This window comes from Cannabis sativa, chromosome 1 (genome assembly GCF_029168945.1).
Source record: "Cannabis sativa cultivar Pink pepper isolate KNU-18-1 chromosome 1, ASM2916894v1, whole genome shotgun sequence".
NCBI classification, from domain to species: Eukaryota; Viridiplantae; Streptophyta; class Magnoliopsida; order Rosales; family Cannabaceae; genus Cannabis; species Cannabis sativa.
Window position 1 is genome coordinate 33,474,959 of NC_083601.1, and position 72,089 is coordinate 33,547,047.

A 72,089-nucleotide genomic window follows, 5' to 3' on the forward strand; every position below is an offset into this window, starting at 1 on the left:
TTCAAAAGTACGTAGGGAACCCATCAATTCTTCCACTTTCATAGTGCTAAAATCTTTAGCTTCCTCCATTGCCAAAAGTTTCGTATCAAACCTTTCAGGAAGAACTCTAACAATTTTTCTCACAAGAACAGAGTCATCAAGCTTTTCTCCAAGAGCAAAATATTCATTAGCAATGTCAGATAATTTTTCATAGAATTCAGTTAAAGTTTCATTATCAGACATTCTAAGTTCATCAAATTTAGTTTGAAGCATGATAAATCTAGATCTTTTCACATCAGAAGTTCCTTCAAACTGAGTTTGAAGAATCTCCCAAGCTTCCTTAGCAGAAACACAAGATGATATAAGTTTAATGTAACCCTCACCTACACCATTAAAGATAGCATGCAAGGCTTTGCTATTGTAGGCAGATAGTTTATCATCTTCAATAGACCATTCCAGTTCAGATTTTATAATAGTATTACCTGAAGAATCTGTCTCAACTGGAGGAGACCAACCTGATAGAACCATTCTCCACGCCTTCTCATCTTGAGATTTGATGAAGGCTCTCATTCTAACTTTCCAGTAAGGATAGTTAGAGTCATTAAGCAATGGTGGTCTAGAAATAGAACTTCCTTCTGCAAAAAATGACATTCTAACACAAACGTTATAGGACCACACTAAGAGTTTAGTGTCCCGCTCTGATACCAATTGAAAAACTGTGTTTTTGCAAATGTCAGTTGTATATAGGAAAATATAAAAACTGTAAACGTTTGCAGCAGCAGAAAGTAATTCTGCTACAGCAAAACTGAACAGGCAGAATATAAAATATTTTGCAGAAAAATAAATAACTTGACACAAGAGATTTATACGTGGTATCAGTGTTCTCACGAACACTCCTAGTCCACGGGGCCACGCCCAGAGAATGAAATCAATTAATAAAGTATCAAAATTACAAAGACAATTGACTTAAATAAGTTTAGACTCCCTCTAAAGTATTGCCGCAATCCTTTGTAATCCACTTTATGAATCTGACTTCTTGAAACACCTTCAAGCCCGAACTCCCTTCGTCTTTGAAGTGTGAGTGCTTACTTCCTCCCGAAGTAAGGCTTTAGCAAGTCTTCTCCCGAAGACCAAGTGCTTACTTCCTCCCGAAGTAAGGCTTAATCAAGTCTTCTCCCGAAGACCAATCTCTTGTTCAGTCAAGTAGTTCTTCACAACCTCTAGAATAGAGTAAGAACAGAAATAGAACAACTAGAACCTAGGTGAACAACTAGGCTCTCACAAAACAAAGAAACACTCTCTTCTCACAAAAGATAAATGCAAAAAATGAATAATGGAAGAGGTAATTCGAATGGTTGCTCTCTAGGCTCTATTTATAGATCATAGAAACCAAAGAGGCAACCACAAGTTCGAATTAGCAGCTGTACAAAGACTTTCCAAAAACAAACACGATCTGCTACATCAGATTCGGTTGCTGACGAAGCAGATCTGCCCAGAAACGGGAAACTTACTAAAATCGGGTCCGATCTTCTTTCAAAGCTTGAAACCTGCCAAAAACAGATTAGATATTCTGATTGTATCAAGATACAATCGAAATTAATAAGGAAAAGGCAATAATCAAAGTTTCCCTTAAAAGGACAACTTTCCAAAAGAGAATTCCTTCTCTTTTGAGAAGTTTTCAACAAAGGAAAGTTCAGCTGAAAGTGCAACTTTCCAAACAAGGAAAATGGCAACTAAAACCGAATAAAAGAGGTAAGATTTCGAAAATGAATGCAAGACAATCTTACCATAAAAAGGAAAAATTATTTTGTCACCTAACTTGCCAAAAAAGGACTTTACAGTATCGATTCCTATATAATTTTAAAAAAAAATAACTTTTAAAAAATACCAATAAAAAATCGTGAAACATCATCTATAGAAAGTGTAGGACACTACTAATATCTAATAAGAATACTATTTGTAAATAACGTGAATTGTGTGCCATTTAAAGAAACGAATGTGAAAAGTGTACCATTTCAAATAAAACTAATGTTGTGTGTGTGGAAACAACCATTATTGATTGCTCATTTATTAATCCAATTTTAAGATTCCATTAGGTAAGGTAGCATTAACTAGCTAGCTAGTACGATTTAAAGAGGACTTATTTTACTAAAAGATTAAATACTGTACAATCATGCATGGGTTTGGGATTGGTGAGTCAATCACCAGGAAGCTGAACTTAGCTTGTTAATTATGAGGTCCTAGCTATACGTAGAGACGTAGAGTTGTATAAATACGAAAATACAAATTATATTGTATCGGGCCATAAAATATGAATCGTACTCTAACATGACAATAATTTTATAAAGTATATAACCTTAGCATATGGACTGTAATTTCAGTATTTTGTGTTGTATTCGGATTTGAATCGTACTTATGTTTGACTTATTTTTCTTGAATGAAAATCAGTTCGTATTTTAATACTGACAAAAATTTACTTTCTAATTTTTTTTTACAATTAATAAATTATAGAATTACTAAACTATGTGTATTCTTTACTACTTTTATATAACTTTTTAATAATAATAACTGCAGAATTATATGAAAAATAATTATAATTATTAAAATTTAAATATTTTGCTAATCATTTCATCTTTTTTATAATTGATAATTGATAAATAAATGTGTTATTATATTAACTTAATTTATTTATGCTTATATGTCCAACTTTCAAAGTTGTTGTTTTAAATTCATATTTTTTTCATATTCTGTCGTCTCATACTAATTTATAACATCATAACGTATAACATATTCAAACTTATATTTTTTTCATATGGGTCGGGCATGTACTTCTTGAGATCGTGCCCTAACAATTTTTAACAGCACTAGCTATAGCTGTATACTATATATATAGTTAGGCTACAGGTAGGTATATATACGCACCTATGTAGCAATATTTTCACTGAAATTATCATTGGGAAACATCTCATAACAGGTTCAGAAGCAGCGTTAAATAAGCTTTAAATGCTTACTATTACGTTTATTTATAGTGTGAGATGCCCAGTCAATTGATTGAGACTTCACATGCAACTTGTTAATTGGCTCACTTTTCTATCTTTAGTACTACTCGAGTCTTGAGGTCATGGCTAATAAATTCAGTTCCAATAATTATTATGGCTCAAACATTAAATGGAATAACACATTTGATATTTGTAATTAAGCTACATTTGTATTCTCAGTCTTCTCCATATGTTCTCGTTAACAGGCTGTATATATAAGTTTGCCCTATAAAGCTTACAATTATTACCTAATACTACTTCTGATATATGTTTAGAATTATGTAATTTTATCTTAAAATTAATTAGTGATAAATAAAATAAATTATGTTCTTACATATAACGTAATACTCTGCCATTAGACAATATCGATCCAGAATATTAATACATACTAAAATATATCATATAAAAATTAATTAAGAAATGCTAAAAGGATTTATTAATTGAGAAATATTAAAAGATACTTATGCTTAGCAGGTGTAATATTGCTACGCTATTGGTACAATAAATTATTATATCTCACTTATTTTATTTAAATAAAATTATAAAGAAACGTTAATTAATTATACGATCCTGGTATTAATTAGGTGGGGCAAGAGCAACTTGAGTAGCAAGCAGGGTTAGGTAATTAATTTCCATGCAAGCAGAAAGAGGGAATCTTTCTTCAAAAAAGCTTTCGACTATTTCCAAGGACAGGAGCATTTTACTCTTTTTTTTTAAGTGTTGCTTGATTATTGCTTTTCATTATGTTGGGTTTATATTAAATTTATTTTACGAATATAATAGATAATTTTTAACAATATATATCCCCTATAAAATATGCATAAGCTAAAATGCATGTGTTTGGTAAAATTCACCTAAAATTTGGAGATGTTTGGGAGAGTACTGTCTGAATTTCTAAGTTATATAGTTAGATATAACTTCAATGAATGTGATCATATATATAGGTTAACTTTTCTCTGTGTGGTGTGGCCTGTCGAGCGGCCAGTGTCAGTACTATATATAATTCATGCATGATCGACTGAATCAAGACAGTGTTAATAGTTAAATTGCTACTTATTATGTCGTCTGATTTTGTTTGTTAGGCGCAGCTGACTATTTTCTTCTTCTAAATTATGATCCTCAATAGATGTCCCATGCCAGTTTGCAGCTCATGAGGTTGTGAGGTAGGCTCTATCTGTCCCTCTCTCCCTATTAAAGATGGCCACTTCATTTTAATTAGGGTATTAAATCATGTTTCTTGAACTTTTCTGAGCGTTAAAAATTCTCCCTGAACTATTTAAATTGTTATATTTAAGGATTTTATTTAATTTCATTCAATTTTACTATTTCACTGATTGTTTATATACTAAACTATGCTCCCTAAACTTTGATATCTAATAAATCGTGTCCCTTGAACTTTGACATATACTAAATCATTAAATAAAAAATCCTAATCAGCCTATAAACTCTTGGACACACAACTACTATTTGTGTTTCTAAACAACAGTTCCAACTTTATTATTAGGTCGACCAACTACCAAGATTAGAGATAAGTCGCTTTTTGGTACTTATAATTTAGATCAAATTTGGACGCACAATAAGTACTTCATATCAATCACTCATCCATTGGGTACAAATTTACAATTAATATTAAGGAATATACTTTGTATTTTTTATAAAAAACATATTTGATACCTTGTATTTTTAATAATATTCAATTGATTATATTTTTAGTACATCTTTAGTACTTTATATTAAAATTTTATTAATTTAATTAAACAAATTATATATGTAATCAAATAACTAAATTTGAATTTAAAATTTATAAAGATTTAGAAAATTTGATTGTACTGACAAAATTTCATCAAAAAAAAAAAAATTAATTTCGAATATTAAATGTGTAATTTTAAAATACATGGTATTAAATTGTATGATGATACAATTTTATCACCCATAAAATTATAGTTACGTACTTGATATATTTATATATATATGGGTGTACTCTTAATAGATATTACTTATGAATGGATAAAATTAAAAAAAAAAAAAAATTGAGTTTTTGTGTTTAATTTTTTTATCTAATTATAAAAATCTCTCACTTTTATATGGTATGGGCTGAGATTGTTCTATCGGTTCAAAAAAATTAAAAAAAAGTTTTTAGTAAAAAAAAATGTAAAAATTAAATTTGACTTGCATATTTTTGATATAGTGTCAAAAGAGATATTTTTTTTAATTTTTTTTAATTAAGCAGTTAAACTAAGCATATAAATTTAAATTTATCTTTCATTATTAGTTATTAGATTAAAATTTAATAATTTAATATTTTTAAAATTAATATTTATAGTTAAATTTATTAAATACTATTTATGGGTAATATTTATTGAAAAGTATTCATTATATATTTATATATATATACTAGTACATTGTTACGTGCGATGCACGTATGCTATGTTTTATATTAAGTATTATATTATGAGTTCGGAAGGAAATAAATAAATCAAAAATAAATAATATTTAATTTAGAGAGATTTGAATAATAAATTTAAATTAAACTTTTATGTCCAGTAAAAACATATTGGAAACAATAATAATAAGGTTATAATATATGTTGCATTTGTTCCAGTTCTTAAAATAATAGCAGCAAGAACATCTTTGACCTAGAAAAACAAATATTACAAAATTAATAATAATAATGAGGTTATAATATATGTTGCATTTGTTAACTGATGATTGCATTCTGTTTTAGGTGAAATTGAGAGAGAGAGGCTTTTGTTGTGTTTACCTGTATGGGTGATGAATGGGTTAATCGTAAAGATTGTTTAATTTTTTTGGGTTTAATTATTGAGTTTATTTTTTGAAATTTGAATGAAAAAATTTCAAAAATTGTAGTTTGTTAGAGAGATATTATTTGATTTTTTGGGTTTAATTATTGGGTTTATTTTTTAAAATTTGAATTTAGCCGTGTAAAAAAATTTCAAAAATGGTTGTTAGAGAGATATGTGGGTAAGATATTTTTTTAAATTAAAAAAAGATTGTTTAATTTTTTGGGTTTAATTATTGGGTTTATTTATTTGTTAACGTTTAACGTTAACAGTCTGTTAAGTTAATCGTGTAAGGCTAAATAAAAAAAGGAATCGTTAAACCAAGAATCGTTAAACCAAGAATTGCCGTTAGATAGACACTTTTAATATATAAAGATATATTTATTGGTAGCATTTAAGTCATCGACACCACTTTTACTCTTATTGTAAGAACAATTTTTGTTTAATTTGACACTTAAGTCATGTTTGAGATTGGTAGTATAGTCCAAACTCATGTTTGGAATTGTTTTTTAAAAATTTTGAGGATTTGGATAAATTTATCTCATTGTATTTTATCCTTGATTGGGACAATTTTAACTCATGAATTGAGATAGTCCTAAGTGTAATTTATTTATTAGATTTAAAATATACATATATATAAACATGCATTATATTTAATAACTATTTTGTAAAAAAGAAAATAATGAAATTAACTTTATTTTAAAATTTTATTAACATAGTTTATTTTTTTTTATTTGTTATTTTTTATAAAATTTTAGAATAATAAATTATAAATTATAATTTGATAAAATATTAATAAATTTCTAGAATTATTATATTTCATTGAAATTATTTATTTTATTAAATATTTATTTAATAATATATTTTCTTTTAAGGTGGGGAAAGGAAAGTCAGCTAATTGTGTTGCATACTACAATCATCTTTAAATCATAACAACACCAAAAAAAGCTTAAAAAAAACATTGCTATATACAAATATCTAAATTTTCTGTAATTGTTAAACAATTCTCTGGAATTGTTCAAACTAGTCTATATCTTTTTACCTCATTTTCTTAGGCAGGATTACAGAAATTCTACTTTTTACATCTCATTAATTATTTATTAACTACAAAATTAAAAGCTATTAAAAAAATTATCCTCTGTTTAGTTCTGTCTTACCAAATATAGTATAGTACTAATATAATCCAGTGGAGTCCAATTAAAACCAATCCTAACTAATAGCTCAGTCCAATCCAATTTGACATACCAAACGAGCCCTTTCAGAAATCTATCTTAATTATATATATGTGACGATTGTTGTAATATTAGATATTTTGATTTTTTTTGTAACAACGTCCCCACTTTAAGTCTTTATTGGACCTTCTCTCACGAATTTATGATTTTTATACATGAGTACATCACTCTTGACTGCTTCATGGACTGATGACTGGCCCTACAGACCAACACGAGTGTTTTCAGCGTGCTTTATCCTCATTCGCATGTTTTTTAGGAAAATTTCCTAGGAGATCATCCATCCTGAAATTACGCTAGGTCAAGCAAGCTTTAACTATGGAGTTCTTTCGTGATGAGCTACCAAAAAATAAGATGCGCCTTGTTGATTTAGGACGTACCAACCAATCCATTTATGTCCTTTTCAACTGTGTAGTCCTATACCTATACAGTCGCAAAATCATCACTTAACCTTCCCTAGCTGATGTGGAATTGCATAGATTACCCAATATTTCCCCTTACGGATCAAGGGACTAGTGACTGTCACAATCACCCCCCTTACGGAGTCCGATGTCCTCGTTGACCACACTTTCGGCTAGGTGAAGGCTTTCATACAATTTTTAATGTCTCTACTTCAAGCTTCTATTGGGCCTTCTCCCACAGATTTATGGTTCTTATGCACGAGTATGTCACTCTTCGCTGCTTCATGGACTGACGACTGGCCCTACAGACCAACACGAGTATTTACAACATACTTTATTCTCACTCGCACACTTCTTGTCCAAACTTCTCAAAAGATCACCTATCCTTAACTAACCCTAGGTCAAGCACACTTAACTGTGGAGTTCGTGATGGGCTACCAAAAAAACAAGATGCACCTTGTTGATATAGGTAATACTAATGAATCTATTTAAGTCATCTTCAAATGTGTAGTCTCATACCTACAAAGTCTCAGAATCATCACATTTGACCTTTCCCAATCAATGAAAAATTAGTTTATAATTTCTTTATATACCGAATTAAAATATGAAATATACTCAATAGGGGCAAAAATAATACCCATATCTAATTTCTTTCATACATCAGAATATATTGTTACGTATACGTTTCGAACGACATACGTAATCTACTCTTAATCAAAATAAAAGCAAAGCCAACTCGTTAGAGCTTGAGCTTATTTTTCACATTTCACTTTCACATCCAATTTCTCTTTCTCTCTAAATTCAAGTTGGTATCAGAGTTATGGCTTTGATCTTCAACATCATGCCACATACCTCCACCAGCTTTGAAGGATCCACAAATTCCACCACCACCAGCTCAGATGAACCAAGACGTGAAACCACCACTAGCTCTAGCACACATTGTCATCCTTGCAGTCTTGACTTTGTATTCATTCAACAACAATTTGCTTCTAATCATTATTCAATTAATTAGATTGCACAAACTACCCGCATTGTCAATCGATTGTTCTCCATACAACACGTGCACATAATCTCGAAGGTATCTTACTCAACACTACACCTCGTACTCGTTTTCCTAAAAATCGACACAAAAATTTAAAGGTTATTATAATTAGTCCCACATTGCTAATGTGTGGATAAAATATATATAAGTGAATGAGTTGCTCCTCTCATTATTAATTGGTTTTGAGATGGAACCTCGTGCAGCTTATTTAAATTCTAATATGGTATCAGAGCCAAACAAAAAGCTTTTGTTGTCTCCCCTTTAATCTCAATTTGAGACCTTTCAACCAATGTGTGTCAATTTCTAATGTTGAGTCTTTGACATGTTTCTAAATCTACAAATTTCCTGACGTGTGCACCCACAAATTTTTTGAATTTGCCTTGTGGGATTCTTTCAATTGTCATCTTAAACCTTGTGGTCTCATAAATGTCGTTCGTTATACCCATACTTTTTAGGTCCAAACGTGAGAAGAGTATATTAGAGTTAGTCTCATATTGCTAATGTGTAGAAATAAAATATCATACATAAAATGAATAAACTACTCTCTCATTGGCAATTAATTTTGAGTTGAAACCACTAATATATTACCATATAATCCTAAATTCTAACAAAAGTAATCAATTGTGTCAATTTTCAAGGTTGACCAATGTATAATAGGATCTTTTTGTAGTAGTAATGTGTGATGCTTTCCTATTGAGTTGGCTCATAAATTTGATCTCTAAATCGATGATGGGCGTTATTCCGTTGAACGGTTGCTTCTCAAATTGAGAATATGTTTTATGGATTGTTTGTTACTCGAGGCTCCAGTCTAGTCTATTGATGAGTATATACATTGTAATATCCAGTTTAAAATAGTATTTAATTTTTCGTTTGGATATTAATTGTGCGAGGATAATTAATTCATTTATTTGTGTTGTTAGTGAGTTGATATTATTGCTTAGAGTAGTTGTACCATTTTTTTAAAGAAAGTTAAAGTTGTATTGACTACGAAAGTAAAATATTATGATATTTTCATAAGTAGGTAATCGTTTAATTAAAGCCCGATATGAAAGTCCATTAGTTTTTTATAATATATTTATTAGATTTAATTAATTGTATAAGTGGTATTAAATAATATTATTATTTGTTTAATGTTAGAAAAATCGTAAGTTTAGAGAAATTCGCAGGTTTAGAAACTGTTTTACGAAAATGACCATATCTGGAGTTTTATAACTCCGATTGAGGTGATTCCAGTGGCGTTGGAAAGATAATTCAAAGATCTATAAATTTTGTAGAAATAACCATATCATAATTCGTAATTTTTTTAGGTGAAAACTAAGCCCTAAAGTTACGAGATTTAGAGGTTACAATTTAAATTTAAAAGTAAGATATTTGTTTATTTAATAATTTATTATATTGTTATTGCTATTATGTTAATATTATTATTATTCATAAAACTAAACCTAATAAGAGTCAAAATAGTATAGATTTCATTAACCCTAAAATTATATCGTTCTATTCTTCCCATCTATCTGAGCAAGACTAACCCTAAAATTTTCAAATTCTTTCCATTACATCCTTAGCCAAATCTATACCACTCTTCACTCTCATCTTTGATCACCATCATCTTATGTCTATCGATCCAAGCAGCTCGATGTATTTGAGGTAAGAAACTCTACATTTACTTATTTATTGATCACAATGGGAGAATATTCGTAGGTCTCCTTTTCTTATTTTTCAGAATGAAACATGTTTCAGTAAAACTGTCATATCTCTTTAAATACTCATCCGATTCTCGCAATCTTGGTGCCTATAGAAAGCTTATTCAATTTCCCATAATTCCTATGAAGAAAGGTTTTACTGAATCGAAATTTATCTATGTCAAAAATTAGTATTTCTACGCTGTTTGTTGTAAATCGTTTTTTTATATTTTCTATATAAGTTGTCTCAGTAAAATTCAAATATCTCTCTGAATAATGATCTGATTCTAGCTATCTTGGTACCGTTGAAAAGATAATTCAATTTTCTAAATGTTTTATGAAGAAACCATTCACTAATTATTGAATATTCTAAGTCAAAATTATTGTTTTATTGCTGTAGTTCGAAATCCATTTGTTTCAGGATTTCTAGAAAACTGTTTCGGTATAATATCTATATCTCTTACGTTATAACTCCGATTTTAAAGATTTTAGTGTCATTAGAAAGGGAATTCGATCTTCTAAAACTTTTATGAAGAGAGTATTCTCTGATTTGGAATATTTCAGTATCAAAACTTTGGATTCCCGATGTCTACTGTGATTCGTTACTCCATATTCCTTCTCAGAAATAGTTTTAGTAAAACTATCATAACTCTCTCAGTTTTAATCCATTTTTAGTGATCTTTATATCATTGGAAAGATAATTTAATTTTCTATAATTTTTATGAAGGAAACTTCCACTGAATTCGTGTAGTTATTGGTCAAAAATAGTATTCTTTCTGCTGTACTGTAAGAGTGCGAATTTTAATGTTAGAGCATTGACCCATATGTTATTATAGGTAGTAGTGACGAGATAACAAGTTTAAGCATCGGGATTTGAGGTAAGGAAATTAGATAGTTTGTATGTGTTTATCTGGATAAATTTAAATTCTTTATGTATTGAAATATGATTTATGATTTGTTATTATGAATATGTGTATGGTACTGAGAATGTGTGGTATGGACACAATATGAGTTTGTGAATTGATACATAGATTATGGTTGTATGAACAGTATATATTGTATGTTGTATTTGTATGTTGCATGTTGTATGTTGTATGCTAACGTCTCAGGTAAAGTGGGGGACCATGGTGGGGTATGATACGGGATAAGGCCGTTGAATGTAGAGATACCCTACCCTACATTTTACTGAGTCGTGTATGAGATTGTTATGGTGGGTATGATACAGTGATGTTACTGTTGAATATAGAGATACCCTATCCTATAACAATGGTAGGGCTGCATAGGCCCAGGTTATTATATGGGCAGATTAGGCCCAGGATACTTTAGGGCCAGGCTAGGCCGGGTTATGTAAGAAATGGCTATGATATGTCAATGTTATGGTAATTACATTATTATTTATAGTATTGATATGATTATGTTATGAATATGATACTGGAGTTATGATCTCTGTATATATGTATGGTGTGAACAATTAGTATGGACCTATATGATAAAGGTTTTCATGTGTACAGTTATTTGGCTATAGTTATAAAATAAGATGTATGATATTGCTAAAACTTAATAAATAAATTAATGATATGTGTGATATTATATGGTATTGTATGATAAGCATTTCCTTACTGGGCTTTTAGCTCACCCCCTTACTTTCCCCCTACAGGCAATAGACAGGGAACATTGAATGTAAGTTTGATGAGTTGGGTCAGTTCTGGTATGTATACTGCGAGGGGCTATGGACGAGCAAACGGTCTAGAACGCCGGTGGATCCTTGGTTTTGTTTTTTTTTATAGTAAAGTAATCTCAGCTCAGTGGGGTGTTACAAATTTATTTTTTTTGCACTCAACTACTTATTTTGTTTTTAATATGAATGATCATTCACCTTTTTGCATATTTATTGTAAAACCCACTGTGTATTTCCAAACAGCTTTGAATCTTTTTAATTAATGCATCAAAATTAGTATTTTGTAAAATAAGGAAAAATATTGGGGCGTTACATACATCTTAAAAATGAAGAGTCTTGGTGATGCTCTGGCAGCAATTGGATAATGCTTCTCTAATTAAGAATCGTGTCTCTACGTTTTTGGCGGACTTGAAATGAATTACAAGTATTCTATTGTTTTCTTAACTTGTGGTAATGCTCTCACATTATAGGAAGTTCAATCCATATGTTCAAAATAAAAAATAAAACTTTAAACAAATTTCTACATTGAATCTTGATACTACTCAACAAAATTTCTCTCAACTCTACATTAAGTGGTTCATTTTTTTATAAGTTAGTGGATTATTAAATAGAGGAAATTATAGAGGAACAACTCAAATTGTGGATACTCCAACCATGGAAGAGGCAACTTCACTAGAAGAGGTTAGGAGTCTAAATAGATCGGGTCGGATCTGATCCGAGTATGATCTAACCAGATCTAGATTATGTAAGGATTCGCCCCTCCTCACCCCACTAGATCAGATACTCAGATCAGATCGAATCTGACCCGTCTTACTCAGATCGGATCTGATCCGACCTAACTCTTTTTTAAAGAATTTTAACTTTATATCTAAACTTATAATTTTATAATATTTAATACAATATTATGTTTGGTATTGACTTGTATTAATAGATTGTGTAAAGTTATAATACATTTTTAATAAAATTGACCCCAACACCAACTACGGGTCGGGTCCGAGTTTGAGTTCGGGTTTGGGTCTGGAATCTAGGTCCCAAGTTCGAGTCCCAGTTCTAGGTCTAGGTTCGCCAGGTCCGATCTTGGGCTCGGGTCAAGGTCAGGGTCCAGGTCCGAGACTGGGTTCGAGTCCTAGGTTTGGGTTCAGGTCAGGGTCCAGGCTTGAGTCTGGCTTTGGGTCCTAGGTTTGGGTTCGGGTTTGGGTCTCAGGTTTTGATTCGAATTCGAGTTCTAATTCGGGTCCCGATCCCAGTTTCGAGTCCCAAGTGTCGGTCTAGGTTCGGGTCCTGAGTCTAGGTTTGGTCTTGGGTTCGAGTCTAGTCCTAGGTTCGGTCCTAGTTTCGGGTCCAATCTCGAGTTCGGGTCCTAGTCTCAGAATTTGAGTCTGAGTTTGGGTACGGTCCTGGGTCCAGGTCCTAGGTTAGGGGCCCCAAACTGGATCTCGAGTTCGGGTCCAGGTTTGGGTATTTGGGTCTTCAAACTCGGGTCTGGTCTTGGGTTTGGGTAAGGGTCTAGGTCTGTGTCCCGTTTCCAGGCCCGAGTCTCGAGCCTGGGTCGCGAGTTTGGGTCCGAGTTCGGGTTTGGTCCCAAAACCCGGGTTCGGGTCAGGGTCTAGGTTTGGGTCCTGGGTCTAAGCTCGGTTCCTGGGCTTGGGTTCTGGGTTTGGGTCCGAGTCCGGTCTCGAAGCCAGTTCCGGGTATTCGGGTTCGAGTTCGGGTTCGGGTCCAATCGCGGGTCTGGGTTTGAATCCTTGGTGGGTCCGGTTCAGGTCTTAGGTCCTAAGGGGTCCGGGTCTGGCTTCAGGATTCGATTCTTGAATTAAGTTTTTTATTAATATATTGAAACAAAATCGGATCAGATTTGATTCGGAAAAAAAAAATTAGGCGGGGCAAAGTAGATCTAATCTGAGATCCAATAAGTATCTGAATGTTTCAGATTAAAAATTATTCGTAGGATCAGAACTCTAACCCATTCCAACTAAATGAATATTTTAGACATGCTTAGAAGAGGGCTGAGGCAACCGACCTATTTGCACGATATATGTGTGGTAAACAGGGTCATCTTGTGTGCCATCAAATATTACGAGATATGATCAAGCTGATCAAGGCAATCACAATTAACTAACAACTTAACCACTTGCCTAATAATGAAGAAAAAAAACACACACACAAACTTAACTAACCAAGAGACAAATGACTCTAAAAAATTTTAACACAAATTTGGTTATCAAATATTGGAATCCTAAGCTCCTAGCTAGCAGCTTGCATCTCTAGTTTATTGTGAGATAAATATATGGGGCAAACAATGTAAAAGAGAGTAATTTGCGGTAAAAATACTTAAGTTTTACTCTAAGTAGCAGATAAATACCTAAGTCATATTTTTTGCGGTAAAAATACCTTCTGTTAGAGTTCTGGAACTTCCGTAGGTACCTGGCCGTTAAGTGCCAGGTAAGTGCCCACTTGTCATCTTTTCATTGGTCTAAATCATTTATTTTAATTTTTTAATAAAAAATTATTTAAAAATATTGAAAAGCCATTTAAATATATAAAAAAATTAAAGAAAACTAAATATGTTTTTTAAAAGAAATATAATCGTTAAAATACAAAAATCATTAAAGTAATATAGTGAAATTAATTAAAACTTTTTTAATAAAACAAAAATATAGCTCCATCTTCACCAAACCGAAAACCCAGAATCTGCCCAAACTCCATTGTCGGACCTCTATGAACATCGCAGACGAAGCTCACCACATTTTTCGACCTCCACGAACCGTTCTTCTCATTGTCTCTCCGCGAACCTAGATCTCGATCTCATCTCTATCAATCTTGAATAACAAAAGGGTAGGGGAAAAATACATCTCATTTTAATCATCCTAGAGTGCGGCAGTGAGGACTTCTAAGGTTGGGCTCACGAGGGCTCGATGATGGTCTGTGCTAGCGAAAGACGGGAGAGAGGAGGTGGCCGGAATCTGGGTGCTTCAGATTTGGTTATGCATTTTTGAAAAATATTTTGAATGAGTTTTCTTATTGTTTCCAAAGAAAAATATTGTCAAGGTTTATAATTTGTTTTTTTGATTTGTCTTGTTTGAAATGTTCTCTGATTGTGGTTCATTCATTTAAAAAAGAAATCATACCAGAAAGTTATTTTATAGTTTGTTTAATGTTGTTTTAACTGCTGCAGGACTTGATTTCTAGTGATGATGAACTTCAAAGTTGATTAGAATAGACTTATTGTTCATTTCTATTCCTTTGGTATAATGAAGTCATGAGTTGCAAACATTGAAAGTATACAAGAAAATGTTTCAAAGTCTTTTAAGAAAGTTGAAGCTACTGTACATGAATTAATAATTGAGCTATTTGGTTTTGGTTGTATGTGCTCAAGAGCAATATTTTTTAAGAAACTTTGTTTTTATAATTTTTTAAATATTTTTCTATTTAATTTCACATGTATCTTGCATAGGATATTGAAAATTATAATTTTTTTTATTTGTTTATATTTTTTAGTACAATGAGAAACAACTATTATTATATTTTTAATTTCTACATCAAGTATTGGTATAATATTTTTTTTTAAAAAAATAATAATAGTTGTTAGTAGCTTTTTAAAATTGTTAGCAACCATTTAACAACGATATAAAAACATAAAAACAACTGTATATATAATTTAAAGAATCTACAAATTTTAATAACTGAAACTCAACGTACAAACAACGTGAAAGAAACATGCTCAAAAAGCAACAAAATCAAACAACGTATTTACAACTTTAAAATAACGGTAAAATAACGAACAATGTTATTACTAAATATAAGTAATTTTTCTTCATATTTACATTCTCTTCCTATCAATCCCCCCACTTTATTGAAAATCAATATAATGTGTGATCTCTTATTATTTTACATGTCTTAATGTAAGAGATAAGATACATTTTTGTTTTGACATGTAAAATTCTATTTTTTTACTTGTTGAACAACTAGTGTAGTGTATAGTAATTCCTAACAAATTTTAAAATAACACAAAAATAACTTGATTTTATGTAATATTTTCATGTTGCAAAAACAACAAAAAAAAACTTCACAATAATATGAAAACAACTTAATTATTCTTTTGTAGATATTGTGTAGTTTTTGTTGCTTTCGACCAAAACAATATCGATTGATGAACAAATAATTATAGCAAACACACAAAACAACTACTAATGTTGTTACGCCCAAGCATTGGGCAGCTTGGGCCATTGCACAAGGCCTCCATTTTCTAAGGCCCAATTTTTTTTTTTTTTTAAAAAAAAAATAGGCCTATTTTATTTTCTTTTTTTTTTTCTTACTATTTATACATAAATAAAAAAAATTAATTGAAAATTTATGAAGCAATTTTTTTTAAAAAAAAAAAGCTACTAATAGAATTGTAGTTTTAATGTACATGGTTTGTTTTTTTTTTTTTTTTTTTTTTTTTTTTTTTTTTTTTTTTTGTAAAAGGCCTAATTTTAAAATTTCGCACAAGGCCCCAAAAATGCTTGGGCCGGCCCTGTGCATCAGTATGCATAAATTTTCTACATATTTGCAATATCTTCTTGTCACATTCAGTTATATTTGTGTTATTATTGTATTGCCTGTACATTTAACTTTTAATTTTGGGAAGATGAAAAAACAACGTAAATAAAACTTAAAAACAACGTAAACGCAACATATTTTTATATTGAAATTTTAACACACACTCACTGTTCTTTTTATATTTCCCAGAAATTAAATGCAGTAGCAGTTTTCTTCCAGATTTTCGAAAATCATAAGAAATAGTAAAAATATATGTAAATCAACCAAACAACAACAAATAATTATCATAATAATTAAGAAAACACACTAAACAACATCGATTTTTTTATTCAAAAAAAATCAGATTTGTTTTTTTTTTTTTAAAGAAAACTCAAAATGTGTGGGTATATGAAAATCCAAGGAGATCTCCCTCAATCGTTGATATTCAATGATTTCATTAGATCTCCTCCTCGATTGTTGATCCTTTCTCGTCGGCTTCATGGAGATCTCCCTACGGTGATGCGACTACCATGTCAGAATATCGAAGAAAAGCTTATCGCCGGCGTTAATGGAGATCAACCCAAAATTCCTAGTGGGCATTCATGGAGGAGATCACAAAAAACTTTTACATCTTTGGTGGCTGTTAATTTCAGATCTCCATCACTTGATTGTTTGGGTGGAGTGTTGCCTCCTATGAAGAACAACTCACTTTATTTTGCTCTTTTAAGAAGGAGAAGTTTTTTGGGGAAGAAGACTCCCGTATTTTTGAAAAAAAAAACTTTAGTTTTTCTAATTTGGTTTATTTTTTCTTATAGTAATAAAAATGTAAAATTTGACTCTAATAAGGTTATATATGAAAAAATCCCTATATTATATTATTCAAACTGAGCATTACCACTATGTAAACACAATCTTTATTTTACATCTCTAGCTAGCAAGTTTAGAATATTTTTTTCCTTTTTCTTTTTTGTCTCCTAGTCCTTACAAAAATAAAATATGTGTTTAATTAATCGATCTACTCTCTTAATTTATCAGTTTATCTCTTATTTTTCTTATTTATAATATTTTAATAATTAGAAAAATTAAAAATAACTTGACATATATTGTATTATTGAAAGTGATTAGAGCTAATTATATACACTTCAAAACGCATAGTTCTATAGATATCTAATAATGTGTAGAATCATGTTTATTATGTTGAACCAAAAACAACATCTATTTGGATTTTATTTTTAAAAAAATAGAATTGTCATGTATACTGTATTTTTTATTTTTTTCTTTCTATTTTTACGTTTTTTTAGATTTTTTTATTTTTATAAAAATTATTTTCATTTTGAGGTTAATTATGTTGTTTCTATTTTAAGATTATGTTATTTTTATTTTATAAAAGTTATTTTCATTTTAATATTATGTTTTTTTCATTTTGAAATATATTATTTTTCATTTTTATAAATAAATAAATCACATAAAATTATAAATGAAAAATACATTCTGATTTAATTATATATAATATTATGTCATAAGAGATTTGAAGTGTGAAACGTTAGAATGGATTGAAGTGCCTTTTTGAAGTTGTTGATAATATGATGATAACTCTCAAAACAAAAGAAATGGCTTTATGGAATTTGAAAGACAAGCTTGAACAAATTATTTGTTGAAAATTTGACATATTTTGTTCAAAAAGTAGTACGTACTCATTTATTTATACAATATTAATTAATAAACGACCTACCAATTCAGTGGAAACATATGTACGTACCAAACAGGTTCAAATGAGGTGCGCTGCAAACTTTCTCCATACATTTAAATATATATTTAATACTTATAAATGTTACCCTACAATATTGTGCTAATCGCACACGTTAAAAATAAGTTTTATAATGCTATATTCTCATATAAATAGAGAATTTGTGTTAGTTGGGCTAAAGTACTATGTATTCTTTATAATGCTTTCAAGAAAAAAAAATGTATGCTTTATAATAATAATATACTTGTATGTAAGTGTGGTTATTATGTATTGCTACTTAAATCCTATTTTCCACATCGTAATATATTTAGAATTTCTCAAAAATAGAGAAGATATTTTTTATAATTATAATGTACATTATTACATATTATATATATAAATAATTTATAATTTTTCTATGCATACCAAAAATAATCACAAATTTACTGTATGTATAAATAAATGAAAAATCATTTTATATCAATTTCATTTTTAATATTTAATTTTATAGAATTTATGATATTTAAAATTAATAAGTATTGTGTTTCGTAGTTTACCTTCCTATATATACAATTGAGTTATTCAGAATTTAACTTGCATAGATTTTTTTTTTCTCTTTATTTTATTTTATTTAGCTAGATACAAGTTGTTGCTAATTTAGTTTTAGTTAGAACACGTATTGTGACTAATGACATTTGGTCACAACAAATTGTGATTTTTGTGACTAATACTTTTAGCCATAAACTTTTTAGTCACAATGTAGAAATGATAATTAAGATTAGTCATAACTTTTTTATTTTTAGTCATAAATTTTATTGTGATTAAATGTAAAAGTATTGAGCCATATATAAGAACATGGGCTACTCCACTCATCACCAACTGGTTTTGAGATGGAACCTCATGATTCTCATCATGGTATCAGAGTCATATCCCTAGCATGTTTTCGATCCACACCTATCCAGATGGTGCAAAAATGCTTGAGATCCGAATAAAAATAAGCGAGCAAATGACATAGTCTGTGATAAGAGTGAATAGTAAGATTTTTTGTAGTGTGTAGTAATTTGTCAAATTTTACAAATTAGGAGCGATATGTAATTTAAAAACACAAAATTAATTTCTATTGTAAATGTAGGTAGGAAGAAATTTTATTTCTTCACTATTTTATAGTAATTAACCTATAAATTTGTTTATATTGGTTTTCTATCCTTTTCTTTTTCTCTCAGGTGATTTTCTATCATTATTTATACTATATTTTTTTATATCAAACATTAACGATTTATCTTTTGTAAAAAAATTATAGTTATATGTTTTGTTAGTTTTTATTTTGGATATATTATATATGCATATTTTTTTCATATATATATATCGTATTTATTTTATGTGTGCAATTATTATTTTTTATACCAAACATACGTAGCCTTAATATAGTTTGGGTTGATTTTCTATACTTACATATACCTAATACATATTAACATTGAAAATATATGAACACTTTATCTAAAACTCAAAAATACCCCTCTCAAATTTCTAATACTTTTTTTTAGTGCAAAAACATAAAAAAATAAAATAAAAAAAATTGGTAGTCCGATGGGGTCCGATAGTGGTCCGATGGTCACCTGATGCTACTTTTGTATGTACAAAACATAAAAAAAAAAAAAATAAATAAATAAATAAAATAAAAATAAAAAAATTGGTAGCAGATGGGTGGTCCGATGGGTCTGATGGGTGGTCCGATGGTGTAAATAGAGGTGATGTAAATGGGGGTATCTTAAGGATATCATAAAAGTTGTCATATCCTACAAATATTAGTTATTATTTGTTTAGAAAAAAAAAATTAATCAAATGTAACCATAAAAAAATCAAATTTCCCTATAGTTTTTACATCATGGGTGACAACATATGATCATGGCAATTGGCAACCAAGTCTAAGTAGAAGCTAGAAGGTGAGTAGAGATCACTAAGTAGTAAAGGCCTGACAAAAAAGATGACTATAACAAATTAATTGAAGGTTGTTGGAAGAAAGACAAAAACACCAATAACATGCTAAGTAAATTCTTGAAAAGGTGTTGTTGGTCCCATTTTGATTATTGGGGTCCATTTGCCTACTACATCTTTCTCTCTCTTTAATTGTCTAAAATCTTTATTTTTCTTACTTTTAATTTACATCATCTTTTTAATGTCATAATTTATTAAATATATATTCATTGTTTTAAAATTAATTTTAGATAATTCATATAGAAAATTTATATTTATTAGTAATTTTCAATTTATATAAAAAATAAATTATATGTTGATAATTTAAAATTAATTTTAAACAAATCTAATTGATAAACATTTTCCCACACAATATTGGTATACATTTTTAGTCTGTTCGTGTGTAATTTTCACTTGTATATATGTCAATCTAGGCGACTGTGTCGATTTCTCTATTCTAAATTAATAAACAGCATGGGAGAAAAATCCATGAATAATCAACTCAATTATATATAATAGGCGTATTCTCTCGGTATTAATAATATTATTTTATATCCACCCACATATATATTATATAATTTTGTATAACTAATTTCTAGCTAACTCCAAATAAAGCGATGAAAGATTCTTATAACACTATTCAGTATTCACCAGAATTAATAAGATACTATATATATAATCCAATAATAATGAAAATAATTAATTAGATGTTTCTAGTCAAATAATACATTCTCTTCTTTCAGTACAGAACTCTCTTGTAGTGGAATGAATAATTATTAGAAAAGAGAAAACAAAAAACAAACATTAACTATTAATCAACGGACGCAACGGATTAGGGTCGGTCAATCCTAATTCTCCATGAGTCACTAAATCAGTGGCTCTTTGAGAAAGTAATCACCGACAATTTACACTTGTTTTCTTTCTTCCAAGTCAAAAATTATTACAAAAGGTTTAGTTTAGTCTAACTATGGGATAAGTTTTAAGTTATGATTACACACATTAATTTTTTTTTTAATCTGATTACCTCTCAATCAAAATTAATTATTGCGTTTGGTACACACACAGCAACTTCAGATATTCAGTTTTAAAGGAAATAAAAATATATTGGAAATTCTACCAGCACACTCTTAAAATGGATACATTGATGCACTCTTATTTGTTTTAGCACTCGAAATAATTTTTTAGTCAAATTTTTTTTCATGGTCATGTACGTTATAGTTATTTAAGGCATCTTACAAAATTTTAAGAAATTTAGAAAAGTTTAACACGCCGAAAATTATACGTTCAAACAGTGTATTGTACTCGTGACTATTTTATTATATACGCGTGTAAAATAGACTGTTTGAACATTGTTTTCTATATTGTAAATTATTCGAAATTTCTCAAAATTTTGTAAGTTATCTTAAATAGTTATAACGTACGTAAATATAAAAAAGAATTAGACTAAAAAAATTTTCTGAATGCCGAAATAAATTAAAAGTGTATTAGTACATCTCTTTTTAGGAGTACATTGTATAATCACCCAAAATATAGAAATTTTTACACCAAAAATACAAATTACACACTTTATTACATATAAACCTACACACGGTCAAATCAACTTTTTTACCTTTTCTCAATATTTTATTACACATATACCACATACACATCACATCTATGCACCAGTCACGTCAACTCACCTATCAACCATCATGCATCCCTCAATCACTTCCCTCTCTCTTTTTCTTTTGTTTTCCTTTGATTTTTTTATTTCATTTCAATTTTTTTTTTTTGAAATAACAAATAACCTCCATTGTTGAACCTTAACTCCCCACGATTCCTCAACCATTTTCCCTCTCATTTTTGTTCTTCAAAATTTTTTCAACTCCCTCTAAACCATCCCATAACCTTTTTCTCTCTTTCTTTTTGTTTCCCAATCTTTATATAAAATGGATGTGACCCGTTCTTCTTCATCTCCTTCCCCTGTTCAAAAAAAAATTCAAAATGGGTTTGAAATCACTAGCTAATAAAGCTAAGGGAAAACGTCCTTTTATTGAGGAGGAAGACTCTGATTTTGCTCCTCCATTAACGAAGCGTGGGAGAGCTCCTCCTAAGAAGAAAACAAAGGTCCGTGTGCAAGAAAAAATAGCTGAAGATGTTTATGGGAAAAACAATAATGTTGGTGTTGCTGTTCGAACCGAGGTTTGTTTTCGGTTTCATTTTCGTTTCCCCCCAGTTTAAACATTTTCTTGTATTTCCATTTCATCGTTTTGGTTTTTTCTGGTTTGTGATATTTTAGGTTTTTCATTTTAAAATTTCGTTTGGTTTTCTTTGGATTTTTAGGACTTTAATTTTCTTTAATCAATTATATTTTGTTCTTGGGTTTGGCATTTTAGTTTGTTTCTTATTACTTTCGTTTCATTTTTGTTGTGTTTTATGTTCTGTTTGTGTTTCTAGTTTTTTTTAGATATTTTGAAACATTTGTTTTTGTTTTAGTGTCTCTAATCAGTGGGTTTTAGTTTTTTTTTTCTAGTTTTTTAATAGTTTAATATGTTTATGTATGATGTGTTTTGGGAATATTATTAGGTATAGTTGTTTGCTGTTCTTTTTTAGGTAACAATTCGATTTAGATGTTTGTAATTTATATTCGTAGAGTTGTTTCTGCTTGTCAGTTTGTTTTTAGTTTTTTTATAGTTTTATTATAGTTTGTATACTTGTTTATTTACAATTTATATTTATTGCTGTTAATAAACTATAATAAAACTAAAATGAAACTATTAAGAAACGTTTAAATTTATTTCAGAAACTAACTATTTCTCAAAGTGTTTTCTCCTTTTCTTATTTCCAAAATAAATTCTTGCAAACAATTGAATTAAACTAATATAAAATAATGATGCAACTGTAAATCAACTTGAAAAGCCACAACACTTAATTCAATTTAATATAGTTGTGGTCATTGTGCTTTTTCATCAGTTTTATTTGAATCAGATCAATTGAATTAATAGTTGTATTTTTCTCGTTTTGGTTTCATTTTGGTTGTTTTGCAGTTTTGAAACGAGCGCGTATTTTCATCTTTATGGTTCGCTCTGTACAGCTGAAGGCTTAGTGCATGTGGTATTTTTGTAAATATTTGTATGTGGACTGTATAAATGTTTAATGGGCCGGCCCAAAGTATTTTTGTAATTTTTTTTCCTTTTTTGTATTTTTTTGTTTTTTTCCCCAAAATATATTATAACACTAATATATATAGTAGGATATGTTCCATCAATTTTATAAGGGAAATTTGATTTTCTATACTTAGAAAATCAAAAAATTTGATTTCTAAACCAATAATTTAAACCCTAAAAAAACTATACCTTTTTTTTCAAAACCCCAAAAATACCCCCAAACTCTCACAGCATCTCTCTTTCTCTCTCTATTTCTACGGCCCCAAGAATCCCACACCCCGGGTCCGATGGTCGGACCATGGGGTCCGATGGGGTCCGACCAATCGGACCCATCGGACCCCAAGGTCCGACCATCTGGACCTCTCTCTTCCCCTCTCTCTCTCAAATCGCAGGAAAAAAAAAATTTAAAAGACGGTCGGACCTTGGGGTCCGATGGGTCCGATTGGTCGGACCCATCGGACCCCAAGGTCCGACCATCGGACCTCTTTCTTCCTCTCTCTCTCTCAAATCGCAGAAAAAAAAAAATTAAAAGACGGTCGGACCTTGGGATCCAATGGGTCCGATTGGTCGGACCCATCGGACCCCAAGGTCCGACCATCGGACCTCTGTCTTCTTCCCTCTCTCAAATCGCAGGAAAAAAAAAAGTTTCAGAGATAGAGGCCTGACGGCCGGGGCCTGACCGGGGTTGCTCTTTCGGGTTGGGATTGGGGTCGGAGGGGTTGGGGTCGTGGTCGACGGGGGTGAGGGTGGTGATCGGCGTTGGGGTTGACGTGGGTGGGTGAGGGTGGTTCGGGTGAGGGTGGGCGGTTGGGGTGAGATAGAGGGAGAGAGAGATGATGCAGAGAGAGAGAGAGAATATTGTGAGGGGGTATTTTTGGGGTTTTGAAAAAAAAGGAATAGTTTTTTTAGGTTTTAAATTTTTGGTTTAGGGAAAAAAAATTTTGATTTTCTAAGTATAGAAAATCAAATTTCCCTTTTATAATGTGTTCTTTCTTTTTCCAATTAATAACTTTTCTCAAAAATTAATAACTTTACTACAAGCGCCAAATCTTCAATAACTAACGCATCATCTGATATTTATTTGTCCACACTCTAATATATAGTATGAGCATTGTCATTTGTTACAATTCAAATTCACATTTTATGATTAGTAATTTTTTATATTATTTATTAAATTATAATATATGAGATTCAATATTAATATACATTAATAATGATATATTACCTTTTATTATATTTGATACCTTAAAGTATCCTTAGTATTCTCAATATTTTATTTATAACTTTTTAGTCAATTTTCATGTTAGAAAATACATGCTGAAATATTTTTTTTTTTCAATTTTTTTCGTAACAGTGTTTGTTATAGTTACAATATTATCCTTATAAATTTTTAAAATTTTTTAAATAATTTATCGTATCGAAAATAAATTTGTAATTTTTTGAACGTGCTAATCAAACTAAAATATCAAAAATTCCGTTTCCAGTATTATAGAATCTCACATTACAAATGTGTAAAAAATAATACCATATATGACATTTAAGAGCTACTTCTCTCATAATTTATTGATTGTGAGATAATTAGTACTCATGCCTCTTCTAATTCTAACATAATTTATTGATCCATTTGACATATATTATATAAATATATGAAAAAAAAAAAGTTGTCAACATAATGAAGTATTCGAATTTTGAAAGGGCCAGGAGCAAATCTTTAATATGTATTTTTCTAATGATCAATTGAGATACATTTTTGCTGAATCACAGAATACGTACAAAATTTAATAAGCACTAATTGGAATTTGGAAGACGACCCAAGTTCATGCATATTATATAAAATATTATATATTCCAGTTCAGTGGCAGTGTGGATGTAATTCATTTATAATTTATATATACAACTAAAAATAGTGATTAATTAATATTAGACCATAGAAATTAATTAGCTCTCTCTTTTGATACTTTTAGATTCTACCTAGCTAGGGTTTCACACGCAAAGATCAGTGTAAAACTTTTGACCATTCCACATATTACAAACATCAAGAATAAATTATTATATATATATATATAAATATTTTTGTTTCCTTCCATTTCTTTTGGCTTTCACCAAGAGTTGACGATTTAATTTGGTTTCCTTCTAAACTAGCTAGTATATATATAGATATTTATAATGTCAATTCTAACTGTAGTATTTATAATTAATAATTAAATTAATTTGACTAAGAAAAATAACAGCATGTCTATACATAATTGATAACCATTACAAATAATAAATCAGGATAAAAAGAAAGGAGAGAGATAATTTGTGAACTATAATTTTCTTTTTGCTGGATATAATTTTCTCATTTAATAATGCAAATGTCGAGGGAATTAGTGTAGGATCTGTTCTTCTTCTTTTTTTTAGAGAGAATTGTACGTGTAGGATTAATATATAGTATTCAATTATTACATTAAAAATATAACATGATCCTTACATCTGTATGATCTACTATAATATATCACTAATAAGTATAATTTTATTTTTAAACTTAAATTAATTATACACTTAAAATAAATTAATTTTTAATTAAAGTATTTAACAAAAAAATTTCAAAAATTGATATTTATAACTTTTTTTTTTTTAAGGAAATAAATCAAGTTAGTATCAGGGGTTACAAGTAATTTATTAATTATGTTTAGTAAATTTTTAAATTAATCACAACCGTCTAATAATAATGATCTAATTACTAAAATAAATGTAACAATTATAATTACATATTTCATGTAACTATTAATTACAACCGTCTAATAATAATGTCGATGGTGCAATTTTTGAGCAGTGGGGGCGCTATGGTATTGGGTGTACAGCCCGCGATCATGAAGGAAGAATTGTGGCTGTATTCAATAAATCTTTTGAAGGTCGGGTGCAACCTAAGATGGCTGAAATCATTGGCATCAAGGAGGCTCTTAGTTAGATTGATAGTTTTTCTTGGGGTGATGTTGTTCTTGAGACAGATAGTTTAGTTTGTGTTCAAGCTATTTTAAGTTCTCTTTCTACGCCTTCTCCATTTGGTCTTATTGTTTTTGATTGTAAGCTTTTGCTTACTCGTTTGTCTTTTGTTTCTGTGTGTTTTGTTAAACGATCTGCAAACAGAGGCGCTCATTATATGGCGTGAGCTTCTTCTTTCTCCACAGGTCGTACTATCCAGGAGGGTTTTCTGTCTCCTGAGTTAGTTGCCATTGCTTTGGCTGATTTCTCAGTTTAATGAATACTGAAATTTTTATTCAAAAAAAAAAAAAATATATATATATATAAATTAATAATAAGCCACTTTTTTTAAAGAAAAAAACTATATATTATCAACAAAATGTATAATAATAATAAAATAGCAGTTTTTTTTAAAAAAAAAAACATCATCTTCAGCAAGATTTTTTTTTTTTTTTTTTGCACAATATATTAAGCAATATTTTGATTTATTATCATATGTGAATTAGTTCGTGTGATTTTTTGTGTAAAAATGTATGTTATGGAATTCTATAATTAAAAAAGGTTTAAAAATTTATAAGTTTTATCTATAGTATAATCTATATACATTATTTGATTTAAAACTACATGTCTCATTTATTTTAAATAATGTTATTAGTTAATTAGTGTTGGCACTTACTTATTAACGTATCTTATTATAAACTAGCAAACACTAATACATTTGTTTCTTTTTTAATAGAAAGGATTATATAGCTTTAAAGTTTTAATACACATAGTTCAAATTTTTTTGATTTTAGTTTTCCACAAACGTACGGCAATTACATTTTTTCCTAAACAACTTATCACATGAGTAGTCAAAAATAGAAATAGCTGCATACAAAATCTAGACGTATGGTATCATAAGTGGTCCCCTATATTTTGTAACCAATCAAATACATGACTCTATGCGATTTTTTTTATTCTATTTTAAGATTAAAAAAAAAAAAAGGTGTATATATGTACATCTAGGAACTTTTATGAGCTAAGCCATTAAAAATTCGACATGTAGAGGTAAGATATCTAATCAATTTATTATATATGTAACCACTCTAATTCTAAAAAATATAAAAACTTAAACAGAGTCAGAGAACGTGCGGAGAAAAACCTCTTGATGGAGATAAATAATTAGTTTTAAATTGGCCTCGAGCCTCCTCATGGCACAAAATATATTCCTTAGACCCTCAATTTGAGCCATAAACAAATCATTGCATTCCAAATCCAATGTTGCTAAATCCACATATTGAACTATTTAATATAATAAAATATTATATTAATTAAGGCACTCTCGAGTTTTTTCTACTCTATTTATTAAAATTTTTTTTTTTTTATTTTAGCTTAAATTTTTATATTACACCATATATAATTTTTTATATTTTTACTTTATATCATAAAATATTATGTATTTAAATATTATGTATTTATATAAATAAAAAATATGAGAGAGGAAATAATTAAAAGAACGGAAGAATATAAGAATATAAAAATAATAATAAAATAAGTTTGGAAAATAATTAAATAATGTGTAGTTAAATTTAGAAAATGAAAGTGTTTAGCTAAATTTTTTTGAACTATTTTAGCTGACTATTTAACTTTTTTAGCTTTTAGTTATTATAGCTCGATCACTCAATGCAAATTATTATTAAACACCACGGATCAAGTCAAATATCTTTATATATTAAAAGTGCCTATCTAACGCCAATTCTTGGTTTAACGATTGTTTTTGGTTTATCTGTTTATTTTAACAGAATATACCCTTCTTTAACAGAATATTCATAATTAATTTTATATTATTTTATAAATTATTCTAATAAAATAAATAAAATTATTGATATTTTTTCAATCGTTAACTGACAAAATGAAAAAAATATTATACAATTTAGGTATAGCCTAAAAACTTGGAAAGTAATTAAGTATTATATAAAGTAGCTACATCCTTTTTGAATTTTTGTAGCCTAGCAACGAGAAAACGACACCAGCGTTACAAGAAATCACCGCTTCAAACATCCATGGCAAGGTAAGTTGATCCTTATTTTCACATGTCTCTAATTCTCTTCTCTCCTATGATATTGATTCTTTTGGTGTTGATCTGTTGGTTACTGTCCTTGAGTCAGAGAAGAAGCCAATGTTTTTTTTTTTGAAAAAGCTTAAATGGATGCTCTTTGAAGATGTAAAATATTTCAAAAAGCTAAATGGGTGCTCTTTGGAGATGTAAAATTTTTCATGTAAGTTTCCTACTTGTTGGGTTATGTTTCTTAAATCAAGGCTGTCACGTTCAATCAAAAGTTGGGCGCCAACTGTTCGAAAAAAATTTTCAGAGTCTCATCAATTAATTTTCCATGTAGAGTGTGTTGTTAATGTTGTTAATGTTCTGGGTTGATTCTTGTTTGTGGGTTTGTAATCTCGTATCAGAGAAAACACTCAAATTTTATACTAATTAATCACCGCTGTTGACATTGAATTTTTGAACAGAGGATTCCGATATGGTGGAGATGGTACTACTGGGGGTGTCCGATAGCGTGGAGCTTGTACGGATTGGTGGTATCGCAGTATGGTGATGTAAAGGAAGAAATGGACAATGGTGAGAGTGTAGAAGAATTTGTGAGACGTTACTATGGGTATGATCGAGAATTTCTTCCTGTGGTTGCTATCGTCAATGTGGCTTTCACTGTCACCTTCGCCTTCATCTTTGTCCTTTCCCTTAAGGCATTCAATTTTGAGAGGAGATAATTAACTCATTATTTATTTATTCTTTTTTATGGTAAAAAGTGAAAAATAAAATGATTAATATAAATTATTGTTGAAGAGTATATGATTATTAAGTATTCGTGTATATTAAACTTTATTCGTGTATATTAAACTTTATTTAATATTATTATTTTACATCTAAAGTTGTTAGAGCACATTAATCAGCAGTGATGATGCTCTCGAGTAAGTTTTTTCCTATGAATTGCAGGCCCCGTTTTTAATATGAGTTTAGGATTTTTCTTACTTTGATTTTCTTACTTGGTGAGATGGTTGTGTGAGTATTTAATGGGGCTGTTTTTCATTGTGACAGGTTTATTCAACCAACTTTCCATTTCACATCAAGAAATTTGCAAAGAGGTTTGCTTGCATTGCAAAATCTGTTTTTTTTTTCTCCCCTTACTTCATGTTGCCAGTGATTTCACAAATAAAACGTCAAGACCCAATTCTCACATATTTTAACTTTGTCAAAGTTTGGTTGAAGTAGTAGTTACATGAAAAGTAATGACTTAAGTACAATTGAGTTGTGGTTGGCTGATTATCACTCAATATTATTGCCTCTTGTGAAATCGGTGAAATCGTACTTGAGGGTTTGTATTCATTGAAAATTTATAGGTTAAAACTTTAACTAATAATTCTCTTCCCCTATTTTAAGGACATTTTTTTTATTTATTTTCTTTACATAATATTTCCTTTAAATTTTTCAAAACAAATATATTGATCCTTTTAATTTTTCTGAAACCAAGAGTAAATGTTAAAAGTGAGATATTATAAGTTTATATATACAATTATCACATTCTTAACAAGTTTATTTTTATAAAACATATCGTTTAAAAAATAATTTACAATTAGTTACCGAATTCTTAAACAAAAACCACTAAAACTTAAATAAAACTAATATTTACGTGGCTCGCCACGTAACTCTCATCTAGTATATATATAAAGATAGATATACGTGTGTCACATATCACATATACATGTTCTCTTAAAATTGACAATTCCAGTCTTATGTTTTTTTTTTTTCCTTTTCTTATTTACATCTTAGTTTAACTAAATTTCAAGATCTGCCTTTGATTAATGAAGCACTTATATAATTTCTTTAAAGTGTCATCATCAAGTAGTTCCTTCAATTAAAATTGACTGAAAAAAACATAATTTTAATACATGTATTATATATACTATGTCAATAGATATACTACTGACTAGTATAATTATTTCATATCAGACTTTAAACTTTGATCAACTCATGGAGTTAGAGAGTGGAGATGGATTTTGGTTGAAGACGCAAAAGAAATGCAATTCATTAGTTGGAAGTTGAAACTCAAAAAAATTTCTTATCCATCGTTGAAAATACTGCATGCATGGTTATTTAATAATTTTCATGTGCAAAACTTGACCTTTCATAACAACTCTAGATTACACTTCAGATTAGATGATAACATATATTATTATATTTATACATGATTCATATATATATGTATAATAAACGTACGATGCTCTCTAAATAGCAACATTTCTACTAATTGCTTTTCCTGATTGGAGGGATGGAAGATTCTAAATTCTCAATTGATTCAAAGCCGTGTACATGTGTACATATCATATTAGAGAGAGAGTTGAACATCTTTGCCTTATTTTCCATATCTATATTATATTATAAAATATGGATTCTATTAGATTTTTTTTTCCTTACAGTGGAAAATAAAATAAGACAAACAAACAAACGGCCACTCATATGAAAAAAAGGGTCCAGCCTCCAAATGAGAAAAATCTTTGTTATGTGACTAGTGTCTAGTGGGAAGGAAATGAACCAGAAGGTGGTTCCTATAAATAGGCCCATCCAACTGCCGTGGTAGTTAATTAGTCAGCCCATCAGAGCAATATATTCAAAAATCTGAAACGTCACCATTTATTGCATCTAACGATTCATAAATGTTTTTTTTTTTTGCTAAAGGCGATTTAGAAATGTTTTGCGTTATGAATCTATATTTTTTTTTTTATTTGAAGGACGAAAGTATATTTTGGTTGGTGCAGTCATCAATGCGCTCAATGGGAAGGAGTCTCGTTGGGCTCTTGAGAACTATGTCTCATTTTGCTCTAAATCTTCTCTCTCGTTTATTAGTTGTAATTTTATTAATGTTAGTAGATCCTGTAATTTTGCTGCTCATAATGTGGCTAAGTGGACTTTTACCCACCATTTGAACGGCTCTATTTCGGTTTTCTCCTTACCGGAGAACTTATTCTGTAATGAACATGAGGTCTAACTATTTCGTTTTATGATAATATGGTTATTTTTCAGAAAAAAAAAAAAAAAAAAAGATCCCTTAAAAACACAAATAATAGAGTACTACAAATATCGGAAGTGGGGACCCTAGTCTACTCTAATCCAGGACCTAAAATTAAATGATTGAATGTGATCCTGCCCAAATTAGTAGAACTTCGGTCAATTCAAGGCCCAAAAAATTCATTGTTGGGCTACAATTTTTGGTATTCTCTAAGGGGCCCAAGAAGTTGACAAAGGAAAAAAAGTGATGAAGATTGAAGATCAAGTTGAAGAGGGATTGGCATTGAATCTGTGAGGTGTGTGTGTGTGTGCAATTATTTAATGGACCACCAACTTGATAATCCAAGTTCCGTGAAAGTTGTAATGGTTTCCCTTTCACTCTAATTTTGTAGGACTCTAATTTCCATGCAATTCAAATGGCAAATTTCTACGGTTCTCTCATATTATTGTTCTTTTCCTATTCAGGGGTGTGAAGTGTTAATCACTAATAATTGAGATTGAGAATAGCAATTTGTTTTGTATTTTTTTGTTCATTTCTCCATATTTAGAGAGTCAAAGTTCTTTTTATTTAATTTTTCTTTCAATTATAACAAATTATTTGAAAGAAATGCTATAAAATAACAAATGCTATACAACAAACTAGTATATTATTCAGTTTCAAAAAAAATAAAAAACTAGTATATTATTTATATATTTAAAAAATTCTTTTTTAGATATAGAGGCCTAACTTAAATTTCTATTGTAGGGATCAATTCTCTAGTTTTAGCTTATAAATAAATTACAATTCAATTTATATATATAACAATAAATTATAGGCATCCTTTTCTGTTTTTGGAAATTTTTAAATAATTTATGGTATCAAAAATAAGATTTAAACATTTAGTTGTATGTGTATATTTTTTGTTTTACTAGTGTAACTAATTATTTTGAATTTTATTTTTGACATAATTATTACAATTTTTTGAAAACATGTGACATTTCTGTTATAATTATGATTTATGATATTATTCTAAAAAAAAGCTATAATTTATGACATCATATAACAAAAAATAGGATATAATTTCTCAAGGTAATGCCCCCACTTATAAATCTCTCTATATATTAATATATATGAAAAATACTAGTATTTTACTTCTGAATTATAACTTAAAGAATTGCATCATGCAAAATTGTATACTATTTAGATAAGAGTTAGTAGGGCCTATTGCACATATTTTCAATCCACTTTATTTTTGTTTTTTTTTTTCAGGAAAAATATTTATTCTACAAAAAGAGAAACTATCAAACAGAGAGGGGGTTTGAGCCAGACAACAATCTTCAGCCAACCTAAGTTACAATCCCACAAACCACTCAAACAACTCTTATTACTTAAGGGAGTAGGCTCCAACAAGATGAGCCAACTCATTACAAATTTACAAGGAGAGAAGCAAATACAAGAAAGATGACAACTCTATATATATTTTGCTCAATTAACACAATCAACTATAAATAATAATAGCACGCACACTTAAACTAGTCTCTCCACAACAGCCTTGCAATCCTAAGTTAGTCCACTAAAGCATCGAGGCCAACAAAAGAAAGCTTCCTCTCTCTTTTTTAATATATAGAGTAATAGCTTTATTTATGTATATGATGGTAAAATTACATTTCTAACAAATAATATATGTTTATACAATACTCATAAAAAAAAATACGGATATATAAAACATTTGGTGGGATATGGTATATACTTTTGCTGTGAATTTCTAAGAAAATATGGTAGTATTTGGTAATACTTTTTTAATCAGTCTTTTGTTTTTAAAAGTAGAAAAGTGAATTTTTTTTTTCAAAAACATGTTCTATAAAACTGTTTTTACTTTTCAATTTTATAATTAGAAATCAAAATTTTAAAAATTAAAAAAATCACTTTCAATATTTTTTTAAACAGTTTTTTTTTTCTTAATCAATCTTTTGGATTACGACCAAACCCGGACCCAAATCCCCTCCCCATGGCCCTGGCGCTGCACTTGGCTTTTGACTTGAACCCGAATCCAACCCCAGACCTAGACCCGACTTAAATAAAATCAAAAAATAAAAATAAAAATGAATTTTACAGAACACACTTTTGTTTTCTGTTTTTAAAATTGAAAAACAAAAGTGGCTACAGAACGCATTTTTATTTTTCAAAAATAAATTTTTTAAAAACAAAATTTTACTTTCATTTTGTGATTAAAAAATTAAAAAACAAAAGTGTTACCAAACGGTATATTTTTTATTAATTATTGTAAATATGTGGTACGTGCTTTTTAAACCCTTTGAGCCAAATGCATCAAAAGGTAAAAAAATTCATAGACCTGTCACCGACCTCATTGTCTCTATCCCGTAGGAAGTACGAGGTAACCCCAATTAATAAAATGATATGTATAAAACTATAAGAGTGCTGACTAGGTGAGGTGAACACCTAATAGATATAGTAACAAAATGTGGGCATTGATTAATAATTTTTCTCTCCGTACAAATGAATTTTGAATTCGATTCCCGTACTACCTTTGTCCTTGCACAGTACTGATCGTTGGTGGTGCGCTCATCCACGGTGGTCCCGCCTCATGGCTCAGGGTAGTGGCCTGCTACCCTCAGGTACCGTTCAAGGTGCTTTAGGGTTTTATACCCTTTTCAGGATAGATTTTATCCCTATCAATATCATTCCTCTGTCGTCATCTTTAACTTGGTGCTCTGGTTTTTGCTATTTTGCTAAGAAACTGTCTACTGAGAAGGATTTTTTTCTACTAATGGCTAATCAAGAACATAGCTCGATTGATGATCTGGTGGAGGAGACTGAGAACTTCAGTCTTGATGACTTTGCGATCAAGGTGGTCCCTGATTCTGCTACGGCTCAGGAGACGGCAGCCCGAACGGTGGTGGGCCGATTTGTGGCTAAGCGGTGCGTTCCGATCGGAACGTTGAGGAGGGCGCTTTCGGGTATGTGGCGTGTTTCTCCTGGGTGGCGTCTGCAAGAACCAACCCCGAGAACATTCATATGTCGTTTGAACAGCCCCAAAGAAGCAAAGTTTGTGCTGGAACATGGTCCTTGGAATCCTTGTGGGGGCTTCCTGCTGGTGGCAGCTCTTCCTGAAGATGGTGACTGGAAATCCGCAGATTTGTCCTCGCTCGACATTTGGGTGAAAGCTTCGGGGGTCCCTATGCCATTTATGACAGAGGAGTGTGTGGCCAACATGGCTAAGCGGATGGGATCTCTGCTTCAGGCTAACAAGGTGAGCCGTAATGGCATGATTTTGAATCATTATTTACGTTTTCAAGTTTGAATTAATATTGCAGTCCCCCTCTTGGCGGGAGTGTCTCTAACTGATGAGAGGAAGAAGAGATGGTGGTGCCACTTTAAGTATGAACGTCTTCCCCTGTTTTGTTTCAAATGTGGGGTGATTGGTCATGAGGAGGAAGCTTGTTCCGGTAGGAAGAGAACTGTTACGGTTCATGATGGTCGTACCATTCCTCTTTATGGCCCGTGGCTTAGGGAAGGTTCAAAACTGGAAAATGGTTTTGCTCTGTTAGAGGTTGATGATATTCATGACATTAATAGGTTGGAGAAGGAAGACCCGGTTGGTGTGGGTGTTGGGGGTGGGTCGGCTAGTGATGTTGGTACTAATGTTAATCCGCCGGAGGTGGCGAATGTCTCGGTTGGAACCACTAGAGTAGAGAGGGAAGGTATGGAAGGTGTTGTATCCCAGAAGTCGGACCAAGCTTTTGCTGTGGCTTACAATGATTATGTGGATGTGTCTAAATTCCCTACCCCTCATGTGATGCATGTGGCTAACATTTTCAAAGAAAAGTTGGGTTCGGTTAGATTTGGGGCAGACCGTGAGGATGGGCGGGTGTTGGCTAAGTTGGGAGGTGCCCATGCCCTTAGTAAACCCAAGTTGGTTGGTCCTAAAGGAGTGCCTCGGCCACCGGTGTTCGGTCGGAGTTTCGACAAGTTGAGTGGGTCCAAGAGGAAGCATGGTACCGGGAAGACAACTCGGAAAAATGAGTTTGTTGGAGAAAGTCAAGGACAAACTTGTATCCTTGTGGTGGATAAAACAGGGGTCCCGAATGTCTTTGGCGCAGCTAGTGGAGTCAATCAAAGTGAAAATTCAGTAGGAGGGGAAGAGGGTGAAGACTCTAGTAAAAGACATCGAATTGACATGAGCACTCTGAGATCGATAGAGGGATCTTTTGGGTCGGGAAATAGGGGCCCCGAGCCCCTATTGGTGGGTGACAAGATTGTGGTCACAGATGAGAGGCGGGGGAGGGTGACGGAGTCGGCCCCTGCTCGGTTGGTAGTCTCTGGTGGAGAGACGGAGTCTCTAATGTCTGATGCTCGAATTATCGAAAAGGAGATGAGTACCAATGCTGGGATCGGCCCGCTTGTGCGGGATTTTTCTTTGGCCGAGGAGGCGGGCCTTATCATGCCCCCCAAATCCCCATGAAACTGTTATCATGAAACTGCCGGGGCTTGGGGCAAGCTCGGGCAGTATCTTCCCTTAGGGGATTGGTTGTGAGTGAAGATCCGGATGTTTTGTTCCTGATGGAAACTAAGGTAAACCTGTCTAGAATGAATTGGGTTTGGCGTCATTTGGGATTTGTTAATGCGATCGTAGTGGAAGCTACGGGTGCGGCTGGTGGGCTTTGTTTGTGTTGGAAACAGGGAGTGGAAATTGAGAATCTCGGAGCTAATAAGGATGGAATCCTGGTGCGTTTCGAGAATACTCTTAATTGCCCGGCTTGGATTGGGTGGTTTGTCTATGGCCCGCCTTTTAGAGGAGATAGGGAAGCGTTTTGGGAGGATATTACTCTCCAAGTCTTGTCTTTCAATGAACCCTGGATGTTAGTGGGGGATCTAAATGTTCTTCTCAATCGGAATGAGAAATTTGGGGGGTCCCAAGTGGGTGAGGCTGATTGCCGATTGTTCTCTGAGTTCTTGTTGCATTCTGGTGGAGTGGATATAGGGTGCGTGGGAAATTTCTTTACGTGGTCAAATAAGAGACAACTTCCGAATCTTGTTAAAGAGAGGCTTGACCGTGTGGTGGGTTCTACTGATTGGTTGATTCGGTTCCCCAAGGCCGGAGTCAGAGCTTTGCCGATCCGCTCTTCGGATCATGCGCCTTTGGTCTTGGATCTGCTCTTTGATCAAGACAGTTTTCAGAAACCTTTTAGATTCCTGGATGCTTGGACTAGGGACCCGACTTGTAAAGAGGTTATTCGGGAGGCTTGGAATTTGGTTGTCCACGGGGTTAAGAGCTTTCAATTAGTGGCTCGGATTGCAAATATTCGGAGGCGTCTTGCAAAGTGGAATCGTGATCATTTTGGCTTTTGTAAAGACAAACTGAAGGTGCTTGAGAAGGCTCTCTTGGAAGTTCAACAACGAGTTCCCTCGTCCGAAAATTCTAAGCTGGAAGCGGATATCCTCTTAGAGATTGAGGAAGTTAATGCTCGCCAAAGCGAAATCTGGTTCCAAAAATCTAGAGAGCTGTGGAACCGGGAGGGTGATCGTAACTCTCGTTTCTTTCACGCCTCCACGGTGGTTAGAAGGAAACGGAATTGGATTGGAGCGATATCGGATGATGGGGTTCATTGGATCAACAATCGGCCTGATATTGGTAATTACTTTGTGGAAAATTTCAAGACTATTTATTCTTCTAGTAATCCCGTCTATGACCAGGAAATTTTCGATCTTTTGCCTACTACCATTACGGATGCTTTGAATGCTGATCTAGTTGGTATTCCGTCGGGTGAGGAAATTCGTAAAGTGGTTTGGTCTATGGCTCCGCTTAAGGCTCCGGGGCCGGATGGAATGCCGGGGCGGTTCTATCGTGCTCATTGGAATATTGTTGGTCGGGATGTGATAGACACTGTGGTTGAGCTCTTCTGCACTGGTGAATTTGTTAAAACCTTGAACCGGACGTTTATTGTCCTTATTCCCAAGAAACAAGATGCTTGCAAATTTGATGATTACCGGCCCATCTCTCTATGCAACTTTGCTTATAAGGTGATTGCGAAGATCCTGGCCAATCGGCTCCGTACGGTGCTGCCTTTGATTATTTCTCCTTATCAATCGGCCTTTCTCCCGGGTCGTTAGATTGCGGAAAACGGTATTATAGCTCATGAGATCCTTGATTCGTTTAAGAAAAAGCAAGGTAGAAAGGGTTTTGTGGGGCTCAAAATTGACATGTCCAAGGCTTATGACCGACTAGAATGGAGCTTTGTAGATGTTGTTCTTAAGGCCTTCGGTTTCGGGGATCATTTCAGGTGTCTCATCATGAAATGTATCTCTTCAGTTTCCTTCTCGGTTTTGCTAAATGGTGGCCCTCTTAAGCAATTCAAGCCCTCCCGCGGATTAAGACAAGGCGACCCCCTTTCTCCGTTCTTGTTTGTTATTGGAAGTGAAGTCCTATCTCGGCTCTTATTCCGTGCAGAGGCTAGTGGCCTCCTCCATGGGTTCAAAGTCAGTCCTCGTAGCACTCCCATCTCTCATCTCATGTACGCGGATGACACCTTTTTGTTTTGTGAGGCTAATATAGATGAGATCAATATGGTTCAAGATTGTCTAAGGAAATACTCTGAATGGTCAGGTCAGAAGATTAATGCTTCAAAATCTGCTACGGTTTTTTCCAAGAATACTTGTTCGGAGGTCAAAGTTATGATCAATAATTTACTGGGATTTAGACCCCTTTCGGAGGCGGACAAATTTCTTGGGAACCCGATTTCCTTTTCTAAGAGTGCTACCCGTGACTTCAGTTTTGTGGTGGATAGAGTTAAAGCGCGCCTAGAAGGGTGGAGAAGCAAGTTGTTATCCCAAGCCGGGAGAACCACCCTAATCCAATCGGTTGTTGCTAGCATTCCGGTGTATACTATGTCCACCTTCCTCCTTCCTCTGACGGTCTGCGATGAATTGGATAAGGTGGTAAGGAAATTTTGGTGGATTGAAGGGTCTGATAAAACCCGCTTCTTGACCCTTACCAGCTGGGATTCCATCTGCAAGCCGAAAATGCATGGGGGCTTGGGTATCAAGAAGTTCTCGGACCTTAATATGGCGTTGATCTCGAAGCTCGGCTGGACCCTAGCAAGTGGGGAAGAGAAGCCGTGGTGTAGCTTATTTTTGGCTAAATATGGTAAACGTAATGACTCCTTTTGGAGTGTCAAGCTCCCTGAGGCGGCCTCCAAAGTTGCTCGTGGTATTCTTACCTCGAGAGATTTTATTCGGGGTGAATCGTGTTGGCTTATCGCTAATGGAAATATGACGGATATATGGCATTCACCTTGGATACCTTGGCTTAGCTGGAATGAGTATATAGCTGCCTTCAATCCAAGAATTCAAGAGCCGAGAGTTAAGTTGATGAGCAACTTCATCAATGAGAGGGGGGAATTGATGATCGAGTCTCTTGCCGATTGGTTCAATCCTCGGGTGGGGAATCAGCTTGGGCGTGTGGAGCTTCTCTCTAATGGTGACAAGGATAAGCTCATTTGGCGAGACTCTATTGATGGGTCCTTCTCGGTTAGACAAGCTTATCTTTCTCTAATTAAACCCCGCTTGGGGATGTGTTCTAATGTTTGGAAGGAGATCTGGAAGGCTCCCGTTCATGAACGTGTTAAGTTGTTTCCGTGGAAAGTTTGTAAGGACATTCTCCCTTGTGGCTCGCGTCTTCGAACAGTTTTTGGCAACGATTCGCATTGCGTTCTGTGTAGTGATGGGGAAGACTCCATCCTTCATCTTTTTTTCCATTGTCCGTTTGCTAGAGCCTGCTGGTTTAGCAGCCCTTTTGGAATTCGCAGTGAGCGGTTGGTTTTTGGTAATTTGCTGGAACTAGTCAATTGGATCATCCATACGCCCCCAAATGCACCTCCTTGCTCCTCTGGTGGCCCTTCCTTTCCTCAGTTTGCAGCCTACTTGTGTTACTCTTTGTGGAATGCTAGAAATAAAGTGTTTCATAGCGGTTCTCCGCTGAGACCACAGGATGTTCTATCCAACAGTTTGAAAATGGTGAATGACTTTATTGCTAGCAAGTTGAGGATCTCTATGGAAAGATTGGAGGTGCTTGATCCTCCCTGCCAACCGCAGCTGGCGCCGAAGGACTTTAATTTCTTCTCTGATGCAGCAGTCCGTGGCAATTGGGCGTTTGTGGCTGTTGTTGTGTTCAACAAGGAAGGCGCCTTTGTGGAAGCTCTCACAGCCAAGGTGTCGGTCTCCTCTGCTCTTCATGCCGAGAGCCTAGCTCTTTGCCATGCTTTTTCCTTGTGTCTAAAGTTGAATTGCAAGGATGCTAACTTCTATACTGACTGCCTTCAACTTGCTACTGCTGTTACGAATTTTACTATTCCTGTGTGGAACATCTCTAATATTTTTATGCATTTATTTTCTTACCTGAAAATGAACTCTGGTTTAGGTGTTTTCTGGTTGCCTCGTGTTGCCAATTCGGTGGCTCACAAGCTTGCAGCTTGGGCTGCTGTGAACAATGTCTCTCGGGTCTGTACTGAAGGGGAAGTAGCAACCCTTGTTGCTACTGGTTTGTAGCTTTTCTGCTGGTTTTAAATAAAACTTCTGCTGCATAAAAAAAAAAAAATAAATAAAATAAAATAAAATGATATGTGCCTTAAAAGTTTAAGGGTTAATGTTTCACAAACAGTATTTTTGAAATAGAATAAAATAGAAAATTTTATGTTGAAAGAAAAATATAGAACCTTAAAAATTGATCAAAAATGAAAAATGGTTATTTTTAAAACTAAAATCCATAATTACTAACGGGTTTAAGGAAAAAAAAAAACCTTTGACGAACAACGAAGTCCAAACTGAACAACTAATACTTTAAATGTCATTCCATTAAAATAAATTTTAAATTTATTTAAACATTTCCATTAAAATTAATAAAATAAATAAATTTACATATTAATCAAATCTTTACATAAATACAAAATAATAAAATAAATAAATTTACATGTTAACTGAACATTTACATAACACACAACTCTTATTACTCTTCATTAGCAAGATGAGCATCACTAATAAAAGAAGAATCATCACAATTGAAGGGAAGATGGGGCATCATAGGAAGACGTCGATGAAGATGATACTGGCGATGGAGCATTTAAGCACATATAGCTCATGTCTACTTGCAACTTCTCATATAGATAAGGTAATTGAATGTATCCCCTCTTGTATTCCTTCTCCAATTTCATAACAATATTGCTACTTAAAAACTTTCTCATATATTCCTTGCAGCAATCTTTCCCCGTGCGAAGAATTTGTTGATCGGTGCCGTAAATTACACTTGAATCGTCAAATTTAAGCATATAAGCTTGGTTGCACCCTCGAAATAATCTACTTCCATATGAATCAATAATATAACAAACATGAAGTTCTAGTTTTAAGACAAAGAAGTGATCGTTCCACCCCACGACGAAAATTTTTGGCTCTGTTGTTAAATCCTTAGTTATAGTCTCCCACATATTGTCTAAAGAGAACATATCTTTCAACAAGTCGAATTTTTCAACCCCGAACATCCCCGTAACGGATCTGTCTGTGCAGATAGAGACTGGTCTGATACTAGCATTTATCACAGTCTCTATATCGAAGTGATTGCTAGAAAATTTGTTTTGGTAATAAGAGGATTCGTTGCTGAGTGCTCGCCACTCAGAAGAGCCTTGGAGGATTAGGGATTCAAATTGTACCCTTGTGGGGATTAATTTTGGGTTGCAGTGAAGCCAGTAAGCAATGAGTATTGCTATCACGGAACAAGCGCCGTATCCAGAAGCTAATCGGCTCGTTTGATCGAAGGAAGCAAATAAAACTGGAACTTTCAACAATGTTTCTTTATCTTGACTCAATAATTTTAGTGGAGATGACCACTCACTTAAATTTTGCTCCTGTAATCATTAACAAAGATTCATTAATGAATTATACATATACTCTAAAACTCATTCATAAATATACATAACATAATTAAAAATATATATATGAATCTCATAGCTAGCTAGTTGTGTTATGAATTTAATACAATAACAACAATTTCATTTTAAAAAAAATTCTTTGTTATTATTAATCTAATAATCCAAACGTTACTATAAGACATGATTTGCACAAATTATTAATATTGTATTTATTTTAAATAATGTTCTAAGAAAAATTTTGGAGAATTTTTGTTACCTTGAAATTTTCTTGTCTTTCCCATATTATAAGATCTTGTTGAGAGTAACTTTTCTCTTCCGTTGTAATTTGCTTTAATTGGTTTGATGGAATTCCCTATATCAAAATAAGAAAAATAAAATATTAGTTTTATAAATTACCCTCTTTCAATGAATTGATCACATATTTTCTAATCAAAAAATTAAAAAAAAAAATGAAGTGTCATTGGTCAAAAAATAATAATAATAATAAAAATCTTAAAATAACAAGATTAATAAGTACAAGTTATTGAATTAATTAATTCAAATTTTAAGTTGTATTGATAAGAAGTTTTCAATCTAATTTTCTGTACAAGGCATAAGCAAAGCAACCATATATATGATTAATCCATCCTCGTTTATAATTATAAAGTCATGAGCTTAATTTGTACAGAAAACTAGAATTACTACTTTGGTTTAATTTGTTATTGCTTTTATATATATGGTATACTTAATATATCTTAATCATTACTTCTCTTTTACTAATAAATAAGGAATTCATGAATGAATTAAAGAAGAAAGAAGAAGAAGAATAGAAGAACATTTTAGTTACCATCAAGATTTCTCTGAAGGATGCCTTTTTTGTTTCCATACTTAATTACTACTACAACTTCAACACACACTCAAATATTAATAACTTTTTTCTTTTCTCTAATTAAAATTTAACACCACGGTTTATCTATATATACCATATCATTAATATAACTCTAATCAAATTAGGATTTATATTTATCTTTTAATTAATTTTTATTTAAAAAAAAAATAGATATTTTATCAGATTTTCTCTCACCGACATCATTTTCAAATGATTTTTTTTAAAAAAAATAAAATATATATTTTTAAACTTTTTTTTTTTTTTTGAGAAAATATTTTTAAACTATTTATTTTTGTAAACTTTGATTTTATTAGGTATTTATGAAATAAAAGTGATTTTAAATGGGCCTTAGAATTGAGAGGAGCCCATATTGATACAGTTCTTCTTCGTCTTCTTCCTTCTTATCCAAACGCCATACTTACCTTACTTCAATTCAAACCAGAGAGATAACCAACAACAACAACCACTCTCTTCTCATTACCAACCTCAACAATGGCTGCTTCGACCACTCTCGGAGTCTTTTCTGGAAACACTTCCACTCGAATTCCCTTCCCAAAAGTGGACTCATCATCATCCATTAGAGTTTCTCTAAAGACCAATGCTTGCGCTGTTTCCGACCTTGGGTTCGTCACTTCGCAGCTCAGTGGACTCAAAATCTCTAAAGTTGTCTCCTTTCATCTTCACCAAATTCTCTCCTGCTCTTCAACCTGTTGCTCGTACGGTTTTCTCCTTTCTTTGTTTCACTTTCTTGTTCTTCAGCTCTTGTTTTTTCCGACAAAGAATTTCTGGGTTATGTTTAATTGAACTAAAATTTGGGTATTCTTTAAATGCCTAAAATTTATTGCTATTTTCCTCTTTTCTGTTTTTTCCCTAACTTTCCCGGGAACCAAACAGAAAACTTTTGTTATAATGCTGTATAATTTTATTTATCCTGTTAAATAATTCCTTTTGAACCAATTAGCTTAATGTAGCTCTTTCTGAAAATTATATATAGGATAAATTTCCATCCATCATGATCAATTTTATCCACAAAATATACTTTGTATATATAAATATATATATTTTTAATTGAAGGGTCTTATATCCAAGGATGTGTTTATCAATCCTACTTTATCTTGTTGCATTTGGTATGGTTGGAGAAACTTTTTAGAGAATAAATTTGCTGTTTTTGTGGAAAGGACTCTCTCAATAAGTTTTTCATGGTGTGACTTCTTGTAACTTCAGAAAGTTTGGTCCTTGAATTTAAAGTCCAGTATGTTAAAATGGGTGAGAATTGTTTAATTCATTTTGTGTTGGAAAATAAGACTTTAAAACAAACTATTTAATAATAGAGTATTAGGCTAAAAAAAAATAGAAAATTCAATAAAAGATTTGTAAGAAAATAAGAGTCTCTTATCAAGAAGACGCTTTGTCAGGAAAATGTTTAACAAAAAGTACAAAAGGATGATAATTTTTATATAAGTTGTTATGTGCACTTCCGTAAAAATATATAAAAAAAACTACTTTTAAATATAAAAAAATTAAAAAAATATTACCAAACTAAGAAAGTAAAAAACATGATCAAATAAATAAAATTGATTTTTAAATTTTTAGTTCACGCTTTTATTTAATATTTATTTCATGATTCTCTTTTAAATTTATAACTACAAACTTGTTTTTTATTTTATATCCCGATTACAAATCAAATCAATCCAATCTATATCCAAAATTTTGTCAAGAAGTACATATAAAATTATATACTTTTCAGCATTTGCTCAAAATATACAGATTAGACATGCCAATCAAGTCAGTGCTTTAGTTTTTTTTAAGACTTTGTGTATTGTAGAAACATTCAAAGAGGACTAACTGTTTCATCTTTATCCCCACATAATAAACATATCTTGTTAATATTTGTGTCAAACTTGGAGATCAATTTCCTAATTCTAAGATTCTGTAAAATTATCAGCCACAAGATAAATATGTGCTTTATAGAACTTGGCGTTTGGTTGAAGGTAATGAAATAGAATGGAAAGGAAAGGAAACAATCTTCATTCTATTCCTTTGTTTGGTTGCATATTAATGTGTTGGAATGACATTCCAATGGAATGGTCTTTCCACCATTTTGGTGGAATGACTATTCCATTTTAAAATGGAAGGAAAGACTATTTCAATGCATGATGAGAAAAAATTTAATAATTTTTTTTATCAATTATTTTTATGTATTTTAAATTTTATTCTATTCCATTCCTATTCCTATTCACATTTCCATTTCCATTCCTATGTTTTCATTCCTTCCAACCAAACGCTAGTGTAGTCCAAACTTCATTGTTTCATCTCACATTTTCTCTGTTTTTAGAAAGAGAATGCTATGGCCAACCTTGATACTATATGACTCAGTTGCGAAGCTTGATATATCCACTTTATCTATGAATAAATTTTTAACTGCTAACATTCTTTTCTAGTACCAGCTACTCTCAATCGAAGCAAGGGGGGCTTGTCTTCGAATCTAAGGGAGAATCTTGGTTGGTTAATCAAGATCTAAAGGTAAATTGTTGTAAGAATCTTTGTTGTATTGTTTTACATCCATTTAATTTACAAACTGGAATTTGTATATTAACATTAATTTTTATTGGAGATTATTTACCATACTAAGGCAGTTAGACTCAAAATAAACATGTTGGGTTTATTAAAATTTTTTAGTGTACTAATTTAGCTAAATAATCCCATTTGAATATCGAGAAACACTTTATTATGTTTATTCCTTGGAGATATAATATGACCTTTGTTATTAGGCATGATCATACAAAACTTTACTTATTTATAATTATAAGGTAAACTATTAGGATTTTTTTTTTTGAATCAAAGATGATTTTATTCATAAACTTTCAGCATAAACAATAGTCTTTAAAGCAAGAGGAGCATCATGCTCACTGAAAGTACAATCTGACTTCAAACAAGACCCTCTAGCAACACAGTGAGCGGGCTTATTAGCAGATCGTTTAACGAAAATTACAGAAATGTTATTTAATGACAATACTAACTCCTGACAATCACGAACAAGCAATCCAAACTGGGAAGGCATAGCAATTGAACTTTTAAGAGCTTGAACAGCAATCAAGGAATCAGTTTCAAGCACCACATCAATCCATTGCTTTCTCTTGATCCAACTTAAAGCCTCTTTGATACCAATTATCTCTGCAACTTCAGGCTTCACCACCCCAGATCGGCTTCCTGAAATTGCTTCAATAAGTGTACCTTTGTAATCCCGAGCTACACAACCAAAACCAAACTTATTCTCCGATTGGAAAATAGCGCCATCAACATTGACCTTAACCGTATTTGTCATTGGTTTCCGCTAGTGCTCTCTAACATTGTTAATATCATCTACTAACAATGCCCCCTTTTTTTGTGATTGAGCACTACTCCATTAGTCAAGGGTAATTCTAGCCGATCGCACCACTTCTAAGGCAGAACAAGATTTGCTATTCCACACAACATCATTCCGCACAGCCCAAATTTTCCAACTTACCATAGCAGCTTCTTGGATAACTTCTACAGGTTGAGAATCAATCAATCTAAAGAACCAAAGCTTGAAATCATTCTCTTGTATAGTAGCAGTACTAACACAAGATAAATTCCAACAAGCTTTACTAAATGCACAACCCAATAGAATATGGAAGATGGTCTCCTCGGCTAAGCTACATAAGGGACACGAAGTTTCAACATTAACATGCTTCGTATTTAACTATTAGGATTTATTTACATATACTTTGATTTATTTTCTTAGATTAAAGTGATGATATACATTAGTCACTATTGAAGACTGTTTGTAGTACTAATTAAATTTAATTCCTCACATATAATTAAATTTAAAATTTATTTAAACATTTCCAACAAAATAAATAAATTTACATATTAATTAAATCTTTACATAAACACAAAATAATAAAATAAATAAATTTACATATTAACCGAACATTTACATAACACAACTCTTATTTACTCTTCATTAGGAAGATGAGCATCACTAATAAAAGAAGAATCATCACAATTGAAGGGAATGGGGCATCATAGGAAGACGACGATTAAGATGATACTGGCGATGAAGCATTTAATGTTGGAAATTATTTTACCAGGATCTTAGATCTACTCACAAGTATGTTTATTAACATCCTAAATATGAACTTTCTAAAACGATGAAATAAACACATATAAAGTTTAAGAAACCTTACATTGGGTGCAATAACAATATGACTCCTTCCGTTCGTATATCTAGCCCTTGATTCCTTTCTAGCAAGAGCATTATCAATATCCGAACTCGGATCTCTTTCTCTCGAATCTTTGATGCGTCGAATCTCCTTTGCCGATGATCTTTCTTCACGATCTTCCTCACTATGATCGAGGTATCACTTGATGTGTGTGGGCACTACTCTAATCACTAAGAGAGGTTCGAAATATCGAGGAAGAAAGAGAGAGAGAGTGGCAGAGAAGAGAGTGGAGGCTCGTGTTTTTCCGATTCGTAAAGTGTGTAATTTTCCCGAAGCCTTCACTATCTATTTATAGCATTCCACTAGGGTTTGATTTGAATTATAGGGCATTAAAATAATGAAAAAATCATTTAAAAAAGATAACACAAGTGGTCGCCCTATGCTAGGTGGATCGGGCCTTGATTTTTGCAATTTTGCAATTTTACCACTTTTGTATCTGATTTTCTCAAAAATGCCAATTTCCTAATTCAATCATTTAAATGCCAATTCTAACTATTTAATAACTATAAATAATTATTAAATAATATTGTCATTTATCATATTTATTAATTGAACCATACAAAGTATCATAATTAACAAATATGCCCCTATAAACTCTTTCTTTACAATTTCGCCTCTTACTTAGTGAAAATTTCACAAATAGACATAGTCTAATTTGTGAATTATAATTGATTAATCAAAACCAATTACATGAGTCTTACAAGCAATATTATCTCAACTAGTGGGGGGACCATGGGTCTATATAACCGAGCTTCCAATAAGTAGATCAAGAATTTAGCACTAAAATTCACTAACTTATTAATTCTTCATGAATCCACGCATAGAACTCGAATTGCACTCTCAAGCATATAGAATGCTCTATATGTTCCACCATATAGACACATCATTAGTTATCCATTGTTATAATCCTAATGTGATCAATGATCCTCTATATGAATGATCTACACCGTAAAGTGGATTAAATTACCGTTACACCCTACAATGTATTTATTCCTTAAAACACTTGACCCCGTATAAATGATATTTCAGCCTAATGTGAAATGAGTACTCCACCATTTATGTTCGTTTGGTCAAGCTCAAGGAGATCATCCTTTGCTTACTATTCGCCGCATGTAAGCCATGCATTCCATGTTTATGCTAGCGCTCCCACTCAATTGCACTACCGTGTTCCCAAAATGTACGTATCACCCCGACCTAAAAGTAGGCTTAACTAACAAATCAAAGAACACGAATAGCCTTTCTCGAGATTGAGCCTAAACATATCGTGATTAAGATCATTCGATCTAGATCAACTAGCGATACGACTTGAATAGATATTACTAAGTTTAATAAATCTAAGTCAAAGTTCAATATCTATCCCTTCCGATGCATACTCCATGCATCCAACTCGAGCTTTACTTTAACCAATGTTCTGGAAAGAACATAGTATTTCTCCAAATACAAGTAAACTCGTAGATTATCATATCGCAAAAAACCCCGTGTCCGATAAATCTAGAAACTTTATTCACATAGTCATGTTTACTTTCCAATGTGTCGATCAGCACAATAAACAGATCAAGTATGTGAAAAGGGTTTCGTATGAATTTATACATTATGTACATATAATCATGAAATAAATCATGTGAACCATGCAACATTAAATGTTATTTCGATCTATATTAATAAGTAAATCTCGATTATATTGAAATGAGTTTTATTTAGTGGCATAAAACCCAACAAACTCCCACTTGCACTAATATAAAACAAAAAGTGCGTTTCAAATAATCTCAACACCTCGATATACAAATCAAGTGTAGTAGTAGTAAACTCCTCGTAATGTGATCCGAAAAGTTGAATTAACCACAACCTTTTCTCCACCATTACTCTTCCTTTAATCACAAAATCATTGATAATGTGAAATTCCTCTCTATATGTTTACTCTCGGATACCGGATTCTATACCTTTGGCAACTACTTTTGGTTAATCAAAGAAATTAACACTAGTAGTTTAAGGCAATTTGGAATGGTGCCAAAGATGTATGTAACTTTCCTTAGATCGAATAAGTAACTTTCGCTAGCCTTTAACATTCAAATCCTTCTTCGGTAGACCTAGAGACTTCGTATAGGTTTTTACACTTCTCCAAAATCACTATTCCACCCCTGCAGTAACCACCATCTTATCGAAATATTTACTAGCACATAGGCAAATTTCGAAATCCGATATGGTGTAGTCTAAGAGTTTTAAACACACCCTTATACCAACATATAGTTCCTCTTCTTAATCTTAAAATTTACTTGATTGTCTTCCAATGTTCTTCTCCCCGGATTAATCCGATACCTACTATTACTCCCACTCAACAAGAAACGTGTCCGGTCTAAGGCATACAAAAGCATATCTAAGACCTCTCAATCGTTGATGTAAGAAATTCTTTCATGGCTTTATCTTTTCCGGGAATAGTTAAGACTTTTCCTTAGATAAATAAAATCTATACCTAAGAAGTTGTGAAGCTTCTATAGATTGCCATTAGAAAGAAAATGCTTCAAAGATCTTACTAAAGTAAGCTGCTTGCACTAGAGTAAGTAATTACCAGGTATACCACAAGCCATAGGTTTAGATATACTCAAACCTATAATACTAGTGAACAGAAGTTTTGTTAAGTCCATAGAATAGACTTATTAACGAAAATTTCCTTTTATGTCCTCGTAATAGAAAACTTTAGGTCATTCCATGTGAATGGATTAAACCATAGTTCTATTGGCTTTCTTCTTAGTTTCTTATCTCGACAATCCATTACTTGTTTAAACTCACAATGGATTTTAATCACTAAGTTGTCTCCAAGTCATAAGAAGGTGAGTTCCTAGAAACTCTCCCACTACGACAAGGTACCGCGAATTATGTCGAAGAAAACTAAATGGTATTAACCTCTTGGTTGTGACAAGACAAGAGAGGCAGTGGGATCATCATATGTCATATAAGATGATAGAACACTTTTGGAATCAAGAATTAAATATCTCCTTTATTTGCTACTTGTTTTCCGTACTTAGTCATTTTCTTAGAAAAGTAGTATTTGTTTGAACAAACACTTTCTTATCTATCGACAATGGGATGGTCCACCCCTAATCACTTAGAATAGCTAAGAAAACATGGTTAACAGCTCTAGCTTTTCTTAAGATTTTGATTAGGTCATCCATGAATCTAGTAATGATTTACATTAAGTATACAACCATTACATCATTCTCGAAATTGTATTACCATGTATGGATTTGTAACGACTCGCAACTAATCATCAATATGCAACTCGAAATTTCTGTGGAGGTAAGTTTGGATATAATTCAAAAATCAATTTAATGATCTTTGAACCGCATATCTACTAACTATTTCTCCACCCCTATCGCCCGCAAGATCTTTAACCACATACCTTAATGGTGTTTAACCATTGCTAGAAATTAATGAAATTTTTCAAACATTTCAAATTTCTTTGCTAAAAGGTATAATCTAGAGTTATCGCTTTAAGAATACAACGAAAAAACTCATATCCACCCCCGAATGTACATCCATCTGCGAATGAGATGAATTACTTTTAAAGGGATATAGGCATATTAACTCTTTGCAGAGATTGATCTTGTCAAATCCACTATGAACAAGATACAAATGCCATAGATTAAGAAAATGTGGTGTTGTCTATGATGACATAGGTTTAGTTACATCAAAGAGTTCTTAGAATACTTCAAGTGGATCCCGGTCACGTATCACCTAACTCACATTCCATACGCTTAATCCATTAATCAAAGATGGATATTAAACACTTGAGAAAGTGTAACCGTATTGTATTCGGAATTAGAAATTTAAGAAAATTTCTATTTGGAATCTAAAATTAAAGTCAAAGACTTAAATTCAACCAAATTTAATGAGTAATTCTTTCGACCACCACTACTAATACAAACTCTAAGTCGATTTGCCCATACAAGTAGGAGATTTCTAAGATTGAGGATTTATATCAATCGGGAATAGAATTTCTAAGTTATAATCATATGCGTCATATAAAATGACATGAAATGATTTATAGACCATTCATCCAATGATATGTTTTTAAAGCTAATTCGAAATGAATAAGCTAAGAGGAATTAGGATAATTTCTGCTTAAAATAAGAATCCAACGATGCTTCGATTAGCGAAAGTCAAAGTAATCTTATTTATATAATCTTCTTGTTTCATATCGTAAAAATACTAGTCTAAGGTGTCATCAATTGATGAACAACATGTCGCATATACAATATTTATCTTTCGAGATCTAACACTATTATGTATGTCTAATGGTGAAAATCCACTAAAGTGGATTTATCTCATTAGATAAACAAGCCAAGTTAGACCAACAATGAAGATTCGAAATTAAACTACAACTTAATAACCGTAAAATAACATGGTTCAATATAATTCATACACAATTCGTAAATTATAAACATATAAGAAGTAGGAATGACAAGTGAAAATACTAAAAACTTACAATCCTAAATAATTTCCAAGGTTTTCAACAAACCGATATCGTTGTCCCGTTTAGGCGAGAGTCAAAGCTACCATTCATTGAATGTAGAGTTGTACTTCGTCTAAAATGTTAAACATTCTAAGCAACCTTTTATTCGATCAAGATTGAATTCGCCGTTGTCCCGTTGTGCGAGAGTCAAGGCAATTCTATCTTATGAGCTTCCACCATTGTTTCATAATTTGCAAGTCAAGTATGGTCGCCACCATTGTGGTGATCCATACCATACAAAACACTTACAAACTACTTATCATGCGAGGTTAAACGTGCGAAATTGCTAATGAACGTTCCTCCATTGTGTGAGGATTACTCACTAAAACAAACGCTGTAAAAACCCACAATGGAGATCGAATGTCTCTCGATAATAAAGCTCATTATTTAAAAAGAGTTGTATTTTCTTTTATTCTCTTTATTTATTCTATTTATTTTAAATATATATTTATTTATTTAAAATTTCCAATTTAGAATGAAAATTCTAAATATAAATTTTAATTTAATATTTATAAATTTTACTTAGATGGATATGAAAATAACATGAATTATTTCCATCTTAGTAATAATTTCCAATAAATATTTAGAAAAAAATATTTAAGTTGTTACAAAATTAATTTAAATTAATTTACAACTCAAATTTAATTTTCTATAAATATATATTGCATTTCGAAAATTAAAGTATATAAGAATACAATTTTCGAAAAATGCATATTAAAATAAAAAATAAATCTCGGAAAAATTATTCTAATTTAATGTTGGCCCAAAAATTAATTAATAAAATTAATTTACAACAAAATATAATTTTCCTATTTAATTAAATATATAAGAAAAATTACAAATATTTAAGTATGATGATGAAAATCAACTTAAATATTAATTTTCTATTTAATTAAATACACTAGAAAAATACTTCAAGCAAAAATATCACCTATCTAGATTTTCCTTTGACTAATTAATTCTATTTCTAATAATATACTTTAATTCAATTTATTTTAAATTAATCAATAAATGAAAAAATCATTGATTTAAGTTGATCCAAGAATTAATTAAAATAATTAATTTACAACTTAATCTATTTTTCAAAATAAAATTCGAAATTTAGCATTTAAGAAATACAATTTCGAAAATTGATTAATAAAATAAAGAAAAAATATATTTTGAAAATTATTTAAATTTAGTTGAAAAAAATAAATTTCAACTAAAAATAATTTTCTATTTAATTAAATGTCATGAAAAAGAAATATTTAAGTATGATGATAAAAATCAACTTAGATATTTAATTTTCAAATTAATTAAATGTATTAAATTCAAGAAATAAATAATTAAGTGTGTAGAAGGCTTAATTATTAATCTCTAGTTTAATACTAGGAAAAAATATATTTAAAATAAATTGTACCAAAATTAATTAATAAATAATTAATTTCACAATTTATAATATTTTCCTATTTAATATTAGAAATAATAAGTAGTCTATAAATAACTATCTAAAATATCTTATTTGACTAAGTATCTTTTCCACAAAATTTGAAAAATATCTAATTTAAGTTGTACTAGAAAAATCTAACTTAAATATTTTCAAATTTAAATTTAATTAAATATCAAAAATTAAGTTGTAACCACTTAATTTGAAAATATTCCATTTTAAGTTAATATTTGAAAAGATATTAACTTAAAAAAAATATCTAAAGAATCTTAATAACCAATGCCTAAAATTCCTCAACTTAATTTTGAAATTTTGAATTCAAAAGATATTCGCATTTAAGTTGGTTAGTTGAAGATAACTAAATATCAACTTAAATAGGAATATTTAATGAAAAATTTAAATTAAGTTCCTTAAAGAAATCTAGATGTATTATAATTCTATATTTAATTAAATACAAGAAAATACATATAGTTTTAGCTTAGAATATAAAATTCCTTAAACTATAATTTTTCTTAAATTACTTTCAAAATAAATGAAATTAATTATGTTGTTAAACAATTTTATTAGGTTAAACTAGTTTAATTAACCTAGTACAAGCCTATTCAAATCGTGCAAATGGGCCTTCACCGGGGGTGGTTTGTGTGAGGGTGTCGCATGTCGTACCCACTTCTATGGCTCCCAACTCTCACACAAGGCCCAAAAGAGAGGACTTTAACCTTAATAAGAACAACTGTTATTCATTGAATAAGCCCAATAACTAAATGGGCCTAAATAAAATCTATCAAGAACTATGATAATTTATTTTAAGCAACAACAACCTATATGTATCTATAATCAAATTAAACACATGTGCTCACATTGTGCACACTTTGATGGGTCCTATCATGTTGCTAGTCATACACAGATGAAAGAAGATTGTAAAATTTACTCCGTTACAAATTATTAATCGACTATGGAGCCATCGTATCATTGATCTCGGCAAAAGAACTATGGCTATTTGCAATCAAGTAATAATAGGTTTTAAAAACTTACACATAAGCTAAAACACATACTCCCGCAACAAGGTTACGGATAGTTGGATGTAGGATTTATTTAATTTTAAATTAAATATTTAATTTCGAAAATAATTAATTAAATAAAAAAAATAATTTTTCGAAAAATTTAAAAAATTTGAAAATTCGAAATTTTTTTTTTTAAAAAATTTAAATTTAAAATTAAACCTACAATTTTTGAAAATTAGGTTTCAACCAACCTAAATATCATTGCAAAAAAATTTGCTAACTACTTTTAAATTTTAAATGTTATTTTATAAATAAAAATTAAATAAAAAATTAGAAAAGATAAATAAATATCTTTTTCAAATTTTAAATGTAATTTAAATAAATAAAATAACAAAATTTAAAAAAATTAGCAAAATATCTTATATCATTTAAAAATTACATGATTATAAATATCTTATTTTAAATTTAAATATTGGCCAAAATATCTAAAAAGATTTAATTAAAAATCTTAAAAGATAAGATATTTTTAAAATATCTTAAAAGATATTATAAATATCTTAAAAGATATTATAAATATCTTAAAATATCTGACCTTAAATTTAAAAAAAATATAATCAAATTTAAAAATAAGATAGATTTTTAAGCAAAAAAGATAAATACTAATTCTATTCAAATTCAAATTACACTAATATCTTGAATTAAATTAAAAAAATTTAAATTAATTCAAAATGATAATTAGAATTGAATTAGGAATAGTAATAAGATATATACAAAACCATACAAAAAATTGGAAGTTAATTCCATGAAAAATTATGAAAAATTGAAGAAAATTGAAAAAAATTCGAAACCGTACGGACAGTTCTCATGATCGTGAAACTATCAAAGATGCCCCCCGATTTTGTCAAATCTTCAAAAAATCATAACTAATTCAAATAAAATCCAAATTGAGTTCTGTAAAAGGCTAACTTGCTTAATTTTTTCCATACTATCCAATAAAAATAATGCCAGAACCGAAATAACAATTATTTTTCACGAAAATTTCACAATCATCAATCAATCATCAAATAACACTCAATACAACATGATACCATCCAAAGAACATACAAACAATCGTTTTAAAGTCCAAATTTCTTGCAAGTAAATCAATTACCATGGCTCAGATACCAGTTGTTGGAAATTATTTTACCAGGATCTTAGATTCTACTCACAAGTATGTTTATTAACATCCTAAATAATACGAACTTTCTAAAACGATGAAATAAACACATATAAAGTTTAAGAAACCTTACATTGGGTGCAGCGGAATAATATGACTCCTTCCGTTCGCATATCTAGCCCTTGATTCCTTTCGTAGCAGAGCATTATCAATATCCGAACCTCGGATCTCTTTCTCTCGAATCTTGATGCCGAATCTCCTCAATGATCTTTCTTCACGATCTTCCTCACTATGATCGAGGTATCACTCGATGTGTGTGGGCACTACTCTAATCACTAAGAGAGGTTCAAAATATCGAGGAAGAAAAGAGAGAGAGAGTGGCTGAGAAGAGAAGAGAGAGGCTCAGTTTTTCCGATTCGTAAAGTGTGTAATTTTCCCGAAGCCTTCACTCATCTATTTATAAGATTCCACTGTGGTTTGATTTGAATTATATGGCATTAAAATAATGAAAAAATCATTTAAAAAAGATAACACAAGTGGCCGCCCTATGCTAGGTGGACTGGCCTCGATTTTTGCAATTTTGCAAAATTTTACCACTTTTGTATCTCGATTTTCTCAAAAATGCCAATTTCCTAATTCAATCATTTAAATGCCAATTCTAACTATTTAATAACTATAAATAATTATTAAATAATATTGTCATTTATCATATTTATTAATTGAACCATACAAAGTATCATAATTAACAAATATGCCCCTATAAACTCTTTCTTTACAATTTCGCCCTTACTTAGTGAAAATTTCACAAATAGACATAGTCTAATTTGTGAATTATAATTGATTAATCAAAACCAATTACATGAGTCTTACAAGCAATATTATCTCAACTATGCTGGGGACCATGGGTCTATATAACCGAGCTTCCAATAAGTAGATCAAGAATTTAGCACTAAAATTCACTAACTTATTAATTCTTCGTTGAATCCACGCATAGAACTCGTAATTGCACTCTCAAGCATATAGAATGCTCTATATGTTCCACCATATAGTACACATCATTAGTTATCCATTGTTATAATCCTAATGTGATCAATGATCCTCTATATGAATGATCTACAATCAGAAAGTGGATTAAATTACCGTTACACCCTACAATGTATTTAATCCTTAAAACACTTGACCCCGTATAAATGATATTTCAGCTAATGTGAAATGAGTACTCCACCATTTATGTTCGTTTGGTCAAGCTCGAAGGAGATCATCCTTTGCTTACTATTCGCCGCATGTAAGCTTGCGATTCCATGTTTATGCTAGCGCTCCCACTCAATTGCACTACCGTGTTCCCAAAATGTACGTATCACCCTGACCTAAAAGTAGGCTTAACTAACAAATCAAAGAACACGAATAGCCTCTCGAGATTGAGCCTAAACATATCAGGATTAAGATCATTTGATCTAAAGATCAACTAGCGATATTGACTTGAATAGATATTACGGTAAGTTTAATAAATCTAAGTCAAAGTTCAATATCTGGCCCCTTCCGATGCATACTCCATGCATCCAACCCGAGCTTTACTTTAACCAATGTTCGGGAAAGAACATAGTATTTCTCCAAATACAAGTAAACTCTCGTTGTAGATTATCATATCAAGAAAACCCCGTGTCCGATAAATCTAGGAAACTTTATTCACATAGTCATGTTTACTTTCCAATGTGTCGATTTCGACAATAAACAAAAGGATCAAGTATGTGAAAAGGGTTTCAGATGAATTTATACATTATGTACATATAATCATGAAATAAATCATGTGAACCATGCAACATTAAATGTTATTTCTGATCTATATTAATAAGTAAATCTGATTATATTGAAATGAGTTTTATTTAGGGCATAAAACCCAACATTTAAGTACATATAGCTCATGTCTACCTGCAACTTCTCATATAGATAAAGTAATTGAATGTATCTCCTCTTGTATTCCTTCTCAAGTTTCATAACAATATTACTACTTAAAAACTTTCTCATATATTCCTTGCAACAATCTTTGCACGTGCAAAGAATTTGTTGATCGGTGCCGTAAATTACACTTGAGTCGTCAAATTTAAGCATATAAGCTTGGTTGCACCCTCGAAATAATCTACTTCCATATGAATCAATAATATAACAAACATGAAGTTCTAGTTTTAAGACGAAGAAGTGATCGTTCCAGCCCACAACGAAAATTTTTAGCTCTGTTGTTAAATCCTTAGTTATGGTCTCCCACATATTGTCTAAAGAGAACATATCCTTCAATAAGTCGAATTTTTCAACCCCGAACATCCCCGTAACTGATATATCTGTGCAAATAGAGACTGGTCTGATACTAGCATTTATCACAGTCTCTATATCAAAGTGATTATTAGAAAATTTGTTCTGGTAATAAGAGGATTCGTTGCTGAGTGCTCGCTACTCAGAAGAGCCTTAGAGGATTAGAGATTCAAATTGTACCCTTGTGGGAATTAATTTTGGGTTGCAGTGAAGCCAGTGTGCAATGATTCTTACAAAATTTATTAAGGTATGTTATTACTTTTTATAAGTGAATTAAAAAACTAGCTATCAATTAAAATTAAATAAATATGTTAATACTTTTTATAAGTGAAAATAAAGTTCATTGATCCACACATTAGTTATGTGGGATACTAAATACTTTAACAAATCAAAAAGTAATTTTACAATGAAGAATTAAATAAGAAATGTTTACTATGAAGCAGAAAGGCATATAAAATTCTTGTATTACAATTCAACATGATTTTATGCATTGTTTACAATACTTTACAGCTGAATCACAGTAAACCCTTAACCTTTACTGCTTGTATGTAATATAGCCTTAAGACTTAGTTATTAATCAAGTCTTATCAAACTTAACTTATTTATAATGATGAGGTAAATTGCTTTTGGGATTAATTTACGTATGTTTAGAATACATTAAAAAAATCTTACTTTTAGTCACAATAAAACTTGTGATTAAAAGTGAAAATAATTGTAACTAATTATAAATTATAATACTTATGTTGTGACTAAAAGGTCTGTGACTAAAAATATTAGTCACTAAAATTACAATTTATTGTGACTAGATGTATTTTTAGTCACAATACTTGTTGTGACTAAAACTAAATTAGTGACAACTTGTAACTAAATACTATATTTTAGTCAAAAGTAACATTTTGTTGTGACTAAAAGTCACAATTATTCACATAAAAATTATATTGTGACTAAAAAGTTGTCACTAAAAGTAACAATTTTTTATAATGATAGCGTGATAATTCTTTAATATTTTGATCTGCATTAGCTAAACAAGACTATTTGTAGTACTTATTGAATTTAGAGATTGGTTGGAAGAAATAAAATTTCCATTATAGTTTGTAGCTTTTGATTTCGGTACAATAAAGTATACTACAGTGTTCCTCGCTATAGCATATGTACTTTGTAAATAAAAATATAAGAAAAAAAATTCAATTATTTTTTGATTTTATTTGAGTTTCAGTACTAGCATTGTTACTATTTGATTATTTTCTTTTTTTGTTGTTTATTATGATTAATTATTTTATTTTTTATTAATTGTTATTGATTGATCTGTTGTTACTTACTTTATAATTTAGCCAAGTTTATTGAATCTTGATTAGGTTATTCACATGTATTTGTTTTATTATTAAAACTTAAGTGGCGTTTGGTTAGAGGTAATGAAATGGAATAAAATGAAAAGGAAATAATTTTTATTCCATTCCTTTGTTCAGTTGCATTTTAAAGTATTGGAATGATATTCAAACTTCGACATAAAATTTTCAAACTTCGCCCATACTAATGAATAAAATATCAGTTTCCAGAAATTCCAACTTCATGCATTCAAACTTTTGTTTCTTTTTGATAAATCACACTAAACTTAATCTAGTTACGTGTTATATTTATATATGTATAAAAAAAAAATTACATAGAACAAAAATTTGAAAAAAAATTATAAAAATACATCAACACTGAAAAATTTTCATTTTTACACTTTGAATCTTTCCATTTACAAAAATACATAAAGATAATAAACTGTTTTTTTTATTATTTTATGGTTTATTTATAGTAGTTATGGTTGTTTTGAGGTTCTGGTTGTTTTATAGTTTATTTATAATTGATTTATAATTGTCGTGAAATTTATTTATCGTTATTTTTTAGTTATTTTCTTATTTATTATTGAAAAAAATCGTATTTTTATAATTTAAAAATTTAAAAGCATATTTTTATAAATAAAAAATAAATTATAAAAAAAAACATAGAAAAAATAAAAATTAGTATTTTTTTTAAAAATTCCCCTTAAAAAAAACAAACTTATTCTAGCTATTTTTCCTAATCTTTAGGTTTTCTATTTATTTGAATTTTTTTTACAAAAATACATCATGATTTTTTTTATTTGTACACTTATATATTTTTATTTCCAAAATACACTCTCAGTCAAAATAATAAACTGTTTTTTTATATATATATTTGTCTTGAAGTTCTGATTATTTTATAGTTGTCGTAAATTTGATTACTCGTTAATTTTTAACTTTAAAAGTGTATTTTTAAAAATAAAAATTTTAAGTCATAAAATTGTAAATAAAAAAAAATTAAAAAAACAAACTTGAACTAGTTATTTTTCCTAATCTTTAAGTTTTCTTTTTATTTGCTCTTTTATAATATTTCCACAATCATAAGTAAGATACTGCAATGAAAGGAAAGTAGCTAAAGATTAGAAAATCAGTTCTGGTTTTATGAAGTTTAGTTTCTCATTATAAAAAAAATTAAAGTAACTTAACAAATTATCCCTAAAAAAAATTACAGCTAAAACTACTCATCACATGTAGAAACTGATGCACTAATAATTTTTACAGCTTTAAATAATTCTACATCGACAATATTTAGTTTTAATAACTTTTCTTTTTTTGAACATGAAATTATTAACTTCATTAAAATTTAGCATTCATCATACAAGAGTGTTTGAAGATCATCATGGACAATATTCTAATGAATGCTACGATCAGAGAAAAACTGAGACCACCTAGCCACAAAGTGAGCGACTCGGTTAGCTGATCGTCTAATGAAACGAAGACTAACATTTTGTAGAGATGATAATAAAAATTTACAATCATTAATAACCAACCCAAAAACAGAAGTCATTTGTTGTTTACTAAAGATTGCTTGAACTGTAACCATACTATCAGTCTCCACCTCGACTTTATTCCAGCCTTTGCCTTTTAACCAACTAATAGCCTCCTTAACCCCAAGTGTTTTGATCACCTCAGCCGCATATGAACCGACTTGGTATTTGGATGTGAGATCAACAAGATGCCTAGATGAATCACGAGCAACCACACAAAACTGTAAGCATTTTCTTTCTCAAAAGAGGCTCTATCAACATTGATCTTGACCGTGTTTAATTCAGGTTTAGTCCATTGCTCAATTTATTATCATTTTGTTGGAGAGACAATGATAATAAACTGTTCTTATCTTGAGCTTTGCGCCAATGGTCAAGTGTAATCCTTACTGAAACAAAAACCTGTGTTGGAGAAGAGGCTTTGCTGTTCAAAACCAGTGCATTCCGCGCCTTCTATATTTCCCAACAAACCATGACAACACGACAAGAAACATCATCATCATAATTGTTGAACAAATGGTCAACACAATGATCGAAAGTTGCTGATTTGATCAAACGGAATAAAAAACTTAGCTTTGTCCCAATAACTGGTAGCAAGAGTATTGTAGTTCAAAAAAATGTGATAGATAGTTTTAATAACTTAATAGACGATATTTTTAGTCATTTATCATAGTATCAATAAATACGTAACACAATTAAAAAATATTATACTAAAAAATCTCAAGAATTGAAGATATAAAGAATTAAGTAGTAAAACAGAAAAAAAAACACTAGATTAATTTAACGAGTTTGAACCTTATGCAATGCTCTACATCTCGGTTAGAACAACAACAATCATATCTTTTATTATTATCAGCGTTTAAAAAGTTACAAGAATCTTTACAAACTTATCAGAGATTATAAGAGGAAATTTCTCTCTTTAGTTTAGATTCTACCTTACACTATCTCGATTTTTACTCAAACAAATCTTGTCTCTCACGCATTCAGGTTACAAAGATTTACAACTATATATAGATTTAAATTGTTGCAAAAAATAACTAATTGTTATGAAATAATATAAAATAATATAAAGTAGATGAGAAGAAAGAAGAAGAAGATGAAGAGAGAAAGAGAAAGTGAATGAGAATTTCTGAGTTCTTTATTCCAATGGGGTGAATCCCTATTTATACAAATACAAGAGTGAGATATTAAGAAACTAAGAAAAAAGGAAACTAAGGAAAAGAGGAATGTTGATTACAATTCATGGTAATAAATAAAAGATTTGGACATCTACATAATTATTAATATTTATAACACTCCCCCTTGGATGTCCATAATATAACTGCCTTATTAAAAATCTTGCTGAAAACTTGATCAAAGGAAAAAGAGTATAGTGTAAACTAACTCCCCCTCATTTAGGCATTTGTGGAGATCTTCTAATCGACGAATTTCAATCTTATCTACCGTCTTCTCAAATGTTGATGTTGGTAATAACTTTGTGAATAAGTTTACAAGATTGACACTTGATTAAATATGTTGAACACCAATATGCATTTTCTTGAAGCGTATAAAGAAGAATTTCGTGAAATGTGTTCTAACTCTATCTCCTTCAATGTACCTCCTTTTAGTTGAACGATGCAAGCAGTATTATCCATAGAGAATTGCTTGGGTTGATACTTCTTTATTGAGTGCAATCCATATGTTTCCCAAATATGCTATGTCAATGATCTCACTCACACACATTCTCTACTTGCTTCATAAAATGCAAGTATGTTAACATGATTTATAGTTGCCTCGTTAAAAACCTTGCCAGAAAAACCCAGTGAGACAAAATCTGAGCTAGGGAAAAAGAGTACAATATATATTTCATATTCATAACTATTTGTAAGTTGCCTCATTAAAAACCTTGCCAGGAAAACCCAGTGGGACAAAACCTGAACTAAGGGAAAAAGAGTGCAACATAAATATGTCTCCCCCTCATGCACATATGATCCATAATTCTTTTGGTGATAATAGATCTCATGAGATTATTGTTATCACTTTCAAAATATCATCATATACAATCTTTGATCATATATTTTCTACAACTCTTCCAGAGTATGTATGGACTTCTAAATTATAGATGAGGGGTTCGTGGAACATTAGTCTTTATCCAACTAATTTTATCATTCATGTGTGTACACAACTTTGTTCATACGAAAATTTAAAATTTCAAGTAGATATGAACATAACACATTAATGGTACTACAAATTTTCATTTGTGACAATGATGGTACTCCAAGACCATATATTTATTCCATCTTGTTTTATGATCTTAATTTTCATATCAAATGATCATATATCTATAATTCTTAATACATATGAAGTACTTCAGGACTTCAATACTAATGAACAAACTTTATACATTTAATATTTCTCGATATACAAAAGAAATAAAAGTTTGTTCTTCAATTAATCAAAAACTCTTCAAGAGTCTATCACAACGTATAATTTACGTATTTATACTGCATAGACAACCATACGTATTTTTCAAACAATAATTTACTTACATGTCTTTATTTCATACAAAGATCTTTGTCATATAGTGCGCGCGACTTAGAATTTATATCACTTAAGACATGTATTAAATTCTTCTAGAATTTTTAGATAAGGCTTATTTCAAATTCTCACTATATTAGGAGCTCCAAATAAATAACCTTTTGTTGCAACATTTATGTGACGCTTATAAATCCTCATAAAATATATTCCAAGCTATAATCAAATAATGATTATATTTTCTCAATATTTAAGCCTTACTTCAATCAATCTCATGTCTATGCAAACTTTGTACAACAATTCATTATGTACAAATACATATATGCAAATTTCTCATTAGAAATATTTATTTGCACACCCTACAGGTCTTACTTCACTTTATGTGAGTAAATTTGCCTGGATTGCGTCATAATATTTTGGCCAAAAATCAAAATGTATGTCGATAATTCTCGACAAATCTAATACAATGATCCTTGCTATCTCATGTTAGTTTATTGCATATGCACACATTCAATATTTATTGTCGACAAAAATTTCAATAAATGATAATTTCCTCCCATATTGACATAACTTATAGAGATCTCTTTAAATTACATATTTTTCAAATATGTTTATCATTTATAGGTACCTATAACGAATCACTTTAGGGATTCAATTATGATTAAATGTGTTATGTCTAACTTCTCTTGGGAGTCTTTTCGAGTACCGTTTTCATCACGGTTATCATTTTAATACTTTATAACATTAAGGTATCTCCATGAGTACCTTTAGATTTAACAACTTCAGGGCAAATCAAATGAACATTTATTAATAATTTCTACATTGTTCATTTACGCTTCAGGCGTTTTCAACTCATTCTATCTCAACTTTGAATAATATTGATTTGCAGTTGGTATATATCATTTTGAACTTTATCGTTCTTATAACTTTGTGCAAGGATCATTTTTCAAAAATTATCATCGATCCCAACTGCTTCTCTCCCCCTGATCGAGAGAATTTTAAGAAATTGTGATATCTAATAATATTAATACACCTGTAGGGATTTCAATATATCACAATGAATCAATATTTGTTTAAACTCATATATACTATATGACATTGAACTTTAGGTTCAATAAACTTTAGTTTCAAGTTCAATCCTTATGAACTTAATTCATTTCTAAGAATGAGTCATACGTGTATAATTAGAAATACATAAATTTACACATTTTGTAAATGCATGATCATATAATCTTATCACATCGATAAGAAACTATGCAATAAAAATCTAACAATAGCTCAAGATTGTTAAGGAAACATAATTTAAATATTTTCTATGTGCAAATATATGCACATTCTTCTTTTGAGCCTTATAAATTAACAATGAGAAGAATTTTCTAGTTCTTCAACAAAATTTAGTCAAATTCTTTGACAATTTATTGCATATGATTGATCATGTCAAAAAATTCAATTCATGAACTTCAGGTTCACTATAATTTGTATTTCAATGAAACTTTCAAAAGGTAATGTAAATTCATTACAACATAATCATTACAAGTTTCATTTTATATACACGAATAATATAATTATATTATTCTCCAAAACATATACACTCTTCAGGAGTCACTATTATGTTTATCAAACTTTATATTTCTTCAGGAATCACTATCATCAATTCAATGATGTGTATTATATAAAATGTACATAACAACTTCATCATGTTGTTATAATGGTCAAATAGATATAACCATAATATATCATTCATTTTTCCTGGTATCTTTTTAACAAGTCGTCTAATTTATTTAGACTATTCATCAGTCTAATTATCATGACTTGATATATTATATATTTAAATGTACAACCAGTACATATAATAAGTTATTTCTTATTATACTTTCATAACTAGATAAAAGTTATACATCTAGGTACATACAAATATATTTTACTACTCTAAGTAGCAATTGTATGTAAGACTTCTTTAGGAAGCTTTTCAAATAATTATTTTGTGATTCTTTATCACTTTGATTATATTAGATCACTAACAAATATTAGTAAATTATATATCCACTTTTGGGAATATACAAACTAAATTATATAGTAACTATATATATACACATATTCTGCACCAACAATAGTTTGAAACTATTGATTTCAAGAAATAATAAAATATGTATATATTAATTTACTTCTGGCATTGCCAATATATGTGAAATCTATATTCTTTGAAATAGAATTTCATGTCTATTCATTCTCTTTAGGTAATGATATTTAAATATTCTAAATGTACAATAAGTTTGTACAATTCACATTCTATTAAATAATCAAGTATACTTTTATCTTGATTATAAGTATGTCCGTACTACAGGTACGCGACCACTATTATTAAATTCCACACATGATATATAAATTTCATGCACTTTGATTATGTGTGGTATCTCATCTTTTAGTTGTTTCCACTTTTTCTGGAAATATTTGAGTAGTAAATAATGTCATTGATTATTTAAAATCATTACATTCACTTCGGGGAATGACGTTGAACAAGTAGAACATTATTATAAATTTCTTAAAAATTTATTACTTGTTCATCCATAAAAAATATAAGAAATTATTCAACAATTTCTTTTACGATATTTCAAAGAATATATGAATGCAATTTTTGCATAGTCTCCAAGATGTATGCAAAATTTAATCTTTAACATATGTCAGATTCAATAATTTCCAACATTGCAAGTAATAACAATGTATAATAACATGACTAATACGAGGAATCTTTAAAAGTGATTGACTTCAATTCGTATCATTCTCTGCAGGGAATGATGAACAATAAATACTGCCTCATGTATTTAAATAACATTAGTCATGCTCATTGTTATTCTTATACTTTGATGTTTCAATGCAATTTTCTTAATATTCTTTTTAGGTATTCAAAACCCACTATAAATTGCATTAATAATAATTATTTTTAATGATTCTTTAGTTGTCTTCACATAAAAACAATCATTTTTTTTTTTGACAAATATAAAACATTTACTTCAGGAAATGTTTGTCAAAATCTATATCGATATTAGATTACTTTTCATTGTCCTCAAAGAATGCAAGAACATATATATAAATATGTATTCATCTCTTTCATTATATATCCATCAACTATATAATGAATATTACGTTTGCATAATCTTCAGGATATATGCAAGATTTTATTGAGGACGCATAATCATCAGGATATATGCAATATTTTTTATCGAGGATGCATAATCTTCAGGATATATACAATTTTTTATCGATGATGCATAATCTTTAGGATATATGCAATATTTTATCGATGATGCATAATCTTCAGGATATATGCAATATTTTATCGATGATGCATAATCTTTAGGATATATGCAATAATTTATCGATAATACATAATCTTTTGGATATATGTATAATTTATGTAGATTTTCTCTATCATATCATAGGCACACATATATTGTAAATATTATGAATGATAAGAACATTATATATATATGAAATCAATAATAAATATATAAAAACATATACATACATATATAATATATAGATATATAGATAAAAATAAAATAAAATAAAAAATCATTGAAATTGTTTCAGTAAGATGAGTATATATATAAATATATATTTAGTGTATCGTGACTTTGAAACAATTCAAGAATTTTAACAAAATACTTACATTGGATCTTAGGCAGAAACTCATGCTTGAAACTTGGGCAGAGACTCGTGCTGATAACGTGTTATTAAATAATATAAAATAATATAAAGTAGATGAGAAGAAAGAAGAAGAAGATGAAGAGAGAAAGAGAAAGTGAATGAGAATTTCTGAGTTCTTTATTCCAATGGGGTGAATCCCTATTTATACAAATACAAGAGTGAGATATTAAGAAACTAAGAAAAAAGGAAACTAAGGAAAAGAGGAATGTTGATTACAATTCATGGTAATAAATAAAAGATTTGGACATCTACATAATTATTAATATTTATAACACTAATATTGAATCATCGTGGCATATTTATACTGCTTTAATGATTCAACTCATCACCAACAACAATAATCCACGTCATCTTGAAATGCGCACTTTTAGTACGAACAATTTAGAAGCATTGCAAACACGCAAGCCTCCTGAATATGTACATGGCTTCCTTCCCCAGATGGACTTTCAAGACTGACAATAGGTACCTTTGGATTAGTAACAAGTTCTCAGGGAGAGACATTCCATACACGGTACAAGCTAATTATCTAGAAGAACCTTCCGGACTCAACAAGACCTTCCGCATAGGACTTTTAGATCCACACAAAGCTTTCGGTATCTGTTCTCTAGATTCACAGCTTCCAATCCCGAAAGACAAAACTTGTAACCATAACCAACAATAAATGTTCTCCCACGAATTTAATCTATTGTTGTAAATGAATACCTCTAATTTATAATATTCAAATATTTCTAAAAAAAATGCATAAAAACCTAAAATTATAATATTTTTTTTCTAACAAAAAGAAAAATTAAAATTGTAAGTTAGATATATATTTATAATTCAAATCATAAAGGAACAAGATTACATGCACTTACTAATTTGGAATCTTGGTTTTGAAAGGTCATTGGTAGGGGTGTTCACTAAGTATCCGATCCAATCCAATCCGCACGATCCAATCCAATCCAATCCGCAAAATGCGGATATCCGCACTTGCGCGGATTGGATTGGATTGAAAAATCTAAAATCCGCACTTGTGCGGATTGGATGTTGTTTGACCTCAAAAAGTAACCGATCCAATCCAATCCGCACTTAATTATATATATTTTTAAAAAATTATAATATATAATATATATTAATTTTCTAGTAATATTAAAAAAAAACACATACTTCTAATTTATTAATCTTTTTTAGTAATATATTGAGTTAGTGTATTTTATTTGTTTTATAATAAAAAACACTAGAAAAATTATTCTATTCACATAGACACATACACACAAATTTAAATATATATATATATACTAACTTATTTATTTTAGTAATAAATACATATATATTTTAGTGTAAATTATATATTGACATATATGTATATGGGTTTCATTTATATATAAATGGAGATGGAAATAGATTATTATTGGAGATTAAGAAACAATAGTCTTATTTTAATTTTTTTTCTATGAAATATTAAATAATTTATTATTAAAAAAATAACCGATCCAAAATAACCGATCCAATCCGCACTATTGCGGATTGGATTGGATCGGATTTAAACTATTATGCGGATCGGATTGGATCCAAAATATGAAATCCGCACTTAGTGCGGATTGGATGTTGTTTGACCAAAAAAATGCGGATTGGATCGGATGAACACCCCTAGTCATTGGTAGTTAGTTACAAATTACAATCATCTATTATGGTACTATACTTCAGTCATGCTAGTATTTCTGTCAATTGTTGACGCATAATAATATAATTACATGTGTTACTTACCACAATTATCAACAAGGACTATATCTGTATTAGAATTGTTGAAAATACCGTAGTACAGAAACAAAATTATATAAATGTTGATTATCGAAATTTGATTAGAAAAATGCCATATTGTAAAAGTTGGGTTAGAGAAATAGCATCTTATGGATCTGTATGTTTGAATTCAAACAAGCACATTCTGTAAGCATACAAAGTATCTCTATAAAAGAAAAGGAATCGTTATTGGATCAAATATAGGGACCAAAAACTAGACAGTGACCACATGCCCACAGCTACAGTAATGTCCATTAGGCCCTTCTTAAAGTCCATTTTGGCTCTTAGAAAATGGAAAACTGGCTATTCATTGTGTTCAAATTTCATCTTCAAACCTTTTATAGAGTAGAACATTTTACGTAAATGATTCTATGTATCATAATGATAGACCCACTTTTGCAAAATTCCAAATTTATTAACGCGTATGTCGGGTTTCGGTGTGATTTCCTGTAAAATAGATTCATTTATGCAAAATACCAAATTTATTTGAAAAACTATGCACGTGCTTGTCCCATGCGCCATTATACGAAATCACGTTTAGTTTTTTTTTTCTTTTTTAGTTAAAACATGTATAAATACTATTCCTCTTTCCTCGTGGTCAAATTTGTCATTTTATCGAGGTCAAAATCGTCTTTTTGTTGGTATGCCACTTGCATTGCAATTTCTATGGGATGCTTTGTCTTTTGTCTGACTAGCAATGCCCGGCTAGTGGTTTGATGATTTGGAGTGAACAAAATAGGATGGGAGAGTCAACTTGTAATTATTTTATTTAGGCTAATTAGAATTGCTGCCCCTTAAATTTTAACATGTACGAGATTATGCCTTCTAAATTTTTAAGATCGTGACTTTTTATCTAATTTTATTCAATTTTACTATTTAATGATTGTTTATGTACTAAACCATGCTCTCCAGACTTTGATATCTACCAATCATGCCACTCGAATTTTGACCTGTACTAAATTATACCCTCTGAACTTTCATCCATGTTAGCCTTTTTACTAAATTCCTCCTGAACTATTAAGATTGTTAAATTCCCCTTGAACTATTAAGATTGTTAAATTCCCCCTGAACTATTAAGATTGTTAAATTTAAGGACTTTTGTCTAATTTTAGTAAAAAAATTCTAACATGGATGAAAGTTCACGGGGCATGATTTAGTACATATCCAAGTTTGAGGGGCATAATTTGGTAGATATCAAAGTCTGGAGAGCATGTTTTTAGTACATAAACAATCATTGAAACAGTAAAAATGAATAAAATTAAAAAAAAAAGTCCTTAAATCTAACAATCTCAATAGTTCAGGGAGAATTTTTAACGGCCAAAAAAGTTCAGGAGGTATGATTTGGTATATGTCAAAGTTCGGGAGAAAAATTGTTAATTAGCCTTTTACTAAAATTAGAAAAAAAAAATCCTTAAATCAAACAATCTCAATAGTTTAGGAGGCATTTTTAACAGCCTTAAAAGTTCAGGGGGCAAAAATCTTAATTAGCCTTTTATTCATTTAAGGGGATTTTTGTAGACATCAAAACTCGATAAGTATTTTAATAGTGTCGTTTGGTAACATTTTTGTTTTCTAATTTTTTAATCATTAAATGAAAGTAAAAAATTTATTTTTAAAAAATTTGTTTTTGAAAAATAAAAATGCACTCTAATTTTCTTTTTTAATTTTGAAAACAGAAAATAAAAATGTATTCTGTAAAGTTCATTTTTATTTTCATTTTTTGATTTTATTTAAGTCTAATCCAAGTTCGGAGTTGGATTCGGATTCAGGTCAAATGCCAGTTTCAGCGCCAGGGTCCTGGGGTGATTTGGGTTCGGGTCTAATTAGAATTCAAAATATTAATTAAGAAAAAAATGTTAAAAAAAATATTGAAAGCAATTTTTTTTTTTTTTTGTTTTAAAAAACGCTATCTTAGAAAAGTAAAAATTATTTGAGCTCTTTTTATTTTTACTTTTATAACTACTTTTTTGTTCATTAATACGGTCAAATGAAAATTAAATCACAAATACATTTCTTTAATTAGCAATTTTACAACTTCTTCCTATCCTTCACTTCTTACAATAAAGCTCCAGCAATCTCACCCCATTCTCATGTTCTTCATCTGCAATCTTGCCCCATTCTCATATTCTTCATTTACTTTTAGCTTTTATAATTTAAAAAAAGTGTTTAGATAAAAAAAATAAAAAGTTAATTTTTAATTTAAACCTTTATAGAAGAAGTTAGAATGTTACTTCTTTTTGACTTTTAAGAATCTCTTTTCAAAATTAAAATAATTTATATAATTCTTAATTTACTCATAAAAAAAATCTTTTTTTTAACGATATCCAAATATTTTAAAAAATATTTTTTATCAAAATAAAAATATGCATATAATAGTTATGTAAAAATAAGTTCAAATTTATACTAGCTAATAGAAATATATATATGATTTTTTTAGAGAGAGAGAATGGTTGGTTGTTTTCTAATGCATACGTTTAATGGGTGTTTGTAAGCGGACAGTGTAAGTTGTGGCCATAAACTAAATTATATATGCGGTTTTTACAAATTTTTAAACTACAACTGCACCGTAAGATCATAAAATTCCAAAAATTATACCGCAAAAATACAATATAGTGCAATGCAATTTGAATAATTTATACTATTATCATTATCAAAACATTATAATAAAAATTTAAAAATTAATCAAATAAAATATATATACTAATTAAGTTAAATGGTCTCTAAAATATTATGTCATATACATTAATTTTGTAATAAATACTACGGTGCAATTTAAATTAATTATTAATTTTAATGAAAACTGCAAACAATATTGTGTAATTTATCAAAATACAAACTACAACCACACTACTAAAGATTTTAAACTACAATTTTTTATGCGGTGGAAAGTGAAAGATTATGAAGAAATGACATTGTATATCCAATTTACTTTGTTTGTTTTAATTTTTAATTTTTATTTTTATATTTTTTTTAAGATATACTCACTTTATAAATAATGTCCTCATTATATCATTTAAATTAATGTAAATTATGTGCTATACTTAATTAAAAAGTCAACATATATAAAACAATTCACTCATAAAAATGAATAAATTTTAATAAAATTTAATATAAGAATATTTTTTTATTAATAAATAAAAATAAGAATTGTTTTCTAACTTATCCCAAAGATTATCCTAGTAGTTTCATAAATAATTTCTTAATCCAAATTATTGAGAAAAAGCAAGACAAAAGGGCATTATTGTCATCCTAGTCACATCTGACTACGCTAATAAGGAGACAGGAAAAGCGTAGAATTAGAGCTCACCCCCCTATAATGGAACTGCCACGTGTCCGATCTTATCCTTTTTCCCGTTCTTACCAAACTCCCATAAATACCCCCACCCAACTCTACACCACCTTATTCTCGATACTCTCTCCATTCCTTCCCTTTTTTCTCATCTCTTAACAAAACCTTCAAAATCTCTTTGTCTCTCTCAATGGCGACCAATATTCTCCACTTTCGGCCCTCAATCATAGTAGCTCGCGCCTTCCCTGACTCCAACTCCGATCAGGCTCGTCGCAAAACAGCTTCTGCGAATTGGTGGACCCCGCTCTTTGACTTGTCATCGGAGCCGGACTACATTGACACCGGCGCTGGAACAGAACGCAAGGACAAAACTGAGTTCAGATCTGAGTCAGTTTCCGAGTCAAAGATTCTGAGATCTAAGTTCGCTCCCGGCTGCTTCACGGAGGACAAAGCGAAGAGACTTCGGATGCTTACAAAGGAATCGGAGTCGTTTCATGACGTTATGTATCACTCCGCCATCGCCTCAAGGCTCGCCTCAGATTTCAATAAAGTTTCCGATCCGTGAGTTCCATTCCAATCCAACCCCGGCGAAGCCAAGTTGACTAGCCTGGGAGTCTGAGTAGAAAAATCAAAACAAGAAAGCCCAGAAAGTTCCTTTATTAGTTCATTTTGTATATTTTTTTTTTCTTTTCCACAAAATATTAGGGTTAAAATGACATAATCATATATTAGAGTGGTTTAAAGTGACGTATATGATCGAGAATGTAAATATTATCATTAATGTTTGCTATTGATATGAATGTTTACCAAACCTTCACAATGAATTGAATAGTTAGATGAAATGTCGTATTATTGGCTAAGCCGCTTAATTAATTTGGTATTATCTTATTAAGCTATCCTCTATACATTTTCTTCGTTTAAATATCATCTATGTATTTAATATGGGGTATAATTGACTTGAGAACATTTTCTTGGTTCATAGGGTAATTCAGAATTTGGAAGGTCGAATTTATTTTTCGATTTAGGTCAGGTTATGTCGTAATCTATCAAGTGGGTTTATGAACATGGGATCGTTATAGTATATTTGGATCTTAGTTTCGATTCGTCGAATCTTCTTCGTCAACTATTAAAGATTCGAATATGCCACGCACGACGAATTTTTTTATTTATATATGTTTTCTGTTCATACATGGATTTCTTGATATTTATTTAATATGTTTCATTTCGCTTTGGAAGAAATTAAAGGCGGCGGCCTCTGCTGTTTTGTTCAAACATTTC

At 30.5% G+C, this 72,089-nt stretch overlaps 5 protein-coding genes and 1 long non-coding RNA gene across 7 annotated transcripts; 5 read left to right on the forward strand and 1 right to left on the reverse strand.

The window, feature by feature from the left end:
- The first annotated feature begins 27,624 nt into the window (after nucleotides 1-27,624).
- On the forward strand, nucleotides 27,625-29,602 carry LOC115706625 (ABC transporter G family member 53-like). Of its 2 annotated transcripts, XM_061108276.1 has the most exons (4): nucleotides 27,625-28,228; nucleotides 28,326-28,436; nucleotides 28,684-28,829; nucleotides 29,270-29,602. In XM_061108276.1, exons 2-4 carry the CDS (start codon nucleotides 28,404-28,406, stop codon nucleotides 29,373-29,375), a joined length of 285 nt encoding a protein of 94 aa, XP_060964259.1. In that variant the 5' UTR covers nucleotides 27,625-28,228; nucleotides 28,326-28,403; the 3' UTR covers nucleotides 29,376-29,602. The 2 variants fall into 2 exon arrangements, with proteins under 2 accessions (XP_060964259.1, XP_030490198.1); XM_030634338.2 differs by having other exon boundaries at nucleotides 27,655-28,436; nucleotides 28,684-29,602.
- Nucleotides 29,603-33,822: 4,220 nt separating this feature from the next.
- LOC133034126 (uncharacterized) lies at nucleotides 33,823-35,700 on the forward strand. Its single transcript, XM_061109151.1, has 2 exons — nucleotides 33,823-34,495; nucleotides 34,553-35,700. Exons 1-2 carry the CDS (start codon nucleotides 33,823-33,825, stop codon nucleotides 35,698-35,700), a joined length of 1,821 nt encoding a protein of 606 aa, XP_060965134.1.
- A 1,739-nt stretch (nucleotides 35,701-37,439) lies between these two features.
- On the forward strand, nucleotides 37,440-39,782 carry LOC133034136 (uncharacterized). Its single transcript, XM_061109164.1, has one exon. The coding sequence runs from the start codon at nucleotides 37,440-37,442 to the stop codon at nucleotides 39,780-39,782; it is 2,343 nt and encodes a 780-aa protein (XP_060965147.1).
- A 503-nt stretch (nucleotides 39,783-40,285) lies between these two features.
- LOC115704459 (uncharacterized) lies at nucleotides 40,286-42,020 on the reverse strand. Its single transcript, XM_061109169.1, has 3 exons — nucleotides 41,982-42,020; nucleotides 41,412-41,507; nucleotides 40,286-41,131 (listed from the first exon to the last, which is right to left on the reverse strand). The coding sequence occupies exons 1-3, from the start codon at nucleotides 42,018-42,020 to the stop codon at nucleotides 40,286-40,288; spliced, it is 981 nt and encodes a 326-aa protein (XP_060965152.1).
- Nucleotides 42,021-42,338: 318 nt separating this feature from the next.
- On the forward strand, nucleotides 42,339-57,654 carry LOC133033490 (uncharacterized). Its single transcript, XR_009685622.1, has 3 exons — nucleotides 42,339-44,546; nucleotides 46,016-46,118; nucleotides 56,273-57,654. It is a non-coding gene; the product is annotated as an uncharacterized LOC133033490 (long non-coding RNA).
- Nucleotides 57,655-71,001: 13,347 nt separating this feature from the next.
- LOC115706204 (uncharacterized) lies at nucleotides 71,002-71,653 on the forward strand. Its single transcript, XM_030633774.2, has one exon. The coding sequence runs from the start codon at nucleotides 71,002-71,004 to the stop codon at nucleotides 71,374-71,376; it is 375 nt and encodes a 124-aa protein (XP_030489634.2). The 3' UTR covers nucleotides 71,377-71,653.
- The last annotated feature ends 436 nt before the right edge of the window (nucleotides 71,654-72,089 follow it).

Bases quoted from the DNA above. Each gene is read 5' to 3' on its own strand.
- LOC115706625 (XM_030634338.2), top strand. From the start codon at position 28,404: ATGGGTGCTCTTTGGAGATGTAAAATTTTTCAT. The intron at 28,437-28,683 runs GTAAGTTTCCTA...ATTTTTGAACAG, and splicing joins GGAGATGTAAAATTTTTCAT to AGGATTCCGATATGGTGGAG.
- LOC133034126 (XM_061109151.1), top strand. From the start codon at position 33,823: ATGGCTCAGGGTAGTGGCCTGCTACCCTCAGGTACCGTTCAAGGTGCT. The intron at 34,496-34,552 runs GTAATGGCATGA...TTAATATTGCAG, and splicing joins TCAGGCTAACAAGGTGAGCC to TCCCCCTCTTGGCGGGAGTG.
- LOC133034136 (XM_061109164.1), top strand. From the start codon at position 37,440: ATGTCCAAGGCTTATGACCGACTAGAATGGAGCTTTGTAGATGTTGTT.
- LOC115704459 (XM_061109169.1), bottom strand. From the start codon at position 42,020: ATGGAAACAAAAAAGGCATCCTTCAGAGAAATCTTGATG. The intron at 41,508-41,981 runs GTAACTAAAATG...ATTTTGATATAG, and splicing joins CCTTCAGAGAAATCTTGATG to GGAATTCCATCAAACCAATT. The intron at 41,132-41,411 runs GTAACAAAAATT...TAATGATTACAG, and splicing joins AAAGACAAGAAAATTTCAAG to GAGCAAAATTTAAGTGAGTG.
- LOC115706204 (XM_030633774.2), top strand. From the start codon at position 71,002: ATGGCGACCAATATTCTCCACTTTCGGCCCTCAATCATAGTAGCTCGC.